This window comes from Phyllobates terribilis, unplaced genomic scaffold (genome assembly GCF_046119375.1).
Source record: "Phyllobates terribilis strain yellow unplaced genomic scaffold, ASM4611937v1 Scaffold_5__5_contigs__length_657084704, whole genome shotgun sequence".
In the NCBI taxonomy this organism is placed as follows: domain Eukaryota; kingdom Metazoa; phylum Chordata; class Amphibia; order Anura; family Dendrobatidae; genus Phyllobates; species Phyllobates terribilis.
The window spans coordinates 508,564,253-508,636,341 of NW_027362765.1; the positions used below are offsets into that span (position 1 = coordinate 508,564,253).

A 72,089-nucleotide genomic window follows, 5' to 3' on the forward strand; every position below is an offset into this window, starting at 1 on the left:
GAGGACCTGCAATCCCCTGCCGGTCGGTTTCTGCTGCTGGATAGGAGTTAGTCCCCACAGCCTCGGACTCCAGGTCCGGTGAGAAATCTTCTCAGTCAGGGCGAGCTCTGCAGCTGCCAGCCCCTGACTCCTTGTTGCACTGCTCCTACAGAGCTCCTGTAGTTTCTTCCTATGCTGCTTCTCTTCTCTACCTCTTCTCTACTCACTAACCCTGCCTCAGCCCTAGGTTTATATAGGGGAAGTTCTTCCCCTCCCAGGACTGGGCAGGAGGTGTGGCATGCATAGGATCCCTGACCAAGAGACCTCCCACCTGCTCTCAGACGTAATATCTCTATCACTGTGGCAACCAGACCCCTGGGGTGTCACATTCCCCCCTAGTGAAATTTAGTACTCCGGGACTAAACATATTTTTGGAAAAACATAACAAGGTATAACAATAATGATACAATAAGAAAAACACATAAAGGTGGTCACGGCATGTCCGTAACCGGGTGCAGTCTTTGAAGAAAAGCAAGGTGTCCATTTCACCAAAACAGGGAGACGTAACCAGGTAGGGGTCTGTCCTGCCCCGAGTCCTTAACAGTCTTTAGTCCGTCCTGGGTTACGCTCCAACTATGTACACAGGATTCCCGGTAAATCCACCAAAGACTCCTATAAACAACTAGAAACACATAATTACACACAAGCAACAAGAAAAACAGGTAACCACAAATAAAACAATTTATACACTTCAAATCCTCCAACGTGCGGGTAACTGGCCTCTAGTGGCCCTAGTGGACCTAAGGAGCTGACTGTCTAGCCCTGAACTACAGGGTGTAGGAGCTGTCAAGGGTAAACTGGGCAGCTGTCTACCGGCTCCTTGGCTCACTAGGGGTACGGCAGGCTCACTATAAGCAGAGGGTTGATCCTCCTGTTCTGCTTGTGTGGAGTCTTCTGCCTCCTGGACCGGCTGTTCTTCCAGCTCTACCTGTCGCTCCGTAGGTGCTTGGGATGCTGGTTGGAGGAAGGTGAGTACGGGTACCACAACTGCGCCATTGACTTGAGTCCAAGACCGAGGGAAGTCTCCGAGCACAGTACTAACCATGTCTTCCCTTTCCTCTACGGGTCGAGGGTCTTCTTGTTCCTCTTCAGGGTTCCGTAGCTGTTCGGGACACTTCTTCAGGTGATCCCGGGATACAATGGTCGTGGTTTCCCCTCCGTCTTTACTGATGGTACAGACCTTTGGGTTGTCGTGGCTTGAGGGCAGTACGGTGTACGGGTCCTTCTCCCACTGGTCGTCCAACTTGTGGAGCCGTCTTTTTCTCTTCAAGACCTGCTCTCCGGGTACCAGGGGAACAGCGGGAGCATACTGGTTGTAAGTTTTCTCTTGTCTTTCCCTAGCCTGACAGAGACTTCGCTCCACACTCTCCTGTACTCTCCGGTACTGCTGCTGCCTCTCTGTGTCCCAGTCTGCTTCTGGTGAAGTGTCCTCGGGTGTCAGGACTCCCATTTCCAGGTCAACAGGTAACTTACCAAGTCTCGCCCTCATTAGGTAAGCCGGGGTACAGTTGGTGGAACCTACCGGGATGTGGTTGTATAGGTCCACCAGATCGGGCAGCTTCTCAGGCCACAGACTGCGTTCTTCCAGGGGCAACGTTTTCAGAAGATCCATTACCACCTGGTTCATTTTCTCACAAAGTCCATTAGTTTGCGGATGATAGGGTGTTGTCCTTATCTTCCGGCAGCCATACAGAGTGCAGAATTCTTGGAAGACCTCCGCTTCAAAGGCAGGTCCCTGGTCTGTCAACACTTGGTCCGGGTACCCGTGTGGACGGCAGAAATGCTGCTGGAAGGCTCTAGCTGCTGTTCGAGCTGTTAAGTCCTTGACGGGGACGACAACCAAGAACCGGGAGTAGTGATCCACGATGGTTAGTGCGTAGACGTAGCCACTTCTGCTTGGGGTCAGTTTTACATGATCCAAGGCTACCAGTTCCAACGGCTGCCGGGTGATGATGGACTGCAGGGGAGTCTTCTGGCTGGCACGGTCCTTCCTTCTTAGGTTGCACGGGCCACAGTCTCTGCACAACCTCTCGATGGTTCCCCTCATGCCTACCCAGTGGAACCGCTCGCGCAGCAGGAACTCCAGCTTCTTCCATCCGAAGTGTCCAGCCCCGTCGTGGTATGCCTCCATCACCATGGCTGCGTCTCTTCGTGGCACCACTACTTGCCAGATTAGTTCATGCGTCCGGGAGTTAACCATTCTGCGGCACAACTTCCCCTTGTAAAGGAACAGTCGACTCTTCTCAGCCCATAGTTGCTTGGCTTCCTCCGGAGCATCTGGGTCAAGGCGAGCCTCTGGCCGAGTCAGCATCTCCTTCACCAGTCGGACGGCAGGGTCACTGTCTTGCGTTTCCTCCCAGTTGTAGTGAGGCAAGGGGTTAAACGTAGCGGCTTGCTTACTCTTTACCCGATGGGAATACTGGATAGTACTGGAATACTGGAAGTTGAACTCCCCGCGTTCCACCATGACGGTGGAACGCGGGGAGTTCAACTTCTTCCAGTCCCTCTGGATCTTCTCCTACGTCCGGTAGGTTTGGCATCCTGGACAGGGCGTCCACATTGGTATTGGAGCGTCCTGCCCGGTATTTGATTGTGAACTCGTAGTTGGACAGACGGGCCATCCATCTCTGCTCTAGGGCACCGAGTCTTGCCGTGTCCAGGTGTGTCAACGGGTTGTTATCCGTGTACACGATGAACCGGGAAGAAGCGAGGTAGTGCTTAAAGCGTTCGGTGACTGCCCACACCACTGCCAGGAACTCTAGCTTAAATGAGCTGTAATTCTCAGGGTTTCTCTCGGTGGGTCGCAGTTTTCGGCTGGAGTAAGCGATTACTTGTTCTTTCCCCTGCTGGATCTGGGACAGCACGGCTCCTAGCCCGATGTTACTTGCGTCGGTGTAGAGGATAAAGGGCTGGCTGTAATCAGGGTACGCCAGGATTTCATCCCCCGTGAGGGCCATCTTCAGCTGGCGGAAGGACTCTTCTTCTAACTTCTCCCATCTGAAGGGTGGCTTCTGGTTCTTGGCCTTCCGGGACTGGCCTATCAGGAGGTCCTGCATAGGAGCTGCCTTTTTGGTGAAACCGAGGATGAATCTGCGGTAATAGCCTACCAACCCGAGGAACTGCCGCACTTCTTTTACACTGGAGGGACTTGGCCATTCCTTAATTGCGGTGATCTTATCAGGGTCGGGAGCCACTCCGTCAGCGCTCACCACGTGTCCCAGGTACTGCACCTTTGGTTTCAGGAGGTGACACTTGGAGGGTTTCACCTTTAGGCCGTAGCTTGCCAGAGCTTCGAACACTTCCGCCAGGTGTTTCAGGTGGTCCTCATACGTCTTGGAATATACGATGACATCGTCCAGGTACAACAAGACCGTCTCGAAGTTTCTGTGGCCCAGACAGCACTCCATTAATCGTTGGAAGGTTCCTGGTGCGTTGCAGAGTCCGAACGGCATGCAGGTAAACTCGCTAAGTCCCATCGGGGTGGTGAATGCGGTCTTCTCCCGGTCCGCCTCTGCTACAGGAACCTGCCAGTACCCACTAGTGAGATCCAAGGTAGAGAAGAAGTTAGCAGATCTTAAAGCAGCCAAAGACTCCTCTATCCTTGGTAAGGGGTACGCATCCTTGTGTGTGATACGGTTGATTTTCCGGTAATCTAAACACATCCTCATGGTGTTGTCTTTCTTTTTGACTAAGACTAGTGGAGCTGCCCAGGGGCTACAGCTATCCCTGATCACCCCAGCCTCCTTCATGTCTCTAAGCATCCCCTTGGCGTGTTGGTAGTGTGCAGGGGGTACGGGTCGATACCTCTCTTTTATGGGAGGATGGTCTCCCGTGGGGATGTGGTGTTCTACCCCCTTGACTCGCCCGAAGTCTAACGGGTGTTTACTAAACACTCTCTCGTACTCTTGAACCACCCGATAGACTCCCTGTTTCTGGTTTGAGGGAGTGGAGTCAGTACCCAAATGTAGTTGATGACACCAGTCCTCCATCGTTTTCTTAGAGCCGTTACCTTCCTCCGGGGAAGATGGAGGCAAGGGTTCTACGGACTGTATGGAATCTTGATTGATGGTATACAATTTGGCTAGCGTGGCATACCGGGGCAGGTACACTTCCCTCTTCCCGATATTTATTATGCGAACGGGCACCCTCCCATGGCGTACATTGACCACCCCCCGTGCTGTCAAAATGGTGGGCCTACTGTCTGAGTAAACTGGTTCTACCATTGCCTGGTAATCTCTACCTCTCAGACCAATAGCTGCCCGGCACCAAATCATCATTTCACTTTTTGGGGGCATGGCAATAGGGAAAGGGTCACACATTCGCACGCTACCAATCTCACCACCGGAGAGCTCTAGCTGTTGCCGTCGCATCAGTGCCCGGATCTCTTTCTGGAGCACTCGCTGCTGGCCGGAGCTGGCGTTCTTGGCAACCTGCTGTAAAAGGAAAATCACCTCTGCAAGACAATTTTCAATTACATTAGTTCCTGGAGTTATCTTTGGGTGACTCTCGTGTTTGTCAATGTCTACAATGATCAGTCCCTGTGCTGCCAATTCGACTCTACCGATTTTAATGGTCACCTCTTTAAATCCAATCCGTGGCACGGGCTGACCATTGCTGGCGATGATACTCAAGTCGTCGTCAGGGTAGCGGGTGATATCCGAGTCATTCCAGTACTGCTTGAAGAGCACGTACGGGATGGTGGTGACCTGTGACCCGGTGTCCAGCAGGGCACTCATAGGAATGCCATCCAGTACCACGGGTAAGACTGGACGTCCTCCCACATATTTGTCGCGCCAGTTCGATGGGCCTGGTGATCTTTTTCCTGGGGGTTGGCCCTCTACCCCAGGTTGTGCCAGTTTAAAGGACAGTACCTTGCCATATGTCCGGGTTGATTGCAGCGGCGGCAGATGGGTCGTCCGTCCTCGTTGTATCGGTCGCTGGGTCTTCCTCTGGCCGGTGGGGTCCTCCTTGGTCGACGCCACGGGATGTCCTCCGGTCCGGATGCCAGCTGGATCTTCCCTGGAGTGGAAACCTGTAAAGACTGCACAGTTCGGGTTAGCGCAGCAACGATTTTAGCTAGCTCTTGGACCTGATGGTGCAGGTCTGGAGCCGGGTCATTGTTCAAAGCCTGCGCATCAGCTCCCACAGGCCCTGCCGACAAGGGCGCCGCCTCCTGGTGGTAAGTGGTAGTGGGGTGTCTGTGGGTCACAACGCCACCTGGTGCCGGTTCTCGAAGCACCCGGATGGCTCTGTCCTTGAACTGTGCAAATCCCAGATGAGGGTCCTGTAAGGCCATTGCCCGCAACTGGGATCGGTGGGCATTGCAATATAAACACTCTATAAATTGTTCAGTCAACAGCCTGTCCTCGTCTCCCACGCCGTCAGGGTCGGTCTGCTTAATGGCTCTCAGGGCCTCTTGTAGGTTTAGGGCATAGTCCCTTATACTCTCATGTGCCCGCTGTTTGCACCCGTAGAATCTAAGCTTAATCTCGGCTGAGGTGCGGGTATCAAAGGTGTCCCTCAGCTGGGTTAGTATCCCTGCGACAGTCCTCCCCCCAGGTGGCCAGGACTTTACCTCCCTTTGGGCTGCCCCGGTTAATTGGGCCACCAGGATGCTCACTTTTTGCTCCTCTGTGAGGGGGTACACCTGGAAGAGGCTATCCAGCTTTTCTCTAAAGTCATGCAGGGTATGTGACTCCCCCGAGTACTGGGGTAGCCAGGCTGCCCCCGGGATATAGGGCATGGTGAAAGGCATGACCGCCACAGCGGTGGCGCTGGCGGGGGTTGAAGCGGTGAAGCTCTCCTCCGTATCCGACATCCTTCTCCCCCCTAGTGGACCGTGGCCTACCTTGCGATGATCCTCTTCCGTAGGCCGCGGCTCCGCAGTGGATCGTCAGGGTTGAGGACCTTCCGTCGCGCTCCTGTGACGTCGGCGTCTGCTGGGCTCCTTCCAGGACCTTACGCAACGTCCGGACGTGAGGCGGGGCTTCAGTTCTCACGCGCTTTCGGAGTCCACGCCCCTCTTCTTCCCGCGCGGCGTCCTCAAGATGGCGTCCAATGGCGGGAAAACTCCACGTATGGCGGGAAGAAGGCTGAAGATGGCGCCGGATGGCGGGAAAACTCCACCGATGGCGGGAAGGAAGCGGGAGATGGCGCCGGATGGCGGGAATCTTCACCACAGGTAAGTTTGAACAGTCTTTTTCAGGCACGCAGTACCCGGTGGTTGCGGGCACGAGATCCTGCCGACTAAGCCAAAAGTTGACGCGCCCCTGGGCCTGTGTCGCGCTGCGTTGCGCACGCGGGAGCTTACCCGGAGCCGGATCTCTTGAGGGTTGTAGTCTCGTGGCGGTGATCCGGTCCGTGCCCAGGGAGTCAGACTAAGTGGTGCTGTATCAGCGGTAGATGTTGGATGACTACGCCACCCGTTGAGTACAGCTAAGGAGCTGCTGCTGCAGGGCAGACCGCTGAGGCCGGTGGTAGGATTGTGCAGCGTGATAGCATAACCCCCAACGGGAGGGGTATGGCCTCAGGGCAGCCGACGTGGACGATGGGGGTAGCAGGAACCACTCGGAGACGGTACGGTGTAGTTCAGGGTCTTTACTGGTGACAAAGATAGACCCTCCCGGAGTACTGGCTAGCGATTGGGACCTGGTCAGTCCTTGAGCAGATGGGATCTCCCCTGGCCAGGCGGAGTTGTAGGCCTCCCAAACTGACTGTACTCTTCTGGCTACCTTGCTAGAGGCGGGTATAAGTAGCCCACGTCCCTGAGTGTACCGTGTGGTGCTCACCCGTATGGCCGGTGACTCGGGGCCTTCTAGTAGCTTCCGCTCCACGACGGCGGTGCTGGTCCCACGCGTGTGACCGTGCCTTCGGGTTTCTGGGCCAGAGGACCTGCAATCCCCTGCCGGTCGGTTTCTGCTGCTGGATAGGAGTTAGTCCCCACAGCCTCGGACTCCGGGTCCGGTGAGAAATCTTCTCAGTCAGGGCGAGCTCTGCAGCTGCCAGCCCCTGACTCCTTGTTGCACTGCTCCTACAGAGCTCCTGTAGTTTCTTCCTATGCTGCTTCTCTTCTCTACCTCTTCTCTACTCACTAACCCTGCCTCAGCCCTAGGTTTATATAGGGGAAGTTCTTCTCCTCCCAGGACTGGGCAGGAGGTGTGGCATGCATAGGATCCCTGACCAAGAGACCTCCCACCTGCTCTCAGACGTAATATCTCTATCACTGTGGCAACCAGACCCCTGGGGTGTCACATTGGCGTGCCAGGCATAGACATGTATCTAGGGGTAATATTTCTCCTTGCGAAGAGTGACGTGTTAAGTAAGTCAGGTGAGGAGTCTTTTAAAGCTGCAGTGCTCCTCTGGGAAATATGCAAATTGTCTCTTCAGAGAGGAAGAGGAATAGAACTCACACTTTGCACTGACGAGGGACAGTACCCCGAAACACAGTGTCTGCAAATTGAGTTTCTGGTCTTGGCTTTTTATCCTAAGTCATGTGATAAGGCTCGTTAAAGGATCACTATTGACTTTTAGGATTGCTACTTCCTGTAGGTGGCACTACAGTTCTAGTCCTCTTCCTCTCTGAAGAGATAATAGGCATAGACATCGCATGGCACTGACGTTAGCCCACACACACAGTCTAGCCTATGCTGGGGCTACAAGAAGTGTGGTCACAACATAGGTCAAGCCGCCAAACTTCGGTCTGTGCCGCTGCTGCTGCATGGTAGCGTGATGCAGGTGAGTAGGGTCAAATTGCGACCCCTGCTGTGACAAGTTCCAATTTCTTTTTAATCTGCTTGTTGCTGTACATAATGTGACCCTATTCACTGAATTTCTTCTGCTATATAATGTAGAAGCAGATTACAATGATTTTAACTGTGTAACCAGCATCAATATATAATAGTGTAATGTAGAGCTGAAGAAAAAGATTCACAGGACTCCATGGGAACTAGATCAGGGTCAAGTTATTCAGTCGATCAAGAACTAGTACGCACTTGCATTAAATGCCACATACAGTGGGTACGGAAAGTATTCAGGCCCCTTTAAATTTTTCATTCTTTGTTTCATTGCAGCCATTTGGTAAATTCTAAAAAGTTCATTTTTTTTCTTATTGATGTACACTCTGCACCCCATCTTGACTGAAAAAAACAGAAATGTAGAAATTTTTGCAAATTTATTGAATTGTATTGTGTAGAAGCACTCTTTTGAGCTAGTACAAGTCTTCTTGGGAATGATGCAACAAGTTTTTCACACCTGGATTTGGGGATCCTCTGCCATTCTTCCTTGCAGATCCTCTCCAGTTCCGTCAGGTTGGATGGTGAACGTTGGTGGACAGCCATTTTCAGGTCTCTCCAGAGATGCTCAATTGGGTTTAGGTCAGGGCTCTGGCTGGGCCAGTAGTCAAGAATGGTCACAGAGTTGTTCTGAAGCCACTCCTTTGTTATTTTAGCTGTGTGCTTAGGGTCATTGTCTTGTTGGAAGGTGAACCTTCGGCCAAGTCTGAGGTCCAGAGCACTCTGGAAGAGGTTTGCATCCAGGATATCTCTGTACTTGGCCGCATTCATGTTTCCTTCAATTGCAACTAGTTGTTCTGTCCCTGCAGCTGAAAAACACCCCCATAGCATGATGCTGCCATGTTTCACTGTTGGGATAGTATTGGGCAGGTGATGAGCAGTGCCTGGTTTTCTCCACACACACCCCTTAGAATTATAACCAAAAAGTTCTATCTTCATCTCATCAGACCAGAGAATCTTATTTCTCATAGTCTGGGAGTCCTTCATGTGTTTTTGAGCAAACTTTATGCAGGCTTTCATATGTCTTGCACTGAGGAGAGGCTTCCGTCGGGCCACTCTGCCATAAAGGCCTAATTGGTGGTGGGCTGCAGTGATAGTTGACTTTGTGGGACTTTCTCCCATCTCCCTACTGCATCTCTGGAGCTCAGCCACAGTGATCTTGGGGTTTTTATTTACCTCTCTCACCAAGGCTCTTCTCGCACGCTTGCTCAGTTTGGCTGGACGGCGAGGTCTAGGAAGACTTCTGGTGGTCCCAAACTTCTTCCATTTAAGGATTATGGAGGCCATTGTGCTCCCCCAACCTGGTATTTATGTTTCCCCCATCCTGATATATATGGCCCTCCCATCCTGGTATATATGGCCCTCCTGTGGCGCCCTGCCGCGCACGGGGGCCACAGAACCCAGTAGGGTGCATGGATGGACTTCTCCACAAGAGGCCCTCACACATTCACACACCTCCACCTTACCACCTCAGACCACCAGAGGGAGCCCCATTAGGGATATATAAACTGGAGGGTGGAGTCAGGCAGGGAAGTCTAGTGTGCTCAGAGAGAGAGCAGCACACAGGCTGCTGTGTGAGGCAAGTTCAGGCCTACAGCGCGCACTAAAGCCTAGTGAGGGCCCTGAGAGTGGCCAAAGACGAGAGGGGAGAAGAAGCAACGAGGGGGCAGAGGAGCGTACCAGGCTCACCCCGAACTATACACCGGACACCGGGTCCGCGCCTACAGGGCCCCTTTATACCCAGTAGGGACCACCGGATACCTGGAGGACTACAAGTCCCAGGCTGACCAACACTGACTACCGTACCAGGGCTAGGAGTCACGGAGGCCCCAGCGTCCAGGGAGAGTGATCTCCAAGAGAAGGCCCTACCACCAGGTCAGCATGTGCAAGTGAGAGAGAGACAGTAATTAAGCCAGGCCTAGCTCCAGGCAGGTCAGAAGCTTAGCAAGTGAAAGCAACGGATCAGGAGGCCCTATACCCGCTCACTGGGGAGAGTCCAGAAGTGCACCCTTCGTACTGAGTACCCTGGACCATACCTGCATCTACACCAGTAAAGGTACCGAAGCGAACCCCCATGTGAGTGTCTGTCATTTCTCCCTGAACCATCCTGGCCGTCTCTCACCTGTACCACCATCCCTTTCCACACGCTGCCCTGAGGCCCGCTCCACCTGTGGGGAGCTGTTCCATCATAAGCTGCCCTAACATCTGCCTCAGAGGACTGTCGCAGCGCTGGTAGACCTTACCAGGCACCACAGGTGGCGTCACGAACTATTCCAAAAACCCCATAGAAACCCAAAACCCCCTTTTCTTTTTGGTTGACCGCCCTCGGCCACGGACCGGGCCAGCCACCGTGATATTCCCCACCGGCATCCATAAGCCCGGCTACCGAGTACCCCACTGCCCCGGGGTCGCATCACTCCCATCATGGTGTCTATGGCCCTCCCACTCTGGTGGATATGGCCCTCCCATCCTGGTGGATATGGCCCTCCCATCCTTGTGTATATGGCCCTACCGTCCTGGTGTATATGGCCCTACCATCCTGGTATATATGATCTCCATCCTTGTATATGTGGACCTGAACTCCATTGAAACTCCCCTGTCCCTTCCCCTTTGCATTTAGGCCGACTGTCAGTCAGTGCCGGGGGTGCGGTTACAGCTGCCGCTCTGTATGGTTAGAGCGATGATTGAACCAGCGCCAACACCGCCCCCGTGACTGAAATCAAATGCTGCCGGGGAGAATAAAGTTAATTTTCTCCTTTCAGCGCGCTCTGGGCAGGTTAGTAACGCTATTATCCTGTAGATTAACCCCATATCTGCTGGTTAATAGTGTTTTTCTAGTGACAGGTTCCCTTTAAAGTTCATTTTCTCCCAAGTGTTTTCTGTAAATCAGCCGGGCACTTTCATAACACTATTATCCTGCAGATTAACCATCTATCTGCTCAACCTCTCAGGTCTCCTTTAAGAGCTTCCCTGCCGCCTGCTCTCTCACTAGATAGAACTGTTACCTCTGCAAACAATCTGACTGATCCACATGGCTTGGTCTTTCTTTGACTCACTCAGAAACCTTCACTGAACTTGCACTTGCACATTTTGGGCCTTTTAGGCTCCAGAGCTCGGGTGCGATTGCAACCCTGGCACCCATTGTAGTTACGCCCCTGCCTATAACTGCTGAACCCTTCTCCAATAAGCCCCCCTCCTGACAGCGCTCGTCTTTGGCAGAAATCACATAGGCCCTGATTCATTATTGCTGTTTCTCCATTTTTCTGGAGTAATTTGCTCCTTATTAGTGGCTTTAGTATTTGCGCCTTATTTGCTTTATGTTTTGTGCCACTTTTTAAGTTGTCTTTCTTTTTCAAGTCTTTTTTCATTTTCTTGACAACTTTGCTTATCCAGATGTTTTAGATTCATGAATTGCGACATTTACCAAATATCACATTCTTTTGGGCATTTCTCTCCAGTTCTGGAGGAATTTTCAATGTCGCACATTTCGGTGACTTTTTTAAAAAATTGCGAGTTTTGGTGCTGAAAAAGAGAAAAAACAATTAAAAACAATAAAAAGCATTTTTGCTTTTCCCAAAATTAATGGACCGTGTAAATCCATATCATGAATGCCGATACATTTGAAAGCAATGATGGGAAAGGGAGCCGTCAGGTATTGTTCCCTCTTCCATCATTCCCCCTCTGAGTCTGAGCTCTGTGACGTCTCAGCATAGAAGGCATGATGACATTACTACAGCGCACCCTCTGTGCTCAGCAGTGCAGGGGCTGGAGATGCGAAGGATTAGGGAGGGGTGAGTGTTTGTTTATTAATTTTATATGTATGGAGGACTATATGGGGCCCATAATACTATATGGAGCACTATATGGTGCCCATAATACTGTATGGAGGACTAGATGGGGCCCATATCTGTATGAAGCACTATATGGGGCCCATTATACAGTACTAAGGACTATGTGGTGCCCATAATACTGTACGGAGGACTATGTGTTGCCCATAATACTGTATGGAGCACTATATGGGGAACATTACATTGTATGCAGGACTATGTGGGGCCCATAATATTGTATGGAGGACTATGTGGTGCCGATAATACTGCAGGGAGAACTATATGAGGAACATTATACTGTATGGAGCACCATGTGGTGCCCATAATACTGTGTGGAGCACTATATGGGGAACATTATAATTGTATGGAGGACTATGTGGTACCCATAAAACTGAATGTCCCAAAAAAGACTCAGGAGCTCATGCATACAAAAGTAAAAGACAGTGTCCATGCCAGTGTGTTCAATTGCAAAAGAGGTGTTTATTCCGCCATCCCAAAACACACAATGTTTCGACCCTGTGTGGGTCTTTGTCAAGGAGCTCATGCAGTTTGAGTGTTTAGAAAATAAATCTCAGACTAAGGGCCCAGAAAGCAGCATATTCCGACATGAGAACGGCCGGTCTTGATGAATCGGAGCTAAATCTTTATTTGTCCATTTCAAATGTAATAGGAATGTGCTGGCTGCAGTGAGGAGGTCATGTGACTGCAGGTGATTGGCAGTTACTGGTCGCTCCTGACATCTGTAATGTTATCATTTGTATCTCAGGTGACAGTTGGGAGAGAGCGACGCAGCGACTTGTCTACAAGGAGCATCCGCAGAGTTTTTAGCTTCAAAGGCACTGTGTTTTGGCATTTTTTCCTTCCCTTCCCATTTGTACCGTCCCCCATTTCCCCTTTTTTCATTTTTGCAGGATTTACCGGATTCCATCATCCTTTACTGGTCATCGTGTGGCAAGTATCATTCTCTGTGCCCCATATACAGTTCACAGAGCACAATACATTCACATTACACAATGTATACACAGAGGGAGGAGCGCAGCTGTTCGCATTATTTGGTTGGGAAGGAGCTGTATAACAGATTTATAGCTTTAGAGTTGTAAAATAAACATTAAAAGTGTGCATCATCCATCAGAGGTATCTGTTAGCTTATATGTCCCAGCGTATACATTAAATGGATGCCTAAATGTGATGTAAAAATAGTCTAACACTGGCCAAAGAAGGAAAGGGGACAAGGGAGCAGGAGAACTCTATATGTGTATACACACAGCAAGCTTTATAGGAAAGTAATGTGGAGAACTGAAATTACCTGTATAATAAGTGTGTGTTCTTATATCTCAGACATTAGCGCCAACAGACTAATTGGTAACAAAACTGGTATAAGGGTCAAGAAAATAATAATTAAGTCAATATAGCGAGTCATAAATAAATGTCATAAAAGATGAACTTTATTGATGAAGTAAAAAGTTGCAGTGGATATACAAAAAATAGGAAGACAGCGCAGATCACACATATAAATAGCAAAATGTAAAGGAGGCTGACTGCTTAGTATAAAATCACAAATATAGTATATTAGATGTAACCCTCATCAGAAATATATATAAGCAAATATGTGTAAAAATACATATCTAATATTGATGATGCAATCAGAAGATACGGTGTGTATGGTGACTAAATAATGGTCAAGTATACAAGATTGGGGTAAAAGGTAAATATATTCCCATACATGGCACGGTCAAATAGTTGGCATACACTCAGGATGGATGGGAAAAAATGACTTTAGTACATACTTGGTTCACAGCAGGAGCTGCCTTACGATGTGCCCACCCCGACACATCACAGGAAGAGGGAGAATAAAAATGCAGCACTAGCCAATTGGAGAGGGACGCAGAGTGTAGTGACGCATGCGTGCACTGGTGAAGTCCGGGAGCTTGCCTCGACCCACGTCACATGACCGACCGTGACACAAACTGGGTTGCGACGCCGAAGGGCTCGAAAGATACAGGAAGAGGAGAGCCGGCCGGGCACCAGATGAGCCAATGTGCAAAAGAAGTCTAGCATTCATAGTTGAGAAATCAACAACGTGATTAGTTGGAGAGTAATACTCACAAAAGACCACAAGATGGTGCAAAAGAGCATGGTATTAACTGTATACAGCACAATGGAGAGACAACATTATGTGATATTATGACAAAAGGATATTAATATTGCCATAAATAAGATACATATTATTGCTAATATCTATAGTGACAAATATAAAAAAAAATATGAAATGGAAAATAATGTAATTAAATAAAATAAAAGTATAATATAATGTAATAAAAAAGTGTGTCATTTATGAATGCGTGTGAAGAGAGAAAAAGAATATATATAATATTTATATATCCAAACAAGCAATCATGGGTGAACGTGAATAAGGGAAAACATAGATCAATGTTTATACCACTCAAATGACATGATTTCATTACATTAGATAAGAGTAAATACATGTATGTGAATCCACAATGTAAAATGTGTACGGAAATAAAGGGGAGTAATGGGTGTGGAAAAAGGGAAGAAGGGATGGATAGATGGGGAGAGGGGGAAAAGAACGTCTAAGTACCATATTTTGTGGACTATAAGACGCATCGGACCATAAGAGACACCTAGGTTTTAGAGGAGGTAAATAGAAAATAAAATTTGAAGCAAAAAATGTGGTCATGATGCAGTTATGGGGGTTCTGCTGCTGCCACTGTTATGGAGATAATGTCCCCCAATTCTGTATTTATGTCCCCCATCTTGGTGTATATGTGGACCATCGTTGTCCCATCCTGGTATATATGATCCCCATCCTGATATACAGTATATGGCCCCCATTCTGGTATATATGATTCCCATCCAGGTATACAGTATATGGCCCCAATCTTGGTATATATGGCCCCCATCCTGGTATATATGATCCACATTATGGTATATATGGCCCTTCTTCCTGTTATATATGGCCCTCCAGCCTGGTATATATGTCCCCCCATCCTGCTATACCGTGGGGAAAAGATGTATTTGATACATTGCCGATTTTGCAAGTTTTCCCACCTACAAAGAATGCAGAGGTCTGTAATTTTTATTGTAGGTGCACTTCACTTATGAGAGACAGAATCTTAAAAAACTTACATTGTGTGATTTTTAAATAATTAATTTGCATTTTATTTCATGAAATAAGTATTTGATACAATATAAAAACAGAACTTAATATTTGGTACAGAAACCTTTGTTTGTAATTACAGAGGTCAGACATTTCCTGCAGCAGGGATTTTGGCCCACTCCTCCATACAGATCTTTCAGGTTTTGGGGCTGTCTCTGGGCAGCATTGAGTTTCAGCTCCCTCCAAAGATTTTCTACTGGGTTCAGGTCTGGAGACTGGCTAGGCCACTCCAGGACCGTGAAATTTCTTATGGAGCCACTCCTTAGTTGCCCTGGCTGTGTATTTCAGGTCGTTGGCATGCTGGAAGACCCAACCACAACCCATCTTCAGTGCTCTTACTGATGAAAGAGGTTGTTGGCCAAAATCTCGCGATACATGACCCCATCCATCCTCCCTCCCTTCAATACGGTGCAGTATTGCAGTCCACTTTGCAGAAAAGCACTCCCAAAATATGATGTTTACCCCACCATGCTTCACAGTTGGGACGGTGTTCTTGGGGTTGTACTCATCCTTCTTCCTCCAAATATGGCGAGTGGAGTTGATGGCAAAAAGTTCTATTTTGGTCTCATCTGACCACATGACCTTTTCCCATGCCTCATCTGAATCATCCAGATGGTCATTGGCGAACTTAAAACGGGCCTGGAAATGTGCTGACATGAGCAGGGGGACCTTGCATGCCCTGCAGGATTTTAATCCATGACGGCTTAGTGTGTTACTAATGATAATGTTTAATACTCTGGTCCCAACTCCCTTCAGGTCATTGACCAGGTCCTCCTGTGTAGTTGCGCTGAATCCTGACCTTTCTAAGAATCATCCTTACCCCATGAGGCGAGATCATACAATGTGATTTACTGTTTATTATGTTTCGATTCTGTCTTTCACAGTTGCAGTGTACGTACGATAAAATTACAGACCTCTCCATTCTTTGTAGTGGGAGAACTTGCAATATCGACAGTGTATCAAATATTTATTTTCCCCACTGTATATGTCCCACCCATCCTGGTATATATGTCCCCACCCATCCTGGTATATATATCCCCACTCATCCTGGTATATGTGGCCCTCCATCCAGGTACATGTGTTGCCCATCCTCGTATATATGTCCCGTCATCCTGGTATATGATCTCCATCATGCCGCACACATAAAATAAATAAACCATTCTACTCACCTTCCCTTCGCGTCCTCTTCTGATGCCGGCAACTGACTTCAGCGTGTAAGTGTCATGACGTCAATGCCATGTGTCCCCACATGCCAACGTCAGCTGCCGGAATATTCACTGCTCCCCACGCCCGGGATTATGGGCATGGGGAGCAGTGAATATTAATTTTCCTTAATAGCGGACACACGTGATCGTCCAGCCACAGCTGGAATCCAGCGTCTGCGGCTAACACGTGCACCCTATATTGAAAAAAAAAAAATGAACTGCTCCACACTCCCACAGTCCCACCCACCTCTACGTCCTGGCTTCAGTGCAGAGAGGTGGACGGTATTATTGGCATGGGGAGCGATGCATATTCATTTTCTTTAATAGCAGGCACAGGTGGTAGCCCCAGCACCGGCTCCTGCCTCCAATGACCCTGCTCCTGCCTCCCTTGACTCGCTTCTTCGCCGCTGTCCACCCCCCCAATTCCACAGCCACAGACAGGTCCATCATAAGATTGCCCCTCCTCCACTTTCCTCCAATTTTTTTGGGGAAAAGAGCATCTTATAGTCTGCAAAATACGGTGTATGAAAAACACAAGGACACAGTAAAACAAACGTATAAAAATACTCTGTTGTAAAAAAGTAACAGTAAACAGCAAGTGCTGGTAAAAATGTGATAAAAAAAGGGTATTTGGTTGACATGTTTTTTTTGCAAAAAATGTATACTAAGCCACTCTACCCATGTCAAGGTGACCCACATCAGAGCAGTCCCTATCTGACGTATTTAAAAACTGATCATGTGTATAGTACCTATATGAGCAGATCTGACAGGCAATGTCCATGTGGACACGCTACAGAGAACGGCATTTATGTGCATGGCCCACAAGGGAGGGGTGGAGACCTCCATAATCTTTTAAATACATCAGATAGGGACTGCTCTGATGTGGGTTACCTTGACGTTGTTAGAGTGGCTTAGTATACATTTTTTGCAAAAAAACATGTCAACCAAATACCCTGTTTTTTATCACCTTTTTACTAGCACTTGCTGTTTACTGTTACTTTTTTACAACAGAGTATTTTTATACGTTTGTTTTACTGTGTCCTTCTGTTTTTCAGTCTTTTGGTGGTGTGAACACTGTCCTTCAGACTTGTTCACTGTATGCATGGCTCATGTGCTTGTATTCAAAATGCGGTATATGTAAAACACCTATATGAAAATAACTGAGTATAGAGGTCTCACATAAATTGAGAGTAGAATAAATGGTGGAAGGTGTAAAAACCAAAGAGGACACAGTAACGCAACATTGTGCAGTAATATATAGAAATTGTATATCTACATAGATGGTAAAATTGCGCATATCAGATGGTTCAGAGGGACAGTGAATGACGATGAGAATGATGTGACAATACATCGCAGTCACTCCCAGAAACTAAGGGCACAGTCACAGTCGGCCAAAGTAATCATGAGGAAGTGAGCGGCCACAGCTCTGACTTCCTCTTGATTACATGTACATGACTCGCCCAGGGGGATATGGGGGACTCGGTACCCGGGCCTTTACCTTCTTGGGATGTCACGGCGGTCTGCTCCCGGGCCCATACCCTGGGGTCACTCTTTAAAAGGGGTTTGGTTGCTTGGGGAGATGGATAACTGTATTGTCTCGTGACGCCACCTGTGGTTCCTGGTAATGGGTACCGGCGCTGCTGCAGACCTCTGGAGCAGATGTTAGGGCAGCTTGGTTGGTGCGGCTCTCTACAGGCAGAGCACAGCTCCAGGGCAGTGTAGGTGCAGATGGTGATGCTGGGTGTTGTAGTGCAGGAGCGACAGCATGGTAGTAATAACTGACAGAAGCAATGGGGTGCAGTCATCCGAGTTTACTCACAGTTCTTTAGGTTCTTCAGGTGGCACTGTACAGGTGTCAGCCTCCCACGTCGCGCTGCGTTTACCAGGCAGGGGTTCAGCACTCCCTCAAGTATCTCAAGAGCACTTAACGGGACCCCTCTCTTTATGTTCCTTTCTTAGCCGACTTCCCGAACTGGGTCTCTCCCTCCTGCCCTGCGCCTCACCACACAAAGTCCCGATCGGGTACCTTGAGATCCGACTGGGCAACTTGAAGTTCCCGGACCTGACTTAGTGCCCTTTTCGGACCTTTGGACCCTGAAAGTGCAGAAGCCTCCGGTTTTCCAGCCGAGACCTGAAGTAACTCGGCTAGTCCAGGGACCGGTGCCCTTCTTGCGGCCTGATCCCTCTGATGCCTGGGAGATTCGGGCGTACGGGTGCCATCCTGCACTCACCGTACCCCCTGGGATCCATTCTGTTACTGGAGCCTTTCTCCTCCGCTCCCCTCTCACTCTTGGGCCTCTCTTACTAGGCCCCACTCTGGAGCAGAGCTCCTGAAGAGACTCTGCTCCTCAGACTGCTCCTCTCCTCTTCTCTCTCACTGAATCCACCCCTACACATGATGGCTTCCCTTCTTATATATATCTCCAAGTGCTCCCCTGTTCTGCATCCTCCACCCACACCCACTATTTGGTTCCCCCTCACTTTTGGTTCCCCCCACTCCAGCCAGGGACGGGGCAGCAGAAGAAGTGCATAATGCCCTTCCAGCCGGCCTGGAGTAGTGTAGTGTTGAGTGCAGGTGTTGGGGTCCCGGGCAGTACTCCATACTTACCTGAGAGAAGGAGATGCCACACCTCTGGGTGAGGTGCAGTACCTCTGTGGCAACTGAACTCTCAGGGGCGCCACATACATTCAAGGTGAGGACAGTGACACCAGCAATGATTGTGCACTGGGCTCACAAGTCATAACAACCTCAAGTGAATCCCGGGAGAGCGAGTGCTGACACCACTGGAAAAGTGCCGACACGAGAGGTGAGTATGGGAGTTTTTATTTTCATGGTGGCAAACATTCAAATTGAGAAGGGGTTGTCCCAATAGTGGACACCCCCTTTAAGCTGATGAGTAGTGAATACCACATATATTTTTGAATAGCGGCATGTGGCATAATAAATGGCTTTTGTGGTACAAAATATTTGATTATTGATGTTAAAATGTTTCAGTTCTGTGGAATCACAAAAGGTGTAAGTGCGTTCAATGTTAGGACAGGAAATGCATCTGCCACAAGGTGAACATCCCCGACGAGGGCGGACATTATCCAAAAAGATGATTGGATCACTGTGGTAGTGACTTTCACCACATGATCACGGAGGTTTTTACTTCTCCGAAAGGTGATACTAGGTCTATTAGGTAAGTATTTGGATAGAGTAGAATCTGCCAAAAAGGATGGGCCATGATCTTTTATTTCCTTTTCAAGGAGGCTTGGGAAAACTCTTGATTTTACAGTTATATTACAGTATTAACTATGGGCAATCAGACAATCCAAGGTCCAAATCCCCCAAAAGGATTAAAGAAAAAAGTAAAAAAAAGTAAAAAAAAATCTAAAGAATTATAAAAAGTCTAAAAAAGTCAATCACACTCCCTTGCTTCCATTAAAAATAAAGATATTTAAAAAAATAGATAAACATATTTGATATCTCCACATTTGTAAAAGTACAATCTATCAAAAAAATTAATTAACTGTAGAGCAATGGTCTCCAACATTTCTTACATTGAGAACCACATTCAGCTCTGAGAGAGGGTCACAAGCCACATCCAGACCCCAACCTGTCCCCTGACTAGTGACATCTAGCTCCCACTCCCCCTCGCAGTAGTGACAACCAGAGCTCCCATGACCAGCATGACGGCCAAGCTTTCACACAGAAATCACACTAAGGCCTCCTTCACACATCCTGGTAATTCCTGTACATCCGTGTGCTATCCATATGTCCATGTGTCCGTGTGCCATCTGTGTGTCCTTATGCAGCATCCGTGTTTTGTACAGGAAAAAAACGGATGCTATTTAAACTATTTATTTTTAAAGTTTAATTGCAAGAAATTTAACAACACAGGACTTGCAGGAGGGAGAACAGTTGATAGATCGATAGATAGATGGATACATAGATACATAAATACATGAGCGATATATATAATCAGTGCTTTGGGGTTGTAGCTTACTGTACATGTAATTTATTCATAAATGATTACATTTAAAAAAAAATGGCGTGGGATCTCCCTACATTTTATTAACCAGCAGAGGGAAAGCGGACAGCTGGGACTGATGTTTATAGCCTGGGAAGAGGATAATACCCATGTAGCTTCCCAGGCTATTAATATCAGCTCACAGCTGTATACTTATTCTTTACTGGTTATTAAAATGGGGGACCCCCCCAAAAAATTATGTGGGCCCCCCCCTATATTAATAATCAGTAAAGGCTAGGCAGACAGATATTAATAGCCTAGGAAGGGGCCATGGATATTGGTCCCCTCCCATATTAAAACATCAGCTCTCAGCCACCCCTGAAATTGCGCATTCATAAGGTTCTGGCGCTTAGCCTCCACTCTTCCCGCTTGTCCTGGTGCAGTGGCAAGTGGGGTAATAGGGTTGGGGTTGATGTCAGCTTTGTATTGGCAGCTGACATCAAGTCCAGGGGTTAGTAATGGAGAGGCGTCTATAAGACGCCCCCATTATTAACTCCAGAGTCAATAGTTGAATAAAATACAAATACCCAGAATAAAGTACTTTATTTGAAATAAAAGTTCACACTGTTTTACACATTTATTTAAAAATAAAAAACACATTTATACTCACCTTATGCTCATTCCTCTGAAGCCAAAGTCCCCTGTAAAAAAATCGAAAATAAAAACCAACCATGTTCCTCATACTGTCAATCACTGTAATCCATCTCTGTGATATTTAGTTTAGAACCTGAATGGTGCCTAGATGCAACCGTCCAGGCTGTAAACCAGGACACAATGAGCTGCTGCAACCAACGTCATAGAGGTTACCACCTGTCACTGAAGGTGTGTTCCCATGGGCAGTTCAGTGCAAGCCAGGACAATGAACTGCTGTGACCTCAGTGACATCACCGTGAGCACCATGAAAAATTTCTCACAGTGTTGCCCTGAGCTCACTGATCTCACTGCTGTTAACAGTGAATTGCGCTGAATATATGAGCTCAGCGCAACAGCGTGAAAAATTTCTCATGGTGCTAGCGGTGATCTCACTGAGGTCACTGTGACGCGCCCAGGGGATGGGGACGACTCGGCGCTTTGGCCTTGTTGTTGCCTGATCTCGGGGGATGTCGCAGTGGCCGGCTCCCGGGCCCGTACCCTGGGGTCACTCTTAAAAGAAGGGGAAAGTTAAATGGGATAGGGGAATGTTCGTGACGCCACCCGTGGTGTCTGGTGAGGATCACCAGCGCTGCAACAGTTCTCTGAGGCCGGTGTTCAGGCAGCTTAGTTGGTACGGCTCCCCAGAGGTGGAGCGGGACCTCAGGGCAGTGTAGAGAGAGTGTAGAGTAGAGCGTTGGCGGGTGCAGAGCCGCGGAGGGAAGAACAGACAGAGGCAGTAGTTGAAGTCATCCAAGCCTTTACTCACTTTGGTGATTACTCAGCTCAGAGCTTCTCTCTGCTGTCACACGGCAAGCTGCGGCCGCCAGGGTGGGGTTCAGCACTCTCCAGGTAGTTCCGGGGCACTTTACAGGACCCCCGCTCTAGTGTGTTCCTCTCTGGTTCAACTTCTCCCACCTTGTGTCCCCCACTGAGTCCCGTACAGGTACTGCAATGTCGCTTGTGGGTAACATGTTGCTCCCGGACCGACTGGGTGCCCTTTTTGGTGACTTGTGGTGAGAACGTGGCGTAAGGCCTGGTCCCTCTGGATAAACTCAGATTAGGGCATACAGGTGGCGACTCGGCTCCGTCCGTATCCCCCTGGGATCCACATAAGCCTCCGGACTTTTCCGACAGAGACATAAAGTGCAAAGTCAGATAATCGGGGACCGGTACCCCCTCTTGCGGCAGGGTCTCTCTGGCTGGGCCAGAATAAGGTATGCAGGTGGCGACTCCGCTCCGTCCACACCCCCTGAGATCCTTTCGCCTGTGGAGTCTATCTCCTCTGCTCCCCTCCTGGGCCTTCTTGCTTGGACCCTGACCGGGGACAGAGACGTCTCGAGGCCTGAGACCGGGAACCGTGGACCCTCAGCCGGCTGCAGCCTTGTGCGGACTTGCCGTCCCAAGGACCCATGACCAAAGTTTACCTTGTTATAAAGATGGCCTCCAGTTATATAGAATTCTAATAAAGTGCTTAGGTAAATGCTTCCTCACCCTTACTCACTACGTGGTTCCCCCTAACTTTGGTTCCCCCCAACTCCTGCATTCAGGCCCGGGGCCACACTATGGTGCATTAGGCCCCCTACAGAACTGGAGTGGTGTAGTGTTGAGTGTGTGGTTGGGGTCCTGTGTAGTACTCCATCCTTACCTGGGAGAGGAGATACCACACCTCGTTCTGAGGTGCAGTACCCCTGTGGCGACTGAACCCTCAGGGGCGCCACAACTGCAGTTCCTCGACCTGGCTTGCAGTGAACTGCCCGTGGGAACGCACCTTCAGTGACCGGCGGTAACCTCTATGACGTCACCGTTTGTTACTGAAGTTGCGCTAACAGCAGCTCATTGTGTCCTGGCTTACAGCCTGGACGGTCGCATCTTGGCACCGTTCAGGTTGTAAACCAGTGATCATAGACATTGATTACACTTTGATTAAGCAAATGAGCATAGGCATCTTAATAGATTACCAGTAGTGATGAGCGAGTTTGCTCGTTTAACCCTTTAATCAAGCATGCTCGGGTGCTCGCCTAGTATTTGCAGCATGCTCGGCATCTATTTTTATCCGCCGCGGCTGCATGTTTCACGGCTGTTAGACAGCTGCGACACATGCACGGATTGCCTGTTTGTTAGGCAATCCCTGCATGTGTCGCAGCTGTCTAACAGCCGTGACACATGCAGCCGCAGTGGAGTAAACATAGATGCCGAAATACTTGGCGAGAACCCGAGCATGCTTGATTAAAGGGTTAAACAAGCAAACTCGCTCATCACTACTGGTAATCTATTAAGATGCCTATGCTCATTTACTTATTCTGTTTGGTGTCTTGATTTTTTGTTTTGCCCTATTTGTGTACTTTCCCTGATTACTCCTGATCATTTCTGCATATACTTATAGGGGTCAGGGACTTAATAATAATTGATGCACACTTTAATGTATAACATCTTTATCTTTTCAAACATGGACAGTGCATTGCTGTTTATTTAGTTACATTGACACACATCCAGGATTTTGTGATTACTACTACTTGTGCTGCACTTTATATTAGGGGTGTAATAGGGTCCTATATATCATATCCTGTCAATATATTATATATTTTTTGTAGACCCTTCCATATGTTGGATGTTAAATGTGTAATTGGGTACACACCTTATAATATATATTTTTGAGAGTTTTTAACTTCATCAATAAAGGTTATATTTTAGGGGCTATTTTTTGGTGGTTACTGAATAAACGTCATAACTGGTGTAAAATGCTGGGATCAGATGAGTAATAAATACGTCATGTTCAGAAAGTGAACTAAGTCCGCACCTCTGACTGCATGGCGCAGGGGAATACAGATTTGTGCATTGATCCTGTATATTGTACTTATGTGGTCGGGCACTCAGATATTGTATTCTCTGTTATATTTATTTACTCAGCACATTTCTAGTCTTATACAATGGGGAAAAAAAGTATTTAGTCAGCCACCAATTGTGCAAGTTCTCCCACTTAAAAAGATGAGCGAGGCCTGTAATTTACATCATAGGTAGACCTCAACCATGAGAGACAAAATGAGAAAACAAATCCTGAAAATCACATTGTCTGATTTGGAAAGAATTTTTTTTTAAATTTTGGTGGAAAATAAGTATTTCGTCAATTAGAAAAGTTCGTCTCAAGACTTTGTTATATATTCTTTGTTGGCAATGACAGAGGTCAAACGTTTTCTGTAAGTCTTCACAAGGTTGGCACACACTGTTGCTGGTATGTTGGCCCATTCCTCCATGCAGTTCTCCTCTAGAGCAGTGATGTTTTGGGGCTGTAGCTGGGCAACACGGACTTTCAACTCCCTCCAAAGGTTTTCTATAGGGTTTAGATTTGGAGACTGGCTAGGCCACTCCAGGACCTTGAAATGCTTCTTACGAAGCCACTCCTTCGTTGCTCTGGCGGTGTGCTTGGGATCATTGTCATGCTGAAAGACCCAGCCTCGTTTCATCTTCAATGCCCTTGCTGATGGAAGGAGGTTTGCACTCAAAATCTCACGATACATGGCCCCAATTATTTTTTCATGTACACGGATCACTCATCCTGGTCCCTTGGCAGAGAAACAGCCCCAAAGCATGATGTTGCCACCCCCATGATTCACAGTAGGTATGGTGTTCTTTGGATGCAACTCAGCATTCTTTCTCCTCCAAACATGACGAGTTGTGTTTCTACCAAACAGTTCTACTTTGGTTTCATCTGACCATATGACATTCTTTCAATACTCCTCTGGATAATCCAAATGCTTTCTAGCAAACTTCAGATGAGTCCGGACATGTAATGGCTTAAGCAGGGGGATACGTCTGGCACTGCAGGATCTGAGTCCCTGGCGGCGTAGTGTGTTACTGATGGTAGCCTGTGTAAAACTGGTCCCAGCTCTCTGCAGGTCATTCACTAGGTCCCCCCGTGTGGTTCTGGGATTTTTGCTCACCGTTTTTTAGATCATTTTGACCCCACGGGGTGAGATCTTGTGTGGAGCCCCAGATCGAGGGAGATTATCAGTGAGTGGTTTTGTATGTCTTCAATTTTCTAATTATTGCTCCCACAGTTGATTTCTTCACACCGAGCTGCTTGCCTATTGCAGATTCAGTCTTCCCAGCCTGGTGCAGGGCTACAATTTTCTTTCTGATGTTCTTCGACAGCTCTTTGGTCTTCACCATAGTGGAGTTTGGAGTGTGACTGAGGTTGCGGACAGGTGTCTTTTATATTGATAACAAGTTCAAACATGTGCCAGTACTACAGGTAATGAGTGGAGGACAGAGGAGCCTCTTAAAGAAGAAGTTACAGGTCTGTGAGAGCCAGAAATCTTGCTTGTTTGTAGGTGACCAAATACTTATTTTCCACCAAAATTTGAAAAAAAATTCTTTCCAAATCAGACAATGATTTTCAGGATTTGTTTTCTCATTTTGTCTCTCATAGTTCAGGTCTAACTATGATGTCAATTACAGGCCTGTCTCATCTTTTTAAGTAAGAGAACTTGCACAATTGGTGACTGACTATATACTCCCCCCCCCCCACTGTATTCTGGTCTCACTTTGTAACTTTATAATGGTGACTCTGGAATATGACATTCTTACATGTTTAAACATATATTTCTAATATCTGCCCAGGAAGCAGCGATGTCCGGATCTACATCCTCTGATAGCGAGATGGACGATGCCGAGACCTACATGTCGATGATTTCTGACCTGCTGGACAGCTTTATAGAAAGTGTCAGTGCCAGGCTCCTTCATCTATTAGATTGGCTGTGTACTGTATATGTTTGATTTCATTCAGAAAAACAGATGATTTTCATCTCCATTTTCATCCATATGGCATTTATATGACCAAATACAATTTCCTATGTTAAAGAATTGTTGGTATCCATGAAAATCTTACACTATGTAGTAGTGTAAGATATATAGTACATACATATAGTATGTATATAGATCCATATTGGATCCAATTTTTTTGCGCTCTCATAGACTTAAATAGGCAAGTCTCATCTGACCTACAGAAGAAACTAATGCATGATAAGATGTGTTTTTGCATGCAGACTCGGTCCATTAACCCCTTCATGACTGAGCATTTCCCGTTTTTGCATTTTGGTTTTTTGCTTCCCTTGTTCCCAGAGCCATAACTATTTTTCAGTCAATATGGCCGTGTGAGGGCCTATTTTTTGCGGGATGAGTTGTACTTTTGAACAACATCATTGATTTTACCATATCGTGTACTGAAAAATGGGAAAAAATGCCAAGTGTGGTGAAATTGCAAAAAAAGCGCAATTCCACAGTTTATTGGTTTTTTTTAACCAAGTTCACTGAATCTTAAAACTGACCTGCCTTTATTATTCTCCAAGTCATTACAAGTTCATAGACACCTAACATGTCCAGGTTCTTTTTTATTTAATTGGTGAAAAAAAAATCCAAAGTTTGCTAAAAAAAAAAAAATGGCTCCATTTTCCGAGACTCGTAGCGTCTGCATTTTTCATGATCTGGGGCCGAATGAGGGCTTATTTTTTCCACGCGGAGCTGACATTTTTATTGATACCAGATTAGGCCTAGATCCAATGGTTTTGTCGCCCGTTATTGCATTTTATTGCAATGTTGGTCGACCAAAAAAACGTAATTGTGGCGTTTAAAATTTTTGTCTCATTACGCCGTTTGCCGATTGGATTAATTCTCTTTTTATATTGGTAGATTGGGCGATTCTGAACGCAGCGATACCAAATATGTGTTTGTGTGTTTTTTTTTATTGGTTTATTTTGAATGGGGCGAAAGGGGGGTGATTTAAAGGGAATCTGTCACCCCCTGGGACCTATCAGACCTCTAATATGGGCATACAGGTGAAAGAAATGTGAATCTATACTTACATGTATGGCCCATAGTAGAGGTTTGCTTGCTTTGAAATACATTTTAGTTTTGATAAGCTTCGCGTCCGGGGGACACAAAGAAATCCCCGCCTGTTAACTTAATTTCCATATTCCCCCTGTGACGTGCAGGGGAGGGGGGGGAGTATGGAAATTAAGTAGGTAGGCAGGGATTTCTTAGCGTCTCCTGGATGCAAAGCTTGTCAAAACTAAGTTAATAAAAATGTATTTCAAGGCAAGCAAACCGCTAATATGGAACATACAGGTAAGTATAGATTCACATTTCTATCACCTGTATGCCCATATTAGAGGTCTGATAGGTCCCAGAGGGGTCACAGATTCCCTTTAATCTTTTATATATATTTTTAAAAACATTTTTTTTATTACTTTTTGCTTGCTTCAATAGTCTCTATTAGAGACTAGAAGCAGCACTTACCTGATCGGCTCTGCTACATACAGGCGATGAGCAGATTGCCTGTATGTAGCAGAATTGCTCACTTGCTATGAGCGCCGACCACTGGGCGGCGCTCATAGCAATCTGGACATGACAACCTACTGGCAACCCATCAGTGACCTGCGATCATGTGACGGAGTCGCAGATGGGTGGGGTAAGTGACTCGCTTCTGGCATGACGATGTTAAATGCCACTGTCTGAGATTGACTGCGGCATTTAACTAGTTAACAGCCGTGGCTGTTGCAGGCACATGTCAGCTGTATAGATCAGCTGACATGTGCCCGGTTTAGCGCGGGCTCAGCGCCGGAGCCCACGCTGAACAGGGGGTGATGACGTGGTGCATACTATTATGTACATCAAAAAGGGGTTAAAAAAAAAAAACGCGCTCCTATCAACTAATCGAATTACATTGGTCCTAGCGCCGTCCGTGTGATTCATGTTTTTTCATGCACAGACCGAAATTAAAATTGTGTGAACTTGGCCTTACGATCAGAGGCTGAGTCTGTTTTGCCAGAGTGGTCTGCTCGTTTTGCTGTCAAAATGGCAGAAACTCTGCAGATCGGAACAAATCCTTAACCTGAATAAGAAAAGCAGTAATTTTCCAGATCCCACTGAGATTGTTGAGGAATTCAGCACAGATTAGATTTGATAACGTGTGATGTGCATTGGGAGGGCAGATACATACAGCTCTGGCAAAAATTAAGAGACCACTGCACAGTTTTCTAAAAATCGCCATCTCTACATGTCTGACAGCCATTCCATTCCAGTGTCTGTTGAATTCCAACCAAAGTCCACCTCATTCTACTTAATGTGCTTCTGATAAGGTGATGACCTGAACCAAATCTTATGTAATGAGGGAAAGTATAAGAAACACTGCTGTGGTCTTCACAATCCTCTTGCAATAGGACAAGCTGGATGGCAAAACAAGTGCTAGGAATAGCCCAAAAGTAATTTGAATGAAAAAATAACTTTTAACCATGCCAAAGGAGTTGAAAAGAAAAGTCTTGAGTGAGGAAAAAAAGGTCTCAATTCTGGTTTTACTAGCAGAGGGATACAGTGAGCGTCATGTTGCCTCCATCCTTAAAATTTCGAAGACTTCAGTCCATTACAACATGGTCAAGCAGCAGACATTGGGAACAACAAAGCTACAGACCGTCATCTTATTCGAATGTCACTCAGCAACCGCATGATGACATCAAGTGACCTACAAAATGAATTGCAAATGGCAGCTGGGGTGAAGTGCACGGCAAGAACAGTTCGTAACCGGCTCCTAGAGACAGGCCTCAAGTCATATAAAGCTAGAAAAAAGCCTTTCATCAATGAGAAGCAAAGGAGAGCCAGGCTGAAGTTTGCTAGAGACCATAAGGATTGGACCATAGACGACTGGAGTAAGGTAATCTTCTCTGATGAGTCTAATTTTCAGTTTTGCCCAACACCTGGTCGTCTAATGGTTAGACGGAGAACTGAAGAGGCATACAAGCCATAGTGTCTTGAACCAACTGTGAAATTTGGCGGAGGATCGGTGATGATCTGGGGATGCTTCAGCATAGTTGGAATTAGGCAGGTTAATCTTTGCGAAGGACGTATAAATCAAGCCGCATACAAGGTTATCCTTGAAAAACACTTGCTTCCTTCTGCTCAGACAATATTCCCCAACTCTGAGGACTGTTTTTTGCAGCAGCACAATGCCCCATGCCACACAGCTAGGTCAATCAATGTGTGGAATTAAGGAGCACCACATCAAGACTCTGTCATGGACAGCCCAATCTCCAGACCTGAACCCCATTGAAAACCTCTGGAATGTAATCAAGAGGAAGATGGATAGTCACAAGCCATCAAAGAAGAACTGCTTAAATTTTTGTGCCAGGAGTGGCATAAGGTCACCCAAAAGCAGTGTGAAAGACTGGTGAAAGCATGCCAAGACGCATGAAAGCTGTGATTAAAAACCATGGTTCTTCCACCAAATATTGATTTCTGAACTCTTCCTGAGTTAAAACATGAATATTGTTGTTTCTAAATGATTAAGAACTTGTTTTCTTGGCACTATTTGAGGTCTGAAAGCACTGTTTCTTTTTTATTATTTTGACGATTTCTCATTTGCTGCAAATAAATACAAAATTTTTAGCTTTGAATTTCGGAGACATGATGTCAGTTGTTTATAGAATAAAACAACAATGTACATTTTACTCAAAAGTATACCTGTAAAGAGAAAAATCTGAGAAAATGAAAATTTTGCAGTGGTCTCTTAATTTTTGCCAGAGCTGTATAAAGGATGATCCGATTTGGCTATTGATAAAAATGTTTGTAACAGAAGCCACGTAAGTTAAGTTTTTTAGATTTGTTACTAGAATACAGATAATACAGTTACTATTAATGTTTTTTTTTCTCATTGCAACAGATGAGAGACTCTGTGCTACAGATGACGGAATACTACGTAAGCGATATGAGCAGATCATATTATTAAAGTGTATTCCAACTGCACCATAGAAACTTTCACTAGCGCGTTTCACACAAACAAATTGATCTTAGTCAAAGTTCACAGTAACTGAAGTCACAGTGCAATATATACTACCTGCTACCAATCACACACAAGGAGAAAAAACACACAAAATCACAGGAGAATAAGTGTGAGCGCCACGAGTAGTGTCAGATCTGCTGTGTTCAAGTCAGTCAGCGGAAATATTGTATATTTGGTCAGTTAATGAGAGTTAAATCATTATAGTTCACCGAGGTCACTCTGCTCCGTGAGACATGTACACAAAGTAATATTCAGAAAAAATCAAAATTGTATGACTAGCCGCGTATTAAGCAACTGATTAAAAGGGCACAAAATTATATATATTTGTGTGTCGACAATTTTTGTTATATGAAGCATAAAACAAGTGCATCAAAACTAGAATATAGAAAAAACACGAATACACAGAAAAACACCAATAATATCATAGTGCAGATCTGAGAGCACCCAAACATTTTCCCAGTACAATTTGTAATTTTCCTCTTTTCTTCTATAAGGATCAGGATGTGGATGGTTATGACGACAATGACGGGGTAAGAGACTCATTGCCACCATGGTTTATATAAGTGCTCCCTTACCTATGGCCCTGCAGGCATCTCTAAGCTACAAATCCTCGTATGCAATAATATGAGGAATGTATAAAATGACTGAAATCAAAGGGGTTGTTCAGCCCTGGTGTAATTTACGACAGAATGCAAGCAGAATGTAATGTTCTACTGACATGACCACTTGTATGCAAATTGCATACTTTTGGTCATACGACAACTGCTGACACCGACAGGCGAAGCCGAATCCTGACAGTGTGTTAGGGTACAATTCTTTATGAAAATTCCACAAGGGCTACACAACTCCTTTATAATATTAAAAAAAATAAATACTAACTCTTACCTGTTGTATTGCAGCCCATCTACATGAAGCTGGATGATGGCATTAGGATCCCAGAGGATGAGGTAAGTGATGGTGGTGATGATCCAGGGTTTATCTTCATACTGAACTGAAAGGACATGATTTATATTAGCATCATGTAGAGTAAAAAAACTGGAATTGTCAATCTCTTTGGTTATAGTAGTTATATACAGATCCCCATCACTATGCACAGCATTTATTCAGATACACAGTTGATTATATATCAGTATCACGCCCATCTCTCAGCCGATGCACTTTTTAGCTTCTCTGATTATTACACATAGGGAATGGCTCCGGGTCACAGGCCCTGATTCATCATTGCCTTTGCGCCAGATTTTTGTCTAGTTTTGTGTGTTTAGCGCCTTTTTTGTTTACACCTATTTCATTATTTTATTTCCGCCTTTTTTTAAGTCTATACTATACGTGCTTGCCTGGTTTTTAAATTTTGTTTTCTGCTTTGTGAGCAGAGTCTGGTAATTCCAGATATTTTATCCTGATTCATCAATTGAAACCTTTTCAAAATTTAAAAATTTGCCACAAGTTTACTCCAGTCCAACCCGGCTGCATTTTTCAGTAAGCCAGTATTAGGGGCAACTTTTGGTGCCAAAAGTTACAGAAAATAGTTCAAGACAGAGAAAGACCATTTTTTACTTAATGCCAAATTCATAAATCTGTTGCACCAATTTGATAAATTTGACACCCAAAAACGCAACTAATACCACAAGACAAAAAAAGGAAAGGAACTTAAAAATGCATATGATGAATCAGGGCCACGATATTTAGCTTTATTTCATTGTGTTTATAGGAACCAGAGACTGAGAATATTGCAGAAGAAGACATCACTTCTACAGATGAAGAACAACCTGTCCAAGAAAAAGGCAGCCAAAGTACAGAGGAGGAAACCACTTGCTGCGCCTGGCCCCGCATTAATGCAAGAAGGATGATGAGAAGAGGAAGGGCCAGGATTGCCTCCTTCATAAATACTTTATTCAGATAAGTATAAATAAGAAAGGATAAGGATAAGTATAGGTAAGAAACGATAAGTATATGTAAAAAAAACAAAACAAAAAAAAAAAGATAAGTATAGGTAGGAAAGGTTAAGTATAGATAAATATAGGTAAGAAACAATAAGTATATTTAAAATAAAAAAGTATAAGTTGGTAAAAAAAGATAAGAATACGAAATAAAGGATAAATATATTTAAATTCAATAAAAATAAGAAAAAAAAAAGTATTGGTAGGGAAGGATAGCTATAGGTACAAGAGGATAAGTATAGGAAAACAGAAGTATAGGTAAGTACACTGCTCAAAAACATAAAGGGAACTCTTAAACAACAGAATATAACTCCAAGTAAATCAAATTTCTGTGAAATCAAACTGTCCACTTAGGAAGCAAAACTGACAATAAATTTCACATGCTGTTGTGCAAATGGAACAGACAATAGATGGAAATTATTGGCAATTATCAAGACACCCTCAATAAAGGAGTGATTCTGCAGGTGGGGACCACAGACCACATCTCAGTACCAATGCTTTCTGGCTGATGTTTTGGTCACTTTTGAATGTTGGTTGTGCTTTCACACTCGTGTTAGCATGAGACGGACTCTACAACCCACAGAAGTTGCTCAGGTAGTGCAGCTCATCCAGGATGGCACATCAATGCGAGCTGTGGCAAGAAGGTTTGCTGTGTCTGTCAGAGTAGTGTCCAGAGGCTGGAAGCGCTACCAGGAGACAGGCCAGTACACCAGGAGACGTGGAGGGGGCCGTAGGAGGGCAACAACCCAGCAGCAGGACCGCTACCTCCGCCTTTGTGCAAGGAGGAACAGGAGGAGCACTGCCAGAGCCCTGCAAAATGACCTCCAGCAGGCCACAAATGTGCATGTGCCTGCACAAACGGTTAGAAACCGACTCCATGAGGGTGGTATGAGGGCCCGACGTCCACAGATGGGGGTTGTGCTCACAGCCCAACACCGTGTAGGACACTTGGCATGTGCCACAGAACATCAGAATTGGCAAAGTCGCCACTGGCACCCTGTGCTCTTCACAGATGAAAGCAGGTTCACACTGAGCACATGTAACAGACGTGACAGAGTCTGGAACGCCGTGGAAAGCATTCTGCTGCCTGCAACATCTTTCAGCATGACCGGTTTGGCAGTGGGTCAGTAATAGTGTGGGGTGACATTTCTTTGGAGGGCCGCACAGCCCTCCATGTGCTCGCCAGAGGTAGCCTGACTGCCATTAGGTACCGAGATGAGATTCTCAGATGCATTGTGAGACCATATACTGGTGTGGTTGACCCTGGGTTCCTTCTAATACAGGACAATGCCAGACCTCATGTGGCTGTAGTGTGTCAGCAGTTCCTGCAAGATGAAGGCATTGAAGCTATGGACTGGCCCACCCATTCCTCAGACCTGAATCCGATTGAGCACATCTGGGACATAATGTCTTGCTCCATCCACCAACGTCACGTTGCACCACAGACTGTCCAGGAGTTGGCTGATGCTTTAGTCCAGGTCTGGGAGGAGATCCCACAGGAGACCATCCGCAACCTCATCAGGAGCATGCCCAGGCGTGGCAGGGAGGTCATACAAGCACATGGAGGCCACACACAATACTGAGCCTCATTTTGACTTTTTTTAAGGACATTACATCAAAGTTGGATCAGCCTGTAGTGTGTTTTTACACCTTAATTTTGGGGGTGACTCCATATCCAGGCCTCCATTGGTTAATAAATTTGATTTCCATTGATGATTTTTGTGTGATTTTGTTGTCAGCACATTCAACTTTGTACAGAGCAAAGTATTCAATGAGAATATTTCATTCATTCAGATCTAGGATGTGTTATTTGTGTGTTCCCTTTATTTTTTTGAGCAATGTATTAGTAAGAAAAAATAAGTTCATTAAAAATTCAATTAAAGTAAGAAAAAAAGGATAGGTATAGGTAAGAAAGGATATACACTGCTCAAAAAAATAAAGGGAACACTCAAATAACACATCCTAGATCTGAATGAATGAAATATTCTCATTGAATACTTTGCTCTGTATAAATTTGAATGTGCTGACAACAAAATCACACAAAAATCATCAATGGAAATCAAATTTATTAACCAATGGAGGCCTGGATTTAGAGTCACCCCCAAAATTAAAGTGTAAAAACACACTACAGGCTGATCCAACTTTGATGTAATGTCCTTAAAAAAGTCAAAATGAGGCTCAGTTTTCTGTGTTGCCTCCACGTGCCTGTATGACCTCCCTACAACACCTGGGCATGCTCCTGATGAGGTTGCGGATGGTTTCCTGTGGGATTTCCTCCCAGACCTGGAACAAAGCATCTGCCAACTCCTAGACAGCCTGTGGTGCAACGTGACGTTGGTGGAAGGAGCGAGACATGATGTGCTCAATCGGATTCAGGTCTGGGGAACGGGCGGGCCAGTCCATAGCTTCAATGCCTTCATCTTGCAGGAACTGTTGACACACTCCAGCCACATGAGGTCTGGCATTGTCCTGCATTAGGAGGAACTGAGGGCCAACCGCACCAGCATATGATCTCACAAGGGGTCTGAGAATCTCATCTCGGTACCTAATGGCAGTCAGGCTACCTATGGCGAGCGCATTGAGGGCTGTGCGGCCCTCCAAAGAAATTCCACCCCACACCATTACTGACCCACTGCCAAACCGGTCATACTGAAGGATGTTGCAGGCAGCAGATCGCTCTCCATGGCGTCTCCAGACTCTGCCACATGTGCTCAGTGTGAACCTGCTTTCATCTGTGAAGAGCACAGGGTGCCAGTGGCGACTTTGAAAAATCCTGGTGGTCTGTGGCCAATGCCAAGCATCCTGCACGGTGTTGGGCTGTGAGCACAACCCCTGTCTGTGGATATCGGGCCCTCATACCACCCTCATGGAGTCTGTTTCTAACCGTTTGTGCAGACACATGCACATTTATAGCCTGCTGGAGGTCATTTTGCAGGGCTCTGGCAGTGCTCCTCCTGTTCCTCCTTGCACAAAGGCGGAGGTAGCGGTCCTCCTGCTGGGTTGTTGCCCTCCTACGGCCCCCTCCACGTCTCCTGGTGTACTGGCCTGTCTCCTGGTAGTGTCTCCAGCCTCTGGACACTACACTGACAGACACAGCAAACCTTCTTGCTACAGCTCGCCTTGATGTGCCATCCTGGATAAGTTGCACTACCTGAGCAACTTCTGTGAGTAGTAGAGTCCATCTCATGCTACCATGAGTGTGAAAGCACAACCAACATTCAAAAGTGACCAAAACATCAGCCAGAAAGCATTGGTACTGAGATGTGATCTGTGGTCCCCACCTGCAGAACCACTCCTTTATTGAGGGTGTCTTGATAATTGCCAATAATTTCCATCTATTGTCTATTCCATTTGCAAAACAGCATGTGAAATTGATTGTCAATCAGTGTTGCTTCCTAAGTGGACAGTTTGATTTCACAGAAGTTTGATTTACTTGGAGTTATATTCTGTGGTTTAAGTGTTCGCTTTATGTTTTTGAGCAGTGTATATAGGTGGGAAAGGATAAGTACAGATAAATAAGGATAAATATATTTAAAATTTAAAAAATAAAAAATAAGAAGAATACTTATAGATAAGGATAAGTATGTTCAGCATTCAATAAACATTTTTTTAAAAAGGATAAGCATATGTAAGCATATGCTACGTATTGGTAGCAAAGAATAAATATAAGTAAGAACGGATAAATGTAGTTACAAGAGGATAAGTATCGGTAAATATAGGAAAGGAAGAATCATTATAGGCAAGTAGTGATAAGTATAGGAAATAAAATAATAAGTATAGGTAAGCTAGAATAAGCTAGAATAAGTATAGGTAAGTATTGGTAAGAAAGTATAAGTAAAAGTAAAAATAAGTGTAGGTAAAAAAGAATAAATATAGGTATGAAAGATTAAGTATAGGTAAGTAGAGATAAGTAAAAAAAGATAGGTATAGGTACAAAAATGATAAGTAGAAGTATATGTAAGAAAGGTAAGTATATGTAAGAAACATATACACATAGGATTTGGATACATGAGTGCACCCCCTTTGAAAAGTTAGATTTTAATCAATGTCTCACTGAATAGAAGACTAATTTCCAACATTTTTACTAGACTGACTTTGATAGCATAAAAGTAAGGTTAATAATACAACTTTCATTACAAAATCTTCAATTCTACTCAAATTAGTTGATGCAAAAATGAATACACCCTACACAAAAAACTGCTACATCCAATATTTGTATGACCATGATTTTTAAGAATCGCAACAAGTCTTCAAGGCATGGAATGAAGAAGATGGTGACGTATTCCACCATCTATCTTTTTTCATTCTTCAACAATGACCTCTTTTTATAGCCTGGATGCCTGTAATGTTCAACTTGTCTCTTCAGAATTCCCCATAGGTCTTCGGTTGGGTTCAGATCAGGAGACATACTTGGCCTCTGAATCACGTTCACCCTGTTCTTCTACAGAAATGCAACAATAACCTTAAATGTGTGTTCATTATCATGTTGCTAAATTACACATCTACCAAGGACATGGGGTGATGGTAGCATATTCTCTATCAATATAGAGCAGTACACCTGTAAATTTAGGATACCCTCAATGAATTGTAGCTCACTGACACCAGCAGCACTCAAATAACCCCACATAAGGACACTGCTACCACTATGTTTCACTGTAGGCACCATGCATTTAGAAAAAAGTAATTATAAAAATGCCTGGAGACTAAAGTGAAACATGGTGGTGGAAGTGTCCTTATGTGGGGTTACATGGGTTCTGCTGGTGTAGGGGAATCACAGTTCATGCAGGGTATTATAAATTCACAGATGTACTGCCACTATACAGTAGATGTAATATCGATATTGAAAGAGAAGATGCTACCCTCACTCCGTGCCTTTGGCAGCTGCGCTCTTTTCCAACATGACAATCCAAAAGACACATTATTATTATTATTTATTGTTATAGCGCCATTTATTCCATGGCGTTTTACATGTGAAAAGGGGTATTCATAGCAAAAACAAGTACAATAATCTTGAACACAATGTGACAGCGACTGGTACAGGAGGAGCGAGGACCCTGCATTTCTGAAAAAGAACAGGGTGAACGTGATTCAGGGGCAAGTGTCTCCTGATCTGAACCCAATCAAACACCTATGGGGAATTCTGAAGAGACAAGTTGAGCATCGCTCTCCATCCAATGTCCAGGCTATAAAAGAGGTAAATTTTGAAGAATGGTATAAAAGTTAGATGTTACACTATGTCGCCGACTTGTTCATTTCATGCCTAGAAGACTTGGTATTGTTCTTAAAAAAATCATAGAGGTCATACAAAATACTAGATGTAGCATTTTGATGTGGGTGTATTCATTTTTGCATCAACTAATTTGAATAAAACTGAAAATTTTGTAATGAAGGTATTATTATTAACCTTACTTTCATGCTATGGCTTAATAAAATGTTATATGAAAATCAGCCTTGTAAAAATTGGAGACTGTTCTTGTATTAAGTGAGACATTGATTAAAATCTTATTTTTCAAAGCTTGTGTACTCATTTACGTGTGTGTATGTATGTTACGCCGAGCACTGTATATGTGTGTTTGTGTGTGTGTTGTATGTGTGTGTATGTATGTATGTATAGACATATATATAAACACTAACAAAACGTCAGGGTGCCAGGCTTCCCAGGTAAAGATCAAACCTTAAATAGAACAAGAAAAATGGAGGCCGCGCACCAGATGAAAAAGTGAAAAAAGTGCTATTTATTAACCCATAATGGCGACGTTTCGGTTCTAAGTGAGAACCTTTCTCAAGCAGTACAGAAGTGCATGTGCATACCTTATGGAGAACATCAATTACAAAAAGTGTTTAACAATAATTACACAAGTAAGAGCATATCCCATCATATATAGTAAGATATACATACAGTGAATGACAATTCATAATGATGACATTGGAATAAAGTGCATTATGATGACCAGAATAGAAAAACAATGGAAATAATACATAAAAAAGATTAAATATTAATTAAGAAACAGCTGTATATGACTAATCATGCCATGACTCACCCTATTGTATTTTGAAAACAGCGCCAATATCGACATCAAGACAGAAAGCCTGCATGCACCCTAAAATGAGGGATCGTACCAGCTCCATTTTGGACAAGGGATTTGAATTAATATGTGCCAGAAAAGTAACATTAAATCATCAATGAGGAATAGTGATGAGCGAGTGTGCTAGTTTAACCCTTTAACTAAGCATGCTCGGGTGCTTATCGAGTAGCTTCGGCGTGCTCGTATATTATGTTCGAGTCCCTGCGTCTGGGGGTTTTCTGTTTGGATTAAGTCCTGTGCCATTTTTGGCGATCTTAAATAAATATGTATAAAGTCCTCCTTGCATATTATATTTTCTCTTTAATGATTTAATGTTACTTTTCTGGCACATTTTAATTCAAATCCCTTGTCCAAAATGCAGCTGGTGCGATCCCGCATTTTAGGGTGCATGCAGGCTTTCTGTCTTGTATCATTGGTCAGCCGGCTATACTGCCGTAACTTCAGGATACTCTGACGCATGCGCAGATGATGCTTTGACTCTCCTTTACCAAGATGGCGCTGGAAACCTCATAGTATCTTTGCACATGCATGAAATGCCGCTTATGTCCCTTTCTTCTTTCTGACTTGCGCATTAAATGTAGCAGGACGCTGATATTGGCGCTGTTTTTAAAATACAATGGAGTAAGTCATGGCATGTACAGCTGTTAATTAATATTTAATCTTTTTCATGTATTATTTACATTGTTTTTCTATTCTGGTCATCATAATGCACTTTATTCCAATGTCATCATTATGAATTGACATTCACTGTATGTATATCTTACTCTATATGATGGGATATGCTCTTACTTGTGTAATTATTGTTAAACACTTTTTGCAATTGGCGTTCTCCATAAGGTATGCACATGCACTTCTGTACTGCTTGAGAAAGGTTCTTACTTAGATCCGAAACGTCGCCATTATGGGCTAATAGCACTTTTTTCACTTTTTCATTTGCTGTGCTGCCTCCATTTTTATTGTTTTATATATATCCATATTTAAATATATATATATTTACATGAATATGAAACAAGCACATGTCCGTTTGTATCAATCTATGTTAATGTGTGCAAATCATTCACTATGTGTGTATATATGAGCTACATAGTCTACATGTATGTATTTTGTGGGTGTGAATAAATGTATATGTTTGTATGAATTTTAGTATGTATGTGTCTCAGTGTGAGATATGTGAATGTATGTTTGCGAATGTCGCCGTGTGTATCTGCAGATATGTAAGCACATATGTGTATGTGTCACAGCGTGTATATGTGTGAATGTATGTGTGACTGTGTGTTAATCATTTTTAAGCAGCTGACCTTTTGTTTGTTGGGTGATCGCCCGCCTGTTTACACTACACAATTATCGGAAAATGACTGTTCCTAAAAACGCCGATTCCCGATAATTGACTAGTGTAAGTGCGCCCTTTGTTAGACATAAGCTATAAATAGTCTAGATATAAAGATAAGATAGAAATATACGTATTAGATATGTATAAATGTTCCATGTAGAGCGGTGATAGGGCCCATCCAGAGCTGACACTGCAGTGAACCAGGGATTAGCCGATCGCCAGTACTTGGGGTCAGGAAGGAATTTTTCCCCACACATGGGGTTGTTTTGCCTTCCTCTGGTTCACATCCTTTTTATGCAGTAAATCCTATAAATGGCACTGGATGATTAAATTATACTAAATTTCATAATAGATAAGAATAAAGATTAATAAACTCCATTCATTGTGTCTGTGTCTTCTTTATATGCTGTTCTCTCTGCTGAGACTATTTTAATTTTGGACAGCCGTAGTGTTAGAAATGGCCAAGGAATAGTTAATCTGATTTTTTGTTTTTGCGGGGAGTTGCGTCACGTGATCTCGCTGCCGATTCTTTCCCACCATGACAGTGATGTACTGTCCATCTGTCATATGGCTTTCCCAGACTAATGTCACTGCCCCAATATGCCGCAGATCATCAATCACATGTTGTACTTGGGATAGGGCTAACATCATCAGCGACTGCTCTTTACCCCAGTGTAGTCTCCTCCACTAATGTCCCCGCATATCACAGATCATGTAGAGATCGGCCATATTCCATAGTCTCTGTACTTACCCTGCGGTAGCTCCACACCGTGCTCCATGTCAGGAGCCTCCAGCCCATCACATATGGAAAGGTGAACCTAGAGCAAGGGGATGTAGGGGAAAAAGAATATATTAGTGCAGCACGAGATGTATTGGGTGGATACAGATGGAGAAAGGCCTTACATAACACAGAGGTATAGTAGCAGGATAAAAATGGTGGGAACGGGATGCCACAATGTAAAGTTATAATTGTAGTAAGCTGAACTGGCACCACGACCATAAACCTGAAAGCAAACGAGTGGCATGTGCCCAGGAAAATGGACCAGAAAAAAACACCAAAAGCAAGAAAAAATGCATAGATATAATTTTCAACGCAAAAACTTCATTTTCAAAGTCTAAGATAATGTATTCCGATTGTAATCTTGAATATTGGTGGTAGATCCACTTTAACTACTTTTATTTACTCCTTTTTCAAATATATTTATGTAAAATCTGATGCCAATACTTCTAAAAAAAGTTATAAAAGCAACTACAAAAAAGCCCCATAAAACAAAATATTGTAGAATCACTTTTTGTGGATGCCAGAACAGGAGAGCCAAGAAGGTTTTACTTTTGCAAACCATTATGTATCCTACCCCCTGGATAATATCACATCTGCTGTGAAATGAAGAAATAACACAAGGACTAACCTTACTAAGGCTCGCTATGGACACGTTCCTGACAGTTTTGCAGCTGAATATATTATTTATTCTGGTGGTCAGTGGTATCTGGAGGTTTGGTCCATGGTGGGTGGTAGATTTTAGATGGGAACATAGAAGAAATGATAGAAATGTCTTATGAAAATAGTGAAAAGATCACTTGTAAAATAAAAAAAATTTGAAAAAAAAATACACTCCTTAACATTGAAATTACTACACCAATAAGGAAAAGTCATAAAAAGTTATGGAAATCACAGGATGGATAGAAACAAAATTTCAATATGTAGCACCCTGAGGATTCGGCTGCTACAGGGGTATTGCACCTCAACCCAGAGGTGTGATATTCCACTCCCGGGTAAGGATGGAGTGTGGATCTGAGCTCGGTAGGCTGCATGCACTACACACATCCCATTTCCGAGGAGCAGACCGACGGTACTCCCACTTAGAAATGTGCAGGTACGACCGAGTCTGTTCCTGGCTGGAGTGGGAGGGGGGTGGTACATCCCAAGTAGTGTAGGGGCAGATAGGGGGAGCAGCCTGGGTAAAGATAGGAGCTCATTGGGTGCTGGTCGCCTGAGCTCACACATAGAGGGTGTATATAAGGTGGGCACCATCAAAGAACAGGGTCAGTCAGTCTTTGCAGAGGAGTCAGTCTGCCACAATCGGTCAGTCTGTCAGAGTAAGAAGCAGAGGAGCAGAGCAGCCCAAGAGAGAGAGAGAGGAGAAAGCAAGAAAGACCCAGAGGGGGAAACAGAAAAGGAACTCTGAGAACCCAAAGTCCATCAGCGGGTGAAGAGTTGGCAAAAGGGTACCGGATCCCAAGCTGGTGGGGGCAAAAGCACACCCTAGCCAGAGACCGGAGGCCATGGGCAGCGTCTGCCACGGCCACCCACCACATCCACCCCGAAGGCATACCACGTGGAGGGTCAGGGAACCCAAGGCCAAGGGTCTCCCAACAGAAGGCCCGAGGGAGCTGGACCTGGGTGGATCACTAGTGGGGACGGCCAGAGGAAAGGACAGAAGGAGAGCTCAGGGTCACGCTCCGGACTTGCTTGGGGGTTGGCTGGATCCAGGACCTGGTGGACGCAGCACGGCTCGGGTGGTCACTTGAAGCTGGAGTGACCGGAACATCAGCAGTGAGTAAATACCTTAAACTGCACAACCCGACTCTGTCTTCACTTAACATCTATGCTGCACCACCACAACCCCCATCCTCTGCACCTGACCCCCTGAGGCTATACCCCACCCGTTGGGGGTTATACCACCAAAAGCTGCACCTACACCATCAGCCTCAGCGGACCCTGCTGCAGCGGCGGCCATAGTGACCGCAATACAACGGGTTGCGTAGTCGACAATAAAGAACTTAATAACATCTGTAGGACTGCCACATACAACTGAGTTTGACACCCTGGGCACGGACCGGGTCACAGCCACTCGGAAGACTACAACTCCCATCTGATCCGGCTCCGGATATTCCCCCTAAAGAATATGGCCCAGGGGGCGCGTCAAATACATCGTGATTTATTCAGTACCGAGTATCAGCGCGAAGCGCAGAAATCCCTACACTTATACACCTTGCCCACTGTCAATGAGGTTATTAAAGAAGCTGTCCACTACATTCACATTGATAGCCTATCTATAGGATAGGGTATCAATGTATGATCGGCCGGGGTCCCGCACGTGGCACCCCTGACGATCAGGTGATATCAGTGCCGGCGGCCGGAAGTTCTTACCTGCGGTGCTTGGCCGTCCATCTGTAGTGGCCGCCGCGGGGTACTACACATCAGCCTCCCATTCAATTGAATGGAAGGTGGATGTGCAGTAACAAGCGCCGGCCACAACAACAGGACAGCCAAGCACAGCAGGTAAGGACTTCTGGCCGGCAGCCGCTGGCACCAATAACAACTGATGGGCGAGGAAGCCGCGTGCGGGACCCCGGCCGATCATACATTGATGCCCTATCCTATAGATTGATGCCCTATCCTATAGATAGGGCATCAATGTGAAAGTAGTGGACAACCCCTTTAATGGCTGTCTGAGGAACTTTCTGCCACACTGGATGCATTTGGGCAAATCATCAACATCCGCTGCTGGCAGCTCCCTGTGCAAATTGCTGACTAATGATGTTCCAGATGTGCTTGATGGGAGACAAGTCTGGAGACGCTGCAGGCCATGTTAGGCCATTTACGCCTCGCTGCTCACAGTAGAGGGGAAATATGCGGTCTGGTGTTGTCTTGTTGAAAAATGGCTCCTGGGACACTTTAGAGAAATGGCTTTAACACTGGATCCATGACGAAATCAATGTAATGTCGAGCAGTTAGTGTACTTAGAATTAAGACTAGCGGGGTCTGGCTACCATATATTACGCCGCCTCAACCATAACCTGAGCAGCATAACCTGTGTGATTTTCCTTTGTGAAGACCTCTTCATTGACCTCACGCCACCACTCTCATAGGCTATGATGTGATGAGCTCTGCCTTTTACTTGGATGCAGTGGTAGTCAAAGATTGCCATGTGGGCAATATCATGAAGCGGCTTTGCCTCTGTATGGTGAATTTTTAAAAATTTTAAATCTAGAATGCAAAGGAGAACAACAGGAATAAAATTCAAGCAAACACTAGCCAATTTTGACCTACTGACAAGTCCTCATTAAACAATAGGTCATTTTCTGATGACACATTCCCTTTTACTGCCATGATGAAATCTAACAGCTTATAAGTGTGCAGGAGAAAATATTCATGCAGATCATTTGAATCAGAATCATCTGAAAGAGTTTCCTTGCGGAAAGATGAATCTCAAGATACATATCCCAGATGAGAAGGGGATTTAAGGAGAGTTTTTTTTTTTTTAACTTTCTCTTACTTTTCCGGCTTTCAACATGCAACTCATGTCTGGAGGCAGATAAAAGTAGAATTAGACTTACCGGTAATTCAGTTTCTAATAACCCACCACAACAGCACACTGGAGGATGTAACTGGACCCTAATAAGGACAGGAAACACAAAGAGTCAAATAGTGCCTCCCACATCCTCCCTCCAGTTTTATTACAAAGGACCACAAGACTATGAATGCTTCAAATTATAATTTATTATCACTTGATTCGAAAATATAAGAAATAATTGAGCAAAGGGAGGGAATTACCCATGCTGTCGTGGTGGGTAATTGGAAACCGTATTACAGAGTAAGTCTAATTCTATTTTTTCAAATAACCCCACATGACAGCGCACCGGAGGAATACCAAAGAGTAATGTCTAGGGAGGGACAATATCATGGAGAACTTTTCTCCCAAAGGACAAATCTCTAACAGACGCTAAGTTTAGTCTGTAATGTTTGGAGAAGATCTGGATCGAGGATCACGTAGCAGCCCTGCAGACCTGCTCGATGGAAGCGCTGGCTTTCTCAACCCAGTAGACCGATACTGCTCTAGTGGAGCGAGCTGTCAGTTTCTTTGGAGGCAAGAGGTTCGGAATCTAATATGCTTCAATAATCGCTCTTTTGATCCATATGACAATCGTAGCTTTAGAAGTCTTCTTTCCCTTATTTTGGCCATAAAGTTGGATAAACAGATTTTGGTCTTTCCTCCACATCTGTGTTTCTTGGAGGTAATGAAGGACCACTCTTCTTACGTCCAGAGTGTGGAATTCTTCCTCCCTCTTCTTTGGTGGATTTTGGCAGAATGAGGGAAGAATTATCTCTTGAGATTTGTGGACCTCTGAGACTACCTTAGATAGAAATGATGGGTCGAGACGAAAAATAAGTCGGTCTTCCAGGATTCTCCAGTATGGCTCATTAATTAGGAGAGCCTGCAGTTCACTAACCCTTCTGGCTGTAGTGATTGCTACAACCTAGGCCTTCTTCCACAACAGTCTGTCTGGTTTTATTGATGATAAGGGCTCAAATGGTGGAAGTGTCAGCCTCTTATGGACGATATTAAGGTCCCAGGAGGTGACTAGATCGAGCATTCTAGGATGAAAGTGGGAGGCTGCTGCAATGAATATCTTCACCCAATGATATTCAGCCAGGCTCTGGTCAAAATAAGAACTTAATGCTGCCACCTGGACCTTGAGGGTACTGCGTTTGAAACCTTTTTCCAGGCCATACTGCAAAAAATCAAGGATTTAGGCAATGTTTGGTTGCCAAAGATCTGGATGTTCAGGCGCACACCATGATACAAAAGTCTACCATATTTTCTGTTATATATTGCGTTTGTTATAGGCTTCCTGCTTTTTAGAAGGGTCTTAATGGCTCTGAGAGGCCCCTGGCTTTTAATATTGAGAATTCAGAAGCCAGGCAGACAGGTGTAAATTCTCGAGGTCTGGATGGTAAATTGGCCCTTGGTGAAGGAGGTCTCTGACTGGTGGAAGGAACAGGGGACCGTCTTTAATCAGGTTGCTTAAGGTGCCAAACCAGTTTCTTTTCAGCCAGAATGGTGCTATCAGGATTACTCTGGCCCTCTCTGTTCTTATTTTCGGCAGTGTTCTTGGTAGGATTGGAACCGGAGGGAAGGTGTACGCCAGTTTGAATTTCCATTGGTGGGAGTATGCGTCCACGCCTAGACAGGTATCATCTGGGTTTATGAAAAAGTACTTGGCTACTTTTGCGTTCTGGCATCCTGTCCGGAAAAGATCTACCTCTGGGCAACCCCACCTTCTGGTCAATATCGCGAAGACTTCTGGATTTAGGCTCCATTCTCCCGGATTAATATCTCTCCTGCTCAGGAAATCGGCCTGGATGTTGACAGAACTTTTTATATGGAGGGCTGATAAGGAGAGAAGATGCTCTTTGGCCCAGGAGAATATTCTTGCTGATATAGTGTTCAGGCCTTCGTGTCTCATGTTTCCTTGATGACATAGGTGCGTGACCGTAGTTGTCTGAGTAGATTTTTTACATGGACATTCTGGATCAGAGATGTTGCTGATCTGAGTACTTCCTGTACCGCCTTCAGCTCCCTGAAATTGGAAGATTGCTGGCTGACCTTTTTTGACCAGAGTCCCTGGAAGGAGTTTTGGGAGATGATGGCTCCCCATCCTCTTTTGCTGGCGTCTACCTTTATTGTCACCAGAGGGTCCTGGATCCAGGGGACTCGCCTGTGTAGGTTCCTTGGGCTGAGCCACCAGGATAGAGAGGCTTTTACCAGGGCGGCAGGTATTGGAATTTTCATGTCCAGGGATTCTGGGGATCATTTCCAATTTGCAAGAATATGGGTCTGGAGGGTTCTGATGTGTGCTTCGGCCCAAGCTACCGTCTGGATGCAATATGTCATGGAGCCGAGGACTGACATAGCAAACCTCACAGACATCGAAATATTGTTGCTCCATAGTACACCAATCCTTGATCTTAACTGATTCTGCTTTTGCTTGGGCAAAAATTATGTCTGACTGGGAGAATCCAGTAGAACACTTAGGAACGTCTTTGCCGTGGATGGAACCTTGTTGGACTGTTGGTAGTTCACTAGCCATCTCAGAGATGTTAGGATCTGGGTTGTTGTCTGTAAATGTTCCTGGAGTAACGGTATTGAGGGGACCACAAACAAGAAGTCATTGAGGTATGGTATTATGCAAATATTCTGACCTCTGATGTAAGCCATAACTTCTGCCATAATCTTCTTGAAGATTCATGGCACCGATGTTATCTCGAACGGGAGGATATTGAATTGAAGTGCATTATCTGACTTGCCTGGACCACCGCAAACCTTCCGATAAGTTGAGTGAATAGGAATGTGATAGTATGCGTCTTTTCAGAGGCGTAGCTAGGTGTTCAACTCGGGGTGGGGGGTAGCGAAACATCTGAGTGGGCCCCTGACCAGGTAACTGTGGGTACAACTACAGTGGTGAACCCTGACCTTAGGTATAGAGGAACCTCAGCAGATAAACACGCTGTTTACTTAAAATTAATTTCTATACAAAGACCAACACTGATCTTACCACCATATGGTGACCATATAGTGGTAGATACCAGACCTGCAGACCATACAAGTAATTACAGTACAGGTATATATACCTGAATTCTGCAAAGAATACAATGAAAACACATTTGACTTTTCACATTTCCAGCCCCATCCCCATCTATTCCCAATCTATACAAACTCCTCATCCTGCTGATACCCCAATACTGAGCCTCTGCTGTGAATGTGTCCTTGTTACAGCACCTGCTGTGTGGTACAAAAACAGAGCTCCTCTTAGTGCCTCACATAATAGTGCCCACCACTGTGTCCCTTGCAAAATAATAATGCCTCCTTTGTGCCCTTTAGATGGTAAAATTACTTCTTGTGCAAATGCCCTAGAAAAGTGTCCACATTTTGCCCTTTTATTGCCCTTATAACAATAATGCTTCTTAAGTGCCCACTTATTTATTTATTTTACTCACTTATATAGCACCATTAATTCCACAGCTCTTCACAGACAATATTGGCACTGTCCCCATTAGGGCTCACAATCTAAATTCCTTATCAGTATGTCTTTGGAATATGGGAGGAAACCGGAGAACCCGGAGGAAACCCACAAAATCACTGGGAGAACATTCCAGCTCCTTGCAGATGTTGTCCTTGGTGAGATTTGAACCCAGCGCTGCAAGGCTGCAGTGCTAACTACTGAGCCACCATGGTGCCCACTTGAAATTGAATAATATCCACTGGGTCCCCCAATACACAGCTCCTCTATATACAGTATGTTGGACTCATAGCTCCCTTATACAGAGTATGATGTCCCCACAGCTCCCCTATTTACAGTATGATTAGCCCATAGCTCCCCTATGCACAATATAATGCCCCACTGCTTTCCTATACACAGTATGGTGGGCCCACAACTCCCATATACACAGAACCACCGTCAGTACATGAATGTAGCACCAGAACTACTATACTGTAGGTAAATGAATGCAGTGCCAGAACTACCATCAATAGATGAATACATCACTAGAACCACACTTTTCCTCCTCTGCATACTGCCCACAAGATACTGTGCCTTCCCATTAACATCCCTCATATACAATAAAAGTCCCTATAACCTTCTGCTCTTTAAGGCGCTTACCTTTTTCACTTCGACAGCAGGGTGACCGCAGCAGCAGGCTGAAAGCCACTGTAGGAAGCCAGAGGCAGAAAGGTGACAGCCTCAGCTGCGTGATGACCTCTGATCAGTTATGGATTGGTACATTTGTACACGATCAGGACCACGGTCAGTACATGAATCCATTACCAGATCCACTGTCAGTACCTGAATCCATACTCCACCCTCACTTCTCCATATTGTCCCCAAAGCTCTCACCTTTCCATACGGTCCCCTCACGCTCCCATCTCTACATATTGTGTCCCCAAAGCTCTCACCTCTCCATACTGTCCCGCCGCGCTCCCATCTTTGCATACTGTTCCTCCACTTCTCCATACTGTGCCCGCACTTCTCCATATTGTCCCCCACGCTCTCAGCTGTCCATAATGTCCCCCCATGCTCCCATCTCTACATAATGTTCTCCTACTTCTCCATACCATCCCCTCACACTGCCACTTCTCCATATGGTCCCCACACGCTCCCAATTCTCTATCCTGTACCCCCATGTCTCCATATTGTCCCCTAAGCTCCCACCTCTCTATACTGTCAGCCCACTTCTTCATATTGTACACCCATTTCTGCATACGGTCCATCCACACTCCCATTTCTACATATGGTATCCCCACACTGCCACCTCTCCATAATGTCCCCCACTTCTCCATATGGTCCCCCTCTCATCCATATTGTCCCCAACTTCTCCATAAAATCCCACCACACTCCCACTTCTCCATATGGTGCTCAGACGCTCCCAATTATCCATCCTGTTCCCCCATATTGTCCCTCATGCCTCCACCTCTCCATACTGTCTCCCCACTTCTTCATATTGAAAACCCATTTCTCCATACGGCCCCCCACATATCAATAATGTCCCCCACTTCTCCAAATGGTCCCCCCCACTCCTCCATATTGTCCCCCATGCTCCCTTCTCTCCATACTGTCTTAACCCTCCTCCATATTGTCCCCCATGCTCCCTCCTCTACATACTGTCCCAACACTACTCAATATTGTCCGCCCACCCCCACGCTGATCCCTCTCACAATATTCCTCACTGCCCCAAAATATGCAAGCAGTGACTCCATGCTTTGCTGTTCTGCGGCTCAATCATCTGACAGCAGCAGATTGATGGGGTTCACTGCACATCGGGCTGGGGAGATGAGGAGCGCTCCCCTCCTCCCAGCGCTGCAGTGTTGCTCAGACTTATTCACGTCTAAGAGATGTGAATACATCTGAGCACAGGGAAAAGGAAGCCAGCAGCGAGCAACATGCTATGCAGCCCTGGCTTAACCATATTGGAGCACTGTGCACTCCGATATAGTTAAGGGTAGTGTAGCTCCGGGTGATTGCCGTGGTGGGCCCCCCTTGAGCACGGGGCCCGGGGTGACCACACCCTCTGCCCCCAGAAGCTATGCTACTGCGTCTTGTAGAATCGATCGTAGCCCTGGTGAACGTTTGTCCTGTCAGGGGAACTGTTGATCTAATAGACTCCATTTTGAACCTCCTGTATATAATGTGCTGGTTCAAGGGTTTCAGGTTTATTATAATTCGGTGGGGCCCACTTGGTTTCTTTATCAGAAAAAGACAGGAATAATGTCCCCTGTTTTTTCCCTTTCCGGAACTAGGGAGAATACCCCTAAGGATAGTAGGTTTTTCAGACTGAATATTAGGGTGTCTTGAATTTTTTGAGAGGAGAGTTGTGTTATTTTCACTCTCTGTGGGGGATAGGAGGCAAACTCTATTTTTACTCCTTCTTGGACGTATTTTAGGGTCCATGAGTTTGTATATAACCTGCACCATTGGGGAAGGAATCCTGAGATACGACTCCCTACGTTTGTCTTGGCGTCATGGTTTAATTTGACGTTGGCCTTGGGAGAGAAATAAATTTCTGTGTCGTCCACCTTTTGCATAGCTCCATCTGCCTGACTTTCCTTTTCCTCTGTAGTGAGGAGGCGGTTTCTTGGAAAGGCCGAAAGGATCTATTTCTAGAGCTTTTAGGCTCAGGCAGGGATTTCATCTTGTCTAAAGCCTTCTGTAGTTTGTCGTCAAGAGCTGGTCAGAACATGTATTTTCCCTTAAAGAGAATAGAACACAACTTTATTTTTGAAGTCAAAGTCTTACTGAATTCGATAAGACTGACGATCTTGCTGCCACTCTTACCGCCGATGTGCCTGACAGAAATTCCATGGCGTTTTGGAGGAGAGGTAAAGACGCTAGAATGTCTTCTCTGGGAGTAACCGCAGAAAGATGTTCTAGTTGTATAAGCCAACGAGACATTGATCGTACTGCGCATGTGGAGAAGGTATTGGTGTTCAGCAGTGCTGCTGAAGCCTTCCAGGATTTCCTTAAAAGGCCATCCATTTTGCCCTTCAGGGGATCCTTCAGTTGGGAGGAATCCTCAAATGGCAAGGTTATCTTCTTGGCCACTCGTGTAACCTGAATATCTATTTTCAGTACCTTGGACCAGCATTCCGCAGTTTCTTCATCCACTGGAAACCTGTCTCAGTTCAGCGGTTTGCTTAGCCTCTTCTCCGGAGAATCCCATTCCTCCAAGACTAGGTCTTGGATATTCTTATGCATGGGAAATACCAATCTGCTCCTTGACCAGAGACCCCCGAACATCTCTTATTGTACCGTACGGGTAGTCTTCTCCTCTTCTACCTCCATGGTTCTCCTTATTGACATAAGGAGCTCTTCCATGTTTTCAGAAGAGAAATAGTATTTCCTATCTTGGAGAGCTTCCGGGCCTGGGCTTACTTAGCCTTCCTCTAGAAGTTCCTCCGGTATGGACATCTACTCTTGAGTGTCCTAGTCTCCCTCTTCTTCCTCGCTAATCTTCCTCTTTTTAGCTGCTGAAGGTATACTGGGAATGTGTGTAGACTGGGACAAAGAGGCCAGGGAAGACTGGATTTCCTGGCAGAATATCCCTTTTATTTCCTCCATTAGGGAGGGTTGCTCCTCTGAGGATTTCCTAAGTGCTATCCTGACATAGGGATTTCCTATGAGTGGATGCCAACTTTTTCGCACAAATTGCACATTTGCAGCTTGATGCCTTAGATTTGCTCTTTGGTGCATGTTCCTTGTCCTCCTGAAAGAGAGGGAAAAGGAATAAAGCTATCATACACCATACCTGCACCATGGAGAGTACTCCCAATGCCAGAATAGGTGGGAAGAACCTAAACCTTCCATGTTAACCACACAGGATTGGTCCTACCTTAGGATGTTTTCTGTCCAGGGCTCTTATATGGGTGACCGGACCCAGCACCTTCCTCTTCATTAGAGGGACTCCTCCCCCCCATCGTCTAGGTGTGAGAGCATTTGCGCCTTTACGTTCCAGCGTGGGGCCCAAAAAACGAAAGTGAGATCATCAAAAGACGCCCGACGTCTGATGTCACTTCTGGCGAACGGCCTGCATCATATGCGCTCCAGCACGGGACAAGTCGGAGGTATCAGAGCCCAGCGTCCCACACTTCCTAGGTCTGGCGCGTGAGGACGGGGGAGGAGACGGGCTAGAGAGCTCAGGGAGGCCTTCAGCTCATAGATCCCCCAGACCTTACCCGAAGACGCGGATTGGAGGGGAAGTCCTGAGTCCACATAGGAGACAGGAGCAGCGTCTGGAGAGGAGAGGTAAGGCCAATCAATACCCTGCTGGCCGGCTACTAATCTTCCCCAGTGCCTGCCACCAGCACAGAGCACCGTAGGATGATCTCTTCATCCCAATAGGGATAGGAAAAAACACTGGAGGAAGGATTTGGGAGGGACTATTTGACCTCTTCGTGTTTCCTGTCCCTATTAGGGTGGGGTTACAACCTCTGGTGTGCTGCCGTGGGGGGTTATTGGAGAAAATATAGTTAAAATAATGACTGGAAAAAAGGATCAAAACCTTGTGAGTTAGACAAAGAAGAGATTTAGTGGAGCAAACTTTTGCAATGTTGATAAAAACACAACAGATGGTATAAAATATAGATTTATAGAACCAGGATATGTAGCCAGAAATAAGCAAAAGCACCCACACACAAATACCTACAGAATAGGCATATATAACACTTGTGATACTAAGCCACATAATGACCAGAAGAGGGCAGTATATATACACTCCCTGACAGAAGTTATGTCGCTTATCCATGTTATGTAAATAAAAGCTTATAACCTGAGGTTAAAGTCATCCATTGGTTTTATAAATTACTCTTTTGAAAGCTGAAACCCTCCCTAATTTGGTTTCGGTTAAGAAAATAAATTGGCATCAATGCTGAAATATTGATCATTTAATGAACACAGAATGGTCAGATTTTGACAAGACAAAAGTTTTGTCGCCTGGTCATATAATGCACCCAATCCTAGTTTACATCCTCACCAGTGCTCAGTAAATGATCGGTTAATTAGTGGGTGTGTATAAAAAGAAACCCAGCACCCCAGACCTTCACTTGAACTGCAACTTGAGCTCTGACAACATGCCAAAAATCCACCCTGCGACCAAAGCCTTTATTATCAAGAGGCTGAAGACCAGATCCACTGCAGAGGTGGCTGGCACCTTTAATGTGTCTCAACGTCAAGTACAAAGAATTAAAAAAAGATTTGAAGAGACTGGAGATGTGTTTGACAAGCCCAGGTCCGGCAGACCCCACAAGACAACTGCTCAGGAGGAACGTTTGTTGGTTAGAAAATCCAAAGCATGCCCCTCTTCCACTGCAGCCGAGCTCCAACAGGCTTGGTCACCTCAAGTCCCTGTGTCAACTAGAACAGTTTGTAGGATTCTGTCTCGAAATGGCCTCCATGGTCGAATCAATGCCCAGAAGCCAGCACTAAACAAAAGGCATTTGCAAAGTCCCACAGCCTGCTAAACAGATGGACGCTGGAAAAGTGGCAGAAGGTGGATTTCTCTGATGAATCATCAGTAGAATTACACCACAGCCACCGTAAATACTGCAGGAGACCTACTGGAGCCCATATGGATCCAAAATACACCCAGAAAACAGTTAAATTTGGTGTTGGAAAGATCATGGTCTGGGGTTACATTCAGTATGGGGGTGTGTGAAACATTTGCAAGGTGGAAGACAATATCGATAGCCTAAAATATCAAGAAGTATTAGCTACCTCTTACATTCCAAATCATAAAAGGGGTCAAATTCTGCAGCAGGATGGTGCTCCATCTCATACATCCATCTCTACAACAAAGTTCCTCCAGGCAAAAAAGATCAAGGTGCTCAAGGACTGGCCAGCTCAGCCACCAGACATGAACATCATTGAGCATGTTTGGGGCAGGATGAAAGAGGAAGCTTGGAAGACAAAACCAAAGAATCTAGATGAACTCTGGGAGGCATGCAAGACTGCATTCTTTGCTATTCCTGATGACTTCATTAATAAATTGTATGAATTATTGTTGAACCGCATGGATACAGTCCTTCAAGCTCATGGAAGTCACCCAAAATATTAAATATAACTCTAATAGCACCACAACTTCATTCACTAATGTTATGCAACATATATTTGTATTTTAAGATAATTATTTGTTTGAATATCACATTACCTTCTGAGGGCGACAAAACTTTTGTCTTGCCAAAATCTGACCATTCTGTGTTTATTAGGCTATGTGCCCACGATGCAGAAATGCTCTGGATTTTTCCTGAGCGTTTCTGCATCTCCCCTGGAATAAAAAATGCATGCGGATTGTACATGCGTTTTTCCTGCCAGGGACATGCGGATGTGAAGCGTTCTTCACTTGCATTTCCGCATGCGGGTTGACAAGCTCTTTCCAAGCGATTTTAGCATCACTTGGAAAGTGCTTGTCAACTTGGTCACACTATATAAATCCATCCAACCTTTATGGATATATATAGTGTGACCTAAAGAATGGTTAAAAATAAACAATAAAATATATACTTACCTTCCGATGGCCCCCGCAGTCTTGCTTCACTCGGTGCTGACTGCCGGCAGATCGCGGTACACTGCACTGAAGGACCTGCCGACGTCAGCGTCGCATGACCCGTCACATGACTATGACGTCAGCGCAGGTCCTTCAGTCCATCGCGATTTGCCGGCATGAGAGGAGGAGCGCACTAGGGGCCGCCAGAAGGTAAGTATCATATTTATTTTTTATTTTATTCTTTTTTTCACAGTTTCTATGGTACCCGGGTCCGGAGGAGAGTCTCCTCTCCTCTAGACCCGGGTACCATCCGCACATTGGAACGCGTAGATTGCGCATCTACATATACAGTGATGCATAATCCATGCGTTCTAATGCAAGTCAATGGCGGCTAAAACGCAGAGCTTCCGCAAAATAATTGGTAGTGCTGCGTTTTTTTCCGCAATGATAATCATTGGGGAACATGGCAGGCCTTCTACCATGCATTTTTTAAGCGTTTCTGCAGCGTTTTTGCCACTGTGGAAACGATTAAAAAACGCATTGTGGGCACACAGCCTTAAATGATTAATATTTCAGCATTGATGCCAATTTATTTTCTTAACCTAAATTAAATTTGGGAGGGTTTCAGCTTTTAAAAGAGTAATTTATAAAACCAATGGATGAACGTCAGGTTATAAGCTTTTATTTACATAACATGGATAAGCGACATAACTTCTGTCAGGGAGTGTAGTAAGGCTAATGCACAATGATGTGAAATCAGCAGAAGGCAGCAGCTTACAGTGAGCTTCATAGACTACAGCACCGTACAGGATCTCCCATACCTTACAGGCAGAGTGGTACAGTATTCTGGCAGAGTGCACTGCCAGCATCTATAAACACGGATTACTGACGTCATCAGCAGTGTACCAGAGCTGAGAACCAGCACCATCCACATTACTGCCAGACATAGCCGCACAGCGCACTGCGTGCCTCCATGTCTGGTGAAGTGCCAGCAGTCAAGCAGCGTCAGCGGTCCTGCACAGATGCAGGGAAGCGACCTAGGCCTCGATGGCGAGCGGGCTCCTCTGATAGTCTAGGGCCCCGGCACTTGCCCAGGTGCGCCGGGTGCTAACGCAGGCCCCGGTCAGCAGTGTACCAGAGCTGAGAACCTGCACGCCAAAACTGAATAGAATATGGCCTTAAGACAATTGCAGATTGCTCCCTTACCAGCTGTATCAGGAGCAGGAGACTTAGGACGGGGTCACACTAGCATATTGCATTCGATGTGATATGCTAATGTCACTCGGCTCAAACCCTGCTGCAAGCGTGAGCCGAGTGTCAGTGCTCTGTGCTCCGATCCTCTTGCATAAGAGAATCACAGCACAGGTAAGAAGGAGACGGAGAAATTAATTTCTCCATTGCCAGCATCCACGGTAATCACACTGCACTTAATTGACATTGATGTTTCACACACACCCATAGACTTGTATGGTAAAGTGCAAACCGATTCTCGGTCCGAATGTTATGAGATGTTTTATCACATAGCACTCGGCCATGTTATACGCTTGTGTGACCCCGGCCTTAGGCTGTGTGCACACGTTAAGTATTTACAGCAGAAATTTCAGCTCCATTTCTGCCTCTCTTGGCAGAAAAGAAGCTGCTGATAAAAAGCAAGTTTTGGTGCCTTTATGCTACTTTTTTTGGTTACATGTGTCATTTGTCTACAGTACATGCTCAATAAAGTTATTTTTATTCACCAAAAATGCAACAAATGCGCAGGGTTGTGTTTTTTTTCCAGTGTTTTTGCACTTTCTCATTACAGCACGGTGGCTTTGTGGTTAGCACTGCAGCTTTGCAGCACTGGGGTCCTGGGTTCAAATCCCACCAAGGACAACATCTGCAAGGAGTTTGTATGTTCTCCCCGTGTTTGCGTTGTCTTCCTCCAGGTTCTCCAGTTTCCTCCCACACTCCAAAAACATACTGATAGGGAATGTAGATTCTGAGCCCCAATAGGCACAGTGCCAATAATGTCTTTCAATTGTCTGAAGTGTAAAGCAAAAAGAAAAAAACTATGATTAAGAACCCCTGTTTGGTTCGAAATGCGTAAGGTCTGCCTTACATATGGAGCTTTTTTTAATGGAACTAATAAAATGCACGTTTTAACTTTACATCTCTTGTGATGGATATGGAGATGGTGCTGGAGTTTTTCTAATTTACTTCTTACTGAATTGTAAAGCGCTGTGGAATTTGTTGGCGCTGTATAAATAAAAAGATTATTATTTCTATGGTGAAAAAGCGCAGAATGAAGTGACATGCTGCAGATTTCAAAACAGCAGCAGTTTTCCAATTCAGTCAGAAAAAAAAACAAGTATGTGCATGACATTTCTGAAATCTCATAGCTTTTGCTCATACTGTAAAAAGCAGCTTTTAATTTGCATTAAAAAATACAGCAAAAACGCACCATGTGAACATTGCTTTAAAAGAATTTTCTGAAGTTGTATCTTCAGGAGTGCACCACTCCCCTGACTCCCGGCTTCCTGGTTGTGGGAGTTGGTGTGCTCCTGAAGATTTACAGTTCAGGCTGGGATGGTTGCATCACTGGTCCAAATTGAGCGCTCTCCCAGGACTCAAGCACAGGCAGATTTGCCTCTGCAACATGGGAGTAGTGAAGGAGGACTGAAACCGTCCAGATCCAACCAGCTTTAGAGAGGTGCGAGCAGGCCTTAAAGTATACAGCCTCCTTGCAGGCTCGCACTCCTTACCTAAGTAACTTGTCGCTCTTAGGGCGCAGTCAGACGGCCAAACGGAACAGAGATCGTAACGCAGTGCACAGACTGGCCAGAGGTTCTCCTGATCCGAACGTGACAGCTTCATACAAGTACATAAAGCTGTCATGCTTAGGTCGGGCAACCGCTGGCCAGTCCGTGCACTGCGGTCTGATCTCAGGCTGTTTGACTGTTACCCCGGTGGCGGGTAACCTAGGCAACGAGCTGTAAAGTGTAAAAGTAAAAATTCAATAATTCTTGAGAATATAAAGAATATTAAAAAGGATTAGGTGTCTAGCTGCTGAAGGATAAGGACATCAAGCTGGGAGCTCCCTGAGTCTAACTCGCAATTTCTGCAATTAAAACAAGTTTCTCAGGTCCATCCACCATTCTAACATCTCAGGTGACAACCCAGAATCGGAAGGCATCCCGCGGAGAGCCTCCAAGAGCAGCGGTACCGATTTCTGAGGTCGGGCCTACCTGGATCCCTGAAGCCGCGGTCTTTCCTGCTGGGTAGTCCCGGAGCGCGCCCAGGAGGGTGCCGGCGGTACTGACTGGGGAGGGCAGGCGGAGGCTCTGAGGATCGCTTGGAGCTCGGCTTCCTCCTGCCGCAAAGGACAAGAGACAGTGACCGGAGAGAAGCGCTGCGACTGCTGAGTTGCTGTCTGGTAAGATCTGGAACGGAGTTAGGGGAATACCCTGATGCCCAGCCCCACGCCGTGCACTGCAGGGTCCCGGACCCACGCTCATACGGGCCACATAGAGGAGAGGACACCGGAGCTGCTGGCGGCCACGGAGGCTTGCCCTCTGAGCCGTATCTGCCGCCTGAGGGGGTTTCCCGCCACAGAAGCGCCCGCCATCTTGGGGAGAGTGAGACCCGAGGAGAAGCTGGTTATTAGCAGCACAGACTCTGACATAGGCCACAATAAATCCATACTGGGCAATCCAATAGAACCGGGTCCTATATGTGGCATCACCCTTCCACTATAAAACCTCTATAGACACATAGATACTGCTCTATAGGTGGAAAAAAAGCCTGTGCACATGAGAATCCTGCAGTGGGCTCCTTTTCTCCTTTTCCTAATATACAGAAGATCTCTAATATCATCATCGCAGAGTCTCTGGCAGCATCTTGTGGATATATGCAAAATAACACCATAACCAGTCTTAACCCGCTACTGCATCCAAGATTTATTACTGCTACCTTCTAATACCCAGCCACAGTGTGGCATAAAATCTATAAATGGACAATAGGTAGTATACTCTGATGACCATGAAATAAGAACAACCTGCAAAATATGAATCTGTAAGTCTTCCGTTTCAGGCGCCGACCATGTGAATTCTAATTAACAGCTTATGTTCTCCCCTATGGTTTCCCATTTAACCATCTGATCCCCACATTCAGAACCCTCAAGGTCTTTCTTGTCATCAACTAGCTGAAGGCTAGCTTAAATACCAACTTTTGTGTTTATGGACTGCTACCTCCTTCGTAGCCCACCTTTTCAAGCCATATTGACATTTCTAATCATAGAAAGATGGCCTCAATTCTTGATCAAGAGAAACAACTCTCCCAAATGGATGGTGACCAGGAGGCATGCCACTCCCTTAGACCACCCCGCACCTCTTCGGTAAGGAAAGGGGACACATAAATGGACCCATCGGAACTGGCAGCTGAGGTCACGGCTAAATTGCTACCGGAAATTAAATCTATCAATCTACACTTAATTCTGCCCTGATGGACTTACAGGTTAGGCAAGATGAACAAGCCGAACAGCTGACTGATTTAGAATCGCGGGTATCAACCACTGAGGATGACTCAAAGGAGGACCAAGCTATTGCTTGTGAAAACATGATCCTGAGAGACCGTATTGATGACCTGGAGAATCGCTCCCGGCGGAGCAACTTGCGTCTGGTGGGACTACCGGAATCATATTCCCAAAGTGTACTGAAACCACTATGTGAAAACGATATCACAAAGGCTCTAGAATTACTTGAGGGCAGAAAGGTGGAAAGAGTACACAGGATTTGCCCCCCACCCTCAACATCCACGAGCCGGGACACATCCGGACCTAGACAGGTCATCATGAAATTCCTGGATTTTAACGATAAAGCAGACATTATACGAGCCTATAAACAACTCAATCACCCGTTGGTCATTCAGGGTCATAAAATGTTGCTCTTTGAGGAATACTCCATTGAGGTGACCAGAAAACGCAAAGCATTTAGCTCCATCTGCACTAGACTCCATAAAGAAAAGGTCTGCTTTCAACTCCGCTACCCAGCTACTCTACGATTGAAAGGTTAAAATTACTATTTTCGTGAAGTCATATCTCTGGACAAAGCCGAAACTTTTGTCAATAACCTGCTGTGCCCAGGGGTCAGCCCGGATCGGACCCCTCAAGATGACAACGAGGCATCATATCCAAGAACCTCAGAGAGATTCGGAAGCTGAACAGGTAAACGAGAACAGAGACCTAACAAAAAAAGTTAATTATTCAGGAAATGATCCTCTCTACAAATGGGACGCCTCGATCTGAGTGGCCAATTGGAAATTGCTGCTCCCGCCTTTCCCTTTCTCTCTTTAGAGTACTAATACAGTAAATGACAAGTTTTACTAATTGGGGGAGGAGGGATAGAACTGGGAGCAAATGAGGGGAAAAAGCAAAAAAAATGAAACAAGACGGGAGATTTTACTTGACAATCTTATACACATGGTCGGGCAGAAGTGAAGCCCAGGGGAAAGGTTCTCCTAGCGAGCTGGGACGAAATGCCTCAGCTCATGCTAGGACTAATATGTTCTACTGTTTTGAATGTTTGTTGTTCAATTTTGGCATATATAATGTTGAGAATGATTTCCGTTTCTTTATTCCAGTTGAATGCCATCACTACCATCATTACCATCATTACTTTACAAATACCCCACCAAGTCGATTTAACCATATTACTTCTATTTATGTATATTGTGTCATGGAACGTTAAGTGTCCCCAAAAACGTATGAAAATCCTCAGACATCTAAAACACCTAAAACCCGACATAGCCCTCCTTCAGGAAACACATCTTCCAGAGACAGATTTCCCTCGAATGAAGAAGTTATGGGTGGGCGCCGTTTATGGTTCTTCTTCAGTGTATAGAAAGGCTGGGGTTCTAATTCTTATCAACAAACACTTCGCACACCAGATTATCAGCCAACAAATAGATAGTGAGGGTACATTGGTTCACTTAACAATGTCTACGCCTTGCGGGGTTTTATCCATTTATAATGTATATGCACCTAATGTAGGAAATAAATCTTTCAAACAGTTGGAAACTAGACTTTTGCTAGACCCCAACTCCAGTAAAATAGTAGGGGGTGACTTCAATTCAGTAGTGTCGGTACATGAATGCAGGAAAAATACTACAGGCATCAGTCAACAACTGCACAGGATAAGATGCTATCACCTCATCACCTCCCATGTCCACATGTCACTTAGTCAACTCGTGGAGGCTCCTTAATCCTAGCAATAGAGAATTTACGCATTTCTCACACGCCAATGATTCATGGTCTCGAATTGATTATATGTTTGTCTCCCCTTCCCTGTTGGCCAAATTGATTTCTATACACATAGACAATATCGCTATTTCGGACCATGCTCCAGTAATTCTGGAACTATCACAATCTTTTGCCAGAGGCACATATTTTCTATGGAGATTTCCCAATTACTTCTGTAAAGATGACTTTTACGTTCTCCCTCAAATTATGGTGGCAAGAATTTATTTCAGCCAACGCGGAACACCAAAACGACCCAATATTACTGTGGGAGTCGGCCAAGGCGGTGCTTAGGGGGAAAATTTTAGCGTATACATTTTCCCACAAAAAAAAAAAGTTCTAAAGAGATATGGGGAACTCTCTACTGACTTAAAACAAACCTACACCAAATTCTTGCTTGACCCATCCATCACAAATAAAAACCACTGGTAGCAAAAACAAGTGGAATTCAATCAATACGCAGACTTGAAGGAAAAATTTCACCTATCCAAATCTGAAGCTTATTTTTATAGATTCGGAAATAAATCGGGACGGATGTTGGCTAATTTAGTTAAGGGGATTAGAAAACCACAGGTAATTTTTCAATTAAAAAGCACCAACGGGGAAATGCACACCAACCCTAAAACAATAAACAAGATATTAGGTTCTTTTTATAAAGACCTCCACAAAAATTCAAATCAAACCCCTTCCTCCTCAATTACACTTTTAGATAAAGTTAAGCTACCCATCTTCTCAGAGGAACAAAAAGCTATTTTAAACAAACCTCTCTCTTTGGAAGAGGTCACAAATACAATTAAGAACCTAAAACCGAACAAAGCATCCGGCCCAGACGGTTACAAAAATTAATTTTTCAAATATCTGAGAGAGGAAATTTCCCCATTATTGGAATCAATTTTTAATAAACTATCTCAAGGCAACCCCATTTTTCCTTCTGCAAACACAGCGTATATTAAATTACTACTAAAACCAGATAAAGACCCACTATTCCCTAGCTCATACAGACCAATCTCTCTGATTAATACCGATATTAAGATCATATCTAAAATAATGGCCGACAGACTGGCCTCCATCTTACCTCATCTCATTTCTCCTGCCCAGGCGGGCTTTGTAAAAGGTCGCTCGGCCACTCTAAATATCAGAAAAGTACTACTGGTACTAGGTAAAATTCACTCCTTACCAGATTTAAAGGGCTCCCCAGCGATTGTTTCCTTGGATGCAGAAAAAGCTTTTGATAATATACAGTAAATTGGGAGTGGCTATATATGGTCTTAACAAAAATGTCACTAGCAAGCCCCTTCTTTAACTACATTCATCTCCAAAGGCTCAGGTTTACACTCCGGGTTTCTTGTTCACTCCATTCCTCCTTGAGAAAGGAACGAGGCAGGGTTGTCCGTTGTCCCTCCTCCTCTTCAACTTCGCTCTGGAGCCCTTAGTCCGCATTCTATCTAATCCAAGCACTTTCACAGGCATTCAGTTTACTAGGAAATCAATTCAGACGGCTTTCTTTGCTGACAATGTCATTTTATTTATGTCTGACCCCACCCAACATCTACCTATAGTATTAGACTTACTTAAAAATTTTGGCTCTTACTCAGGGTTTAAAATCAATGTTAAAAAATCTGAAATACTCCCATTAACCGAAAAGGGAACAAAACTCTGCCCAGATTGGTCTTTAAATGGTATATCCCTAGCACCCTCCCATATCACCTACCTGGGAATTAAAATAGGCCGTTTGCCTTCATCTATATACACCTTAAACTACCCTCCTCTTATAAAAAAAATCATCAATCAATTAAAGTCATGGCAAGATTTGCCTCTATCTTTTATGGGTAGGGCCCATCTAGTAAAAATGATCAGTACAGCCAGGATTATGTATCAACTACAAACCTTATCATTACTCCTGAAACACACGGACGTAACTATACTCAGTAGAGCCTTCAGTCACTTTATTTGGAAAGGAAAACGTCCCAGGATTAGTATGAGCAAACTTATGGCTTCCAAAGACGACAGAGGCATTAATTTCCCAAGCATCAGAAATTACAATTTTGCTTGCCTTTTCCGGTATATAATAGACTGGTTCCATAAGAGACATACATATTCTGACTACACGTTGGATGCAGATTATGCATACCCCCTTGACCTGGTTGCCCTCCTTCATTCTCGATTTACCTCCCTTCCCTTGGCAGTTAAAAAGTCAACAATCCTTAGGGACACTATTTCCGCATGGAAGGCAGTCAGAAAAAAATATGGTCTTTCTTTCAGGATTTCATAGCACCTCCCGATATGGCAAAACCCAGAATTCCCCCAGGGTAATGAACATAAACTATTTCTGAAATAGCAACAAGCAGGTCTAGACAACGCATCCCATCTTCTCCACTTAAGTGAGCAAAGATGGATGACATGTACCGAGTGTTTAGACAGATACAATCTACCTCCCCAACATTATTTCCAATATGAACAAATCAAACTATCCACTATGGCCAATTTAAAAGATGTGACCTTTGAGGTCTCCCAAAATGTCTTGGATGTCATTCTGTTGTCTCCAATGGGTACCCCTTCAATTTCTGTCCTTTATTCTGTAATGAGATCCAATATACTAGGAGTTCACCCAGATACTTTCTTCAAATATTGGAGACAACAGTTGGAGGATGTGGAAATCTCTGACAAGATCAGGTCAGGCTGGAATTTAATAAGAAAACACATTATAAATGAAGCGTGGAGAGAAACGCAATATAAAATCATACATGGCGCAATCTATGCATTTAACATACCTAAAAAAGATCCACTTTCAAACAGGCTAACAGCTTGCCCTAAATGCCACCTTCCACTCTCCGACCTCATGCACGGCCTATGGTCATGCCCGGCTTCAGTTTCATATTGGGGACAAGTATCAGCTATGATCGACACCATATGGGGTCCAGGTTATACTCTTTCCCCTTATCTAGCCTTGTTACATTTTTGGAACAACACAGAAAACCCTGAGGGGAAGAGGGGAAACCCTCTGAAATTGCTCCACACCCTACTTATCCTGGCAAAAAAACAATTACTTAAATATTGGCTAGAACCCAACACCCCCCCCCCCCCATTGAAGAGTTAACAGCTCAAATGAAACATTTTATGGAAGTAGAGCATTAAATGAAAAAAAGAAAATGGTGGGACCCTTCGCTTTCACAGCGTGGTACATTCTGGAGGATCTTGGGGATAGCCTAGGACCATTACGCCTGGATTGAGGGAGGGAGGGAGTGGAATGGAAGGATCATTTGGCGCAGATCTAATCTAACAAGATGGCTTCAATATATCAGAGTATCAACTGGATTGCATGTTAATTAAACTAATGTAAGTTGCATTGTTATTAAGTTCTTATATTATATTGTTTTGCTTGACCAATCAAATATGTAAGAACTCTCTCTTTATACCCTGTCTGTGAACAGGTATCTGATTATCACCTTAATCTGGTATGCTTTGTTTCTTTTTGAAAAAGTTAATAAAAATTATGTATTAAAAAAAAAGGGTTAAATCGCAAAGTAGCTTGTTTTTACAAACATTTTGCAGTAATATAATAAAGTTTGTAGATGCAGCTCGCCCAATCCTATATATGTGTGTTGCACAGCCTGCTTTCCTGGGCACTCCACCCCACTATGTATGAATAAAGCTTGTGAGGTATCAACCAGCTTTGTTCAAAGTTGTGAAAAAACTTTTTTAATCCAGCAAAGAGAGTTAGGCTGTGTGCCCATGATGCAAAAATGCGCCGGATTTTTCCTGAGCGTTTCTGCATCTCCCCTGGCAGAAAAAACGCATGCGGATTGTACATGCGTTTTTCCCGCCAGGGACATGCGGATGTGAAGTGTTCTTCACATGCATTTCCACATGCGGGTTGACAAGCGCTTTCCAAGCGATTTTAGCATCACTTGAAAAGTGCTTGTCAACTTGGTCACACTATATAAATCCATGCAAACGGCATGGATTTATATACTGTGACCTTAAAGAATGGTAAAAAATAAAAAAATAAATATATACTTACCTTCCGATGGCCCCCGGTGTCTTGCTTCGCTCCGTCCTGGCTGCCGGCAGATCGCGGTACACTGCACTAGGACCTGCCGTCACATGACTATGACATCAGCGCAGGTCCTTCAGTCCATCGCGATCTGCCGGCATGGAAGGACGAGTGCAGTGGGGACTATCAGAAGGTAAGTATAACATTTATTTTTTATTTTATTCTTTTTTTTACAGTTTCTATGGTACCCGGGTCCAGAGGAGAGTCTCCTGTCCTCCACACCCGGGTACCATCCGCACATTGAAATGCATGGAATGCGCATCTACATATGCAGTGGTGCATATTCCATGCGTTCCAATGCAAGTCAATGGCGGCGAAAACGCAGCACTTCCGCAGAATAATTGGTAGTGCTGTGTTTTTTTCCGCAATGATAATCCGCAGCGGAAATCTCTGCAGCATGTGTACAGCACATGGGGATTATCATTGGGGACCATGGCAGGCCTTCAACCATGCATTTTTTAAGCGTTTCTGCAGCTTTTTTGCCGCTGCTCAAACGCTTAAAAAACGCATTGTGGGCACACAGCCTTAAAAGCAAAAATACTTTGTGACTTCATTAAAATAGTACCCTGGGCATAAAAAATATACTAAAATTGATAATAACTCCGGCATTTCTCAACATAAGTCGACGATTAGATGTGAATGTACTCTACTACCTATCCCGGCTCACTTCATCTCCAGGGGACACACGATTACCCAATTGAAATATCAAATTATTGATCACGTCCCCTTAGCACAGAGAGGAGGAAACCAGGTAAAAAAACTTAAAGATTGGGAATCCTATTGGATTCACACTCTTCAAATCTTGAATCCTATGGGCCTGAATCGAGAGTATGATATTCACCAGTGATGGTTGACTGTAGTTCCCTTGCTTTTGCATTGGACTTTGGACTGCGTATCAAGTCCTCCTGTTATATATCATTTATATACATATGGAAACAAAAATATTAATGGTGTATTTTCAGTTGTACATGTGGCACCCCAGGGGTCCGGTTGCCACAGTGGCATTGCCTCCCTCACAAGGGGTGATGCCATGCCTGGATGCAAGCAGGGGTCCCCTAATTAAGTTTTTCTAGCATGCAACACTTTCCTGGCTCCAGACCAGGAAGGGGAGCTCCTCCCCTTAGCAAATGGGATCTGGAGGCGGGGTTAGTTAGTGTGAGGAGAGCAGAAAGGAGTTGAAGTCAGGACGGCGAAGAGAAAAGACCTAGGGAGTAGAGCTGCACGGCAGTTCACCCCAGTGGAAGCGCAGAAGAACCAGACACCAGAGTCCGAGGTTGTGGGGCACCGAAGGCCCAGCAGCAGAAACCGGAGGGCAGGAGACTGCAGGTCTCCTGGCCCCATCAGACGCCCAGAGGCTCAGCAACACGATAGGGCCCAGCACCGCCACGTGGGAGCGACATTCCAGGAAGGCCCGAGCTGCCTGCCATACGGATGAGCACAAAGACGTTTTACTAAAGGATGAGGGCCGCAACACAGTTATATGCAGCAGGGCCAAAGAGGTAGCGCAAAGGGAAGGCCTACAACTCCACCTGGCTAGGTGGATCCCCCAACTTGCTTCCAGGCCACCCGGACCTCTACTACCAGCTAGTACACGTGCCCCGGTCTGCCTAACCACCGCAAGTAAAGGTAAGAGGAAACCGCCATTAGTGTGGACTGATTATTAACTGCTCCATCCTCTGCACCACACCATAACAGCAACGTCTACACTGCCCTGGAGCTAAGCTCTGCCTGTGGGGAGCTGAACCAACTCTGCTGCATTGACACCAGCTCCAGCGGACCTGCTCCGCAGCGGCAGCTCCATATAGCCGCATACACAGGTGGCGTCATGAACTGTATATAAGAGTTTTAATAATCCCCTGTAAATTATCACCTTTTTATTGACCGCCCTGGGTCACGGACCGGGTAACCGCCACTGTGACATCTCCCCTAGCAACGACCGGCCCGGCATCAAGCACCTCACGACCCAGGGAGCGCGTCAACTTGGCGTCACAAACAGGATTCACGAAGCCCGGTATAACCGGGTCCTGTGTGCCATAGACTGTACTGAACTGTGTTATCACGTCATTTGCCGTCAGCCGAGTGGAAGCAAGAGGCCCCGATCCGGAACCGCCGAGTAAGAGATCCTTCCGCCTGCAAAGCAGCATACTGGTATGTCAGCAGACGCCCAGGACCTGGCTGAGGTTCACTAGGGGGGAGGAGGATGCCCAACCGAGGAGAGGATTCAGCCACGGCCGCCGCCAATGTAATGCCATTATCGATACCGCATATACCAGGGGCGGCGTGGTTGCCCCAGTACTCAGTGGAGTCGCACACCCTGAACGATTTTGAGGAGAGACTGCGCAGTTTGTTTAAAGTGTACCCCCTGTCTGAGGAGCAAAAAGTCAGCATCCTCATAGGCCAACTAATCGGTGCAGCCCAGAGAGAGGTGAAGTCCTGGCCGGGCAGGGACAAAGGCACTGTCAAGGAAATACTGGCCCAGTTGAAGGATACCTTTGACACCCGCACCAGCAGAGATTAAAATGAAGTTCTACGGGTGCAAACAAAGGGTGCAGGACCTCTTAGTGGGCCAGTCCAAGAAGGCCAAGAACTCAAAACCTCCATTCAAATGGGGTAAACCAGAAGACGAATCTTTCACTCGACTGAAAATGGCTCTTACTGGAGACGAAGTCCTGGCCTACCCCAACTATGGCCAACCTTTTGCACTCTATACGGATGCCAGCAACGTGGGATTGGGAGCGGTGCTGTCCCAGGTACAGCAGGGCAGAGAGAGAGTGATTGCCTACGCCAGCAGGAAGCTCCGGCCCACGGAAAGGAACCCAGACAACTATAGTTCCTTCAAGTTGGAGTTTTTAGCCATAGTCTGGGCTGTAACAGAGCACTTCAAACACTACCTCGCCTCCTCCAGATTTACCGTCTTCACGGATAACAACCAGCTGACGCACCTGGAGACTGCGAAGCTTGGTGCCCTAGAGCAACGATGGATGGCCCGACTATCTAACTACGAGTTTACCATCAAGTATCGGGTGGGGCATAAAAACACAAATGCTGATGCGCTGTCCAGGATGCCCAACTTTCCAGATGGGGGAGAAGACCTGGAAGGGCTGGAGGAGATGAAGCTACCCGCTTTAAATCGTCATGGGGTGACCCAGTGCTCCCACTGTGTGAGGGACAAGCTCTCCGCCAACAGAGAGGCCACGTTCAACCCATTGCCCCACCATGGATGGGCAGAGACGCAGGATAGCGACCAGGCTGTCCGCCTGGTAAAGGAGTTGCTGACACAAGCTGACTCGCACCCTGATCCAGATGCTCCACAGGAGACCCAACATTTGTGGAAGGAAAAGGGCAAACTGTTCATCTACGAGGGAAAGCTGTGTCGAAGAAGTATCAACTCCTGGACACACGAACAGGTCTGGCAGGTGGTAGTCCCAAGGCGGGATGCGCCAATGGTCTTAGAAGCATACCACGATGGAGCAGGTCACTTCGGGTGGAAGAAGTTGGAAGTCCTGCTACGTGAGCGATTCTACTGGGTTGGCATGAGGAAAGCAATCGAGACATGGTGTCGAGAATGTGGTCCATGCAACCTGAGACGGAAAGATCGTGACAGCCAGAGGTCTCCCCTGCCGCCCATAAATAACCAAAAATAACCACTTGAACTGGTAGCCTTAGACCACGTGAAGCTAGCCCCAAGCCAGTCAGGCTATGTCTACGCTCTCACCATAGTAGACCACTACTCCCGGTTCTTGGTAGTAGTGCCAGTGAAAGACCAGACGGCTCAGACGGCAGCCAAAGCGTTCCAACAGCAGTTTTGTAGCCTGCACGGTTACCCTGAATGGATGCTTACCGACCAAGGTCCAGCCTTTGAAGCAGAGGTGTTCCAGGAATTCTGTAACTTCTACGGCTGCAACAAAATAAGGACGACGCCGTATCATCCCCAGACCAACGGGTTGTGTGAGAAGATGAACCAGGTGATAATAGACCTGTTGAAGACGTTGCCCCTTGAATAACGTAGCCTGTGGCCAGAGAAGTTACCAGATTTGGTGGACCTATATAACCACATCCCGGTGAACTCCACCAACTGTACACCCACTTACCTGATGAGAGCAAGACCTGGTAAGCTACCCATCGACTTAGACATGGGAGTCTTAACACCAGAGACGACATCACCAGATGCAGATTGGGATACAGAGTGGCAGCAACAATACCGCAAGGTGCAAGAATGTGTGGAGAGAAGTTTGTCCCAGGCCAGACAGAAGCAGGAGAAAACTTACAATCAGCTCGCGCCTGCAGTTCCCTTGTCACCTGGAGAACAAGTACTCAAAAGGAAGAGACAAGTTCACAAATTAGATGACCAGTGGAAGGTTGAGCCATACACCGTCCTACCCTCAAATTATGATAACACCGTAGTGTGCCTCATCAGTAAAGATGGAGGGGAAACTTCAGCGGCAGTCTCAAGAGACCACCAGAAGAAATGCCCTGAACAGTTGAAACACAAAGAAGAAGACCAAGACAGCCCTCAGCCCACAGAAAAAGTGGAGGAAACGGTCCAGACAGTCCTTGGGGCATTTCCCCTGTCTTGGACGCAGGTTAACAGAGCAATTGTGGTACCTGTCCTAACCTTTCTCCAAGCTCCCTCACCGGAAGCTGCAGAGGCTCCAGAACATCTGGAAGACCAGTCGGCCCCAGAGACAGATGCTTCATCAGCAGCAGATCAGGAGAATCTACCCTCTGCTAGCAGTGAACCTGTCGTACCCAGGGTGAGTCAAAGAATTCGTAGGAGATTACACAGCCTACCGGTGTTACCTCAGACTACGCGTAGTGTAGTTCACACTGAACCCATCACACCAGGGGTAGACACTAGGGACCAGGGTAGGTCAGTGACAACAAATGTACTACGTAGATCGACCCGGAGTACTAAAGGTCAGCTCCCTGCCCGCTGGAGAAACTAAGGTGTAAGAGAACGAAAGGGTATGTTATAAATAATTGTAACCGTTAAATAATCTTGGATGTATATATTTGTTAAATTTATGGACAATTGGGCCACAGGACTAGGTGTGGTCAGGACAATGTTGGATATAGTTACTAATTAGCCTAGAAAATAAACCGCAGGGGTGGCTGAAGACCAGGCCCACCAAAAGAGTGCCCTGTATCCACGCCCAGGGACGATACACAAAGTGGGTTGATGCGGTTCCCACCAGCCAAATTTCAATTATCCGGAAAAAGACAATCCCCGGATTGCGGCGTAAAGACTAAGCGCCGCAGTGACTGTTGTACGTTTTTGCTTGGGTTTTCGTAGTTTTTGCTTTTTGAGATTTTGTAAACTGTTTGTAATGTGAATTGTTAGTGTTAATTGTTAATTCTAAAAGGTATCCTCAGTCATGGAGTACTGAAGTTAACTAGGGGGGAATGTGGCACCCCAGGTGTCCTTTTGCCACAGTGGCATTGCCTCCCTCACAAGGGGTGATGCCATGCCTGGAAGCAAGCAGGGGTCCCCTAATCAGGTTTTGCTAGCATGCAACACTTTCCTGGCTCCAGACCAGGAAGGGGAGCTCCTCCCCTTAGCAAACGGGATCTGGAGGCAGGGTTAGTTAGTGTGAGGAGAGCAGAAAGGAGTTGAAGTCAGGACTGCGAAGAGAAAAGACCTAGGGAGTGGAGCTGCATGGCAGTTCACCCCAGAGTAAGCGCAGAAGAACCGGACACCGGAGTCCGAGGTTGTGGGGCACCGAAGGCCCAGCAGCAGAAACCGGAGGGCAGGAGACTGCAGGTCTCCTGGCCCCATCAGACGTCCGGAGGCTCAGCAGCACGATAGGGCCCAGCACCGCCACATGGGAGCGACATTCCAGGAAGGCCCGAGCTGCCTGCCATACGGGTGAGCACAAAGACGTTTTACTCAAGGAAGAGGGCCGCAACACAGTTATACGCAGCAGGGCCAAAGAGGTAGGGCAAAGGGAAGGCCTACAACTCCACCTGGCTAGGTGGATCCCCCAACTTGCTTCCAGGCCACCCGGACCTCTACTACCAGCTAGTACACGTGCCCCGGTCTGCTTAACCACCGCAAGTAAAGACAAGAGGAAACCGCCATTAACGTGGACTGAGTGTTTTTGAGCAAACTCTATGTGGGCTTTCATATGTCTTGCACTGAGGAGAGGCTTCCGTCGGGCCACTCTACCATAAAGGCCCGACTGGTGGAGGGCTGCAGTGATAGTTGACTTTGTGGAACTTTCTCCCATCTCCCTACTGCATCTCTGGGGCTCAGCCACAGTTATCTTGGGGTTCTTCTTTACCTCTCTCACCAAGGCTCTTCTCCTACGATTGCTCAGTTTGGCTGGACAGCGAGGTCTAGGAAGACTTCTGGTGGTCCCAAACTTCTTCCATTTAAGGATTATGGAGACCCCTGTGGTATTAGGAACCTTGAGCAATGCAGAAATTCTTTTGTAACCTTGGCCAGATCTGTGCCTTGCCACAATTCTGTCTCTGAGCTCCTTGGGCAGTTCCTTTGAGCTCATGATTCTCATTTGGTCTGACATGCACTGTAAGCTGTGAGGTCTTATATAGACAGGTGTGTGACTTTCCAAATCAAGTCCTATCAGTTTAATTAAACACAGCTGGACTCCAATGAAGGAGTAGAACCATCTCAAGGAGGATCACAAGGAAATGGACAGCATGTGACTTAAATATGAGTGTCTGAGCAAAGGATCTAAATACTTATGACCATGTGATATTTGAGCTTTTCTTTTTTAATAAATGTGCAAAAATTTCTACATTTCTGTTTTTTTTTCAGTCAAGATGGGGTGCAGAATGTACATTAATGAGAAAAAAAAATGAACTTTAGACTTTACCAAATGGCTGCAATGAAACAAAGAGTTAAAAATTTAAAGGGGTCCGAATACTTTCCGTACCAACTGTATGTTAAACCTTATGCATTTCCTGAGTCTAGAATTTTGTGTACATTATGTTCACATATGGTCATCCATACCCTTATGGGGGAGGTCTAAAAGACATATTTGGATATGAATTGATTCATATGAATTGTTATACTGTAAATATTTATGCTTGGTTAGATATTGATTTTGTTCCTTTATACATACAGATACCTTGAGAAAGGCCAGTTCAGGCCGAAACGTTGTGTTTATGTATCTGATTCCACTTGGGTCTGGCTAAGTCATCAATAATAAACTTTTGAATTTTCCTGAAATTTTGAGTGCCGGAGTTATTATCGATTTTCGTATTCTCTGTATTTACTCCTGAGCAAAACCTAAACAGTGAGCACCCAATCTTTCATACCATAAAAATATACTGTCGCGTTTCAAGTCTAGCCGACTCTTAATCGTAGATATAGTTCAAAAAGGACAAAACTAGTAGTATAAAAACACATAAAGTCACTAATTAGAACACATCACACATTGACAGCACCAAATAACAAAGAATTAACCCTACAATGGGATGTTGTGGACATGCATATGTACCATAGACAACCATGTAACAACAAAAAGACCCTTATAATGTAATTAAGTCTTATACAAGCTGATAGAAGCGAACTCCTGTGATGCCACATCCATAGGAATCTATAGCTCATTATAATTATTAATTCCAGCTATTGAAAAGAAATTGTATTGTGTCAGCACAAACTGACATCCACCATCGTTTATAAATACTTTGTATTGTCATTAGCCTGTTGTGCATTAAGATTATTTCTTATAGCTATTGCTGATAAAATATGTGTGTTAGCATGAACTGAAATCAACCATCCCTTGTTAATACTTTGTATCAGTGTGAAGCCGTTACACATTACATTAGATAATTGTAGCTAATATACTAAAAAAATGTATTGTGTCAGTATAAACTGACAAAATATTCTCCTGCAAACATTCCTCTTCAATACAGAAACACATCAATGCACCAAAACTGTCAACCATATCCCCTGCATCGTGTCAGTATAAACTGACATCAAATATCCTTTGTGAACACTCTACATTAAAGTGAACCTGTTCTGCACCATCATTGCCAATTAGCTACTGTAGAGAAAATGCAGCGTGTCCGTGTGAACTGACATCAACCCTGTGCACACTTCGCATTAATACAAATCTGCAGTGCACATAAGGCACCAAACAGCCACCACCGGGAAATACCCAATGTCAGTGCAAACTAACAAACCACCTCTCATGGAAATATTGCATCAATACAAATCCGTTGTAATCCAAGATTGTTAGTAGTAGTTATTACAGGAAAATGTATCGTGTCAGTATAAACTGCCATCATTAGTGATAGTCTGTCAGGGGATGTATCGTCCGTTCCAGCATTTACCTCTTACCTCAATCAGAACAATCTTAATCTTCGTTTTACATGCAATGTACAATCCCTTTCCATAAATGTCTTGGATATTACTCTGACGGGAAATAGTGTGAGCCGCTCTGTAGATCCAGAATTGTATAGGAAAGACACAGCGGATAACACATTGCTGCACGCCACCCCCTGTCACCCACCACCTACCATCAAATCCATTCCTGGGGGGAACTCATCCGCACCAAAGAGCCTTCTCCAACACCTACCAATACAATAAACCTGCTGTAGATACAAGCCAGAGA

General features: G+C 45.3%; 1 protein-coding gene across 1 annotated transcript; it reads right to left on the bottom strand.

Moving 5' to 3' along the window:
* Window positions 1-9,928: 9,928 nt before the first annotated feature.
* On the bottom strand, window positions 9,929-43,427 carry LOC141271649 (uncharacterized). The gene is made up of 7 exons (XM_073681691.1): window positions 43,424-43,427; window positions 43,146-43,174; window positions 42,920-43,060; window positions 40,275-40,418; window positions 39,617-39,683; window positions 30,398-30,503; window positions 9,929-11,351 (listed from the first exon to the last, which is right to left on the bottom strand). Exons 1-7 carry the CDS (start codon window positions 43,425-43,427, stop codon window positions 11,234-11,236), a joined length of 609 nt encoding a protein of 202 aa, XP_073537792.1. The 3' UTR covers window positions 9,929-11,233.
* Between the last annotated feature and the right edge of the window lie 28,662 nt (window positions 43,428-72,089).

Coding starts and splice junctions, on each gene's coding strand:
- LOC141271649 (XM_073681691.1), bottom strand. Junction 40,419..42,919: donor TGTTTAATGAGGACTTGTCA/GTAGGTCAAAAT, acceptor TATTTTCATAAG/ACATTTCTATCATTTCTTCT. Junction 11,352..30,397: donor GATGGGCTGCAATACAACAG/GTAAGAGTTAGT, acceptor TCTCTTTTTCAG/CACCAAAACTCGCAATTTTT.